The 61,711-nt window shown below is 32.5% G+C and overlaps 8 protein-coding genes across 12 annotated transcripts; 4 read left to right on the forward strand and 4 right to left on the reverse strand.

Annotated features, from left to right (window-relative positions):
* Positions 1 to 29,442: 29,442 nt before the first annotated feature.
* LOC119672385 (signal recognition particle receptor subunit beta) lies at positions 29,443 to 30,948 on the reverse strand. The gene is made up of 4 exons (XM_038083416.1): positions 30,520 to 30,948; positions 30,151 to 30,457; positions 29,942 to 30,067; positions 29,443 to 29,879 (listed from the first exon to the last, which is right to left on the reverse strand). The coding sequence occupies exons 1-4, from the start codon at positions 30,629 to 30,631 to the stop codon at positions 29,684 to 29,686; spliced, it is 741 nt and encodes a 246-aa protein (XP_037939344.1). The 5' UTR covers positions 30,632 to 30,948; the 3' UTR covers positions 29,443 to 29,683.
* Positions 30,949 to 32,571: 1,623 nt separating this feature from the next.
* On the forward strand, positions 32,572 to 34,533 carry LOC119662693 (vacuolar fusion protein CCZ1 homolog). The gene is made up of 6 exons (XM_038072409.1): positions 32,572 to 32,767; positions 32,867 to 32,964; positions 33,036 to 33,354; positions 33,411 to 33,586; positions 33,663 to 33,946; positions 34,010 to 34,533. Exons 1-6 carry the CDS (start codon positions 32,684 to 32,686, stop codon positions 34,513 to 34,515), a joined length of 1,467 nt encoding a protein of 488 aa, XP_037928337.1. The 5' UTR covers positions 32,572 to 32,683; the 3' UTR covers positions 34,516 to 34,533.
* On the reverse strand, positions 34,410 to 35,094 carry LOC119662750 (ragulator complex protein LAMTOR4 homolog). Its single transcript, XM_038072528.1, has 2 exons — positions 34,890 to 35,094; positions 34,410 to 34,823 (listed from the first exon to the last, which is right to left on the reverse strand). Exons 1-2 carry the CDS (start codon positions 35,018 to 35,020, stop codon positions 34,637 to 34,639), a joined length of 318 nt encoding a protein of 105 aa, XP_037928456.1. The 5' UTR covers positions 35,021 to 35,094; the 3' UTR covers positions 34,410 to 34,636.
* Positions 35,095 to 37,197: 2,103 nt separating this feature from the next.
* Positions 37,198 to 56,209, forward strand: LOC119662867 (spectrin alpha chain). Of its 5 annotated transcripts, none has more exons than XM_038072563.1 (9): positions 37,198 to 37,337; positions 45,516 to 45,594; positions 45,663 to 49,710; positions 50,155 to 50,229; positions 51,857 to 53,780; positions 53,853 to 54,456; positions 54,564 to 54,593; positions 55,393 to 55,993; positions 56,050 to 56,209. In XM_038072563.1, the coding sequence occupies exons 3-9, from the start codon at positions 45,721 to 45,723 to the stop codon at positions 56,176 to 56,178; spliced, it is 7,353 nt and encodes a 2,450-aa protein (XP_037928491.1). In that variant the 5' UTR covers positions 37,198 to 37,337; positions 45,516 to 45,594; positions 45,663 to 45,720; the 3' UTR covers positions 56,179 to 56,209. The 5 variants fall into 5 exon arrangements, with proteins under 5 accessions (XP_037928491.1, XP_037928586.1, XP_037928646.1 ...); XM_038072608.1 differs by lacking the exon at positions 37,198 to 37,337 and adding an exon at positions 37,654 to 37,739; XM_038072658.1 differs by lacking the exon at positions 54,564 to 54,593.
* On the forward strand, positions 39,273 to 43,559 carry LOC119663163 (protein disks lost). The gene has a single exon (XM_038072851.1). It carries the CDS (start codon positions 39,375 to 39,377, stop codon positions 43,518 to 43,520), a length of 4,146 nt encoding a protein of 1,381 aa, XP_037928779.1. The 5' UTR covers positions 39,273 to 39,374; the 3' UTR covers positions 43,521 to 43,559.
* A 1,157-nt stretch (positions 56,210 to 57,366) lies between the features above and the next one.
* LOC119663352 (39S ribosomal protein L46, mitochondrial) lies at positions 57,367 to 58,319 on the reverse strand. Its single transcript, XM_038072990.1, has one exon. The coding sequence runs from the start codon at positions 58,192 to 58,194 to the stop codon at positions 57,385 to 57,387; it is 810 nt and encodes a 269-aa protein (XP_037928918.1). The 5' UTR covers positions 58,195 to 58,319; the 3' UTR covers positions 57,367 to 57,384.
* A 219-nt stretch (positions 58,320 to 58,538) lies between these two features.
* On the forward strand, positions 58,539 to 60,010 carry LOC119663251 (DNA polymerase delta subunit 2). Its single transcript, XM_038072930.1, has one exon. It carries the CDS (start codon positions 58,647 to 58,649, stop codon positions 59,934 to 59,936), a length of 1,290 nt encoding a protein of 429 aa, XP_037928858.1. The 5' UTR covers positions 58,539 to 58,646; the 3' UTR covers positions 59,937 to 60,010.
* A 7-nt stretch (positions 60,011 to 60,017) lies between these two features.
* Positions 60,018 to 60,487, reverse strand: LOC119663429 (U6 snRNA-associated Sm-like protein LSm8). The gene has a single exon (XM_038073057.1). The coding sequence runs from the start codon at positions 60,395 to 60,397 to the stop codon at positions 60,107 to 60,109; it is 291 nt and encodes a 96-aa protein (XP_037928985.1). The 5' UTR covers positions 60,398 to 60,487; the 3' UTR covers positions 60,018 to 60,106.
* Positions 60,488 to 61,711: the final 1,224 nt, after the last annotated feature.

Consider the following 61,711-nt stretch of genomic DNA (forward strand, 5'->3'; position numbering starts at 1 on the left):
ACATCAAATTATGCAGATTCGCGCACATTGTTTGCATGTAGAAGCGTGAACTTTTCAATGCCGCTGCCCTGTGCAACGTGTGAGTCCAATTGTTGCGCCTCCGCTTCTGACATGCAAAGCATCCAACGAAGATTTACTTGTTTATTGAACATGCTGCTGACGTTGATACTGCTGCTGTACCATCTGCACAAGAATAACACAGATTCCTTGTACTTATATCAGAGTTTTAATTTCGCATGGTGACTACAATGAGATTGTCGTCCGGATACTCCTCATAAGCAAATAGCAGTCATGGCCACAGTTTCAGCATATAAAGTTGGCAACATCCTGCTGCCATTGGTCAAAATTGTGCATCAATTAAGCAATGTTATGCGATGTTGTACGCTGCAGAAACAAGTTTCCTCCATTGTTATAGTGTGATGGGACCAGCTGCCGAACTGTGATTTTATGCCTACATGAGGAATTCGAAATTATTGAATGGTACCGATTTCACATAACAATCAATAACATCGTTGCGATCATCAACGCCCGTAATTGTGGCTTCCTTTGATATTATAATTACTTGTATTTGTATGTCCCGTCTTGATTTCAACACACACACAAAAGTTAACACCCAACTCTGGCCAAGCTAATTACACCTCTTGATGCCTGATGCCTGATGCCCGATGCTTGTGAGCCATGTTGGCCAGCTTTCGATTGTTGCTCCATATTAATCATATTTTTTTGGTGCTATTGTTTGCAGGGGCTCCAATTTGATTTTGTATCGTACGATATATGCTGCTATTATTCAGCGCCGTTAAACGCCATTTTATTCATTAAAAAATAAAATAGTTCCTGTAAGTTAATTTAAACGATGACTTCAATTAAGGACGACAGAAGACAGTTCAAGATTTCAGGTGAAATTTTAACGGACTTCCTTAGTGCAATTTTAATAACTTGATTTTTAATACAGACAACATCATTGATTATATAAACATAATATTTAAAATATTTGTTATTATCATTACTCATATATTATAATTTTAGTGAAACTTCTGTCTTTCATGACAACTAATACTATATATACAATGCAGATATTACTTCAACGTATTTAGGGTACTTAACTTAGTTCAGGATAGTAATACTGTAGTATTACAGGAATAGTAAATGGAAGTACTTAGTACCGTTATACGAATCATTGAAAAATTGACACAATCCAGTCGCAACTAAAAGTTACAATCATCGCAAAATATTGTTCCATTTACAATAAAGTTTCAAAACTACGGTTTCCCCACATAATTTCTATATATTCTTTATATAGAAATTCCTTAGAAATTTTCCAATTCTTTCAGTCTAATCTTTACAATTTTAATAAAGTTATCTATAAGCCGTTGTCTATACGTAAGTAGTCATTACTCTAAAGAAAAAGTGTTTCTAAACTCCACATTTGTTCCATTCGGAGAGCACTAACCGTTAAACAATCACAAAAGCTATCAGCCATCATTTACTAAAGTAAATTATTCGGATTGTGGAAATGGCTTCAAGATCAAATAGAACAAAACAAAATATTCACAGCTGTTCACTTTTGAATCCCCCCGTTTATTTTATACTTCTAGTTATGAAGAGTGACAATTGCAATAAAGTTGAAATCACTGTTATGAAAATTTTCATTGATTTTCTAAAATCCTTAACCTAACCTTCTCGACATAAAGTTGACCGGCGCCAAAAACATAGCTAGCTTAAAGCTCGAACGTTGGCCTGATGTATACAAACTCGTCATTTTCAAATTCAAATGGAACCTCACCTGTCAAAGGCTGTTTTAAAGAGACTCAAATCATTCAAAATGAGAAGTCGTAAAACCACTTAAAACTATAGCTTAAGTTCTATCATCCTAAGGGTTTACATGAGGGACCAACCCATTTTCAATGTCAAAATGAGCCAATCACTATTCCCGTTCCTGCCTCTAAATCGTAGAAAACTTATGGTTGCTTTCAAATTGTACCATATCAAAAGATGTTTGCACAGATACAAAAAGTTTCATGATTTTCATGAGTTTCTCTACAGTTTGACCCTTCCTGAGTCGGAATGTAATGGCATATACCTGAATATATCAGACATATTACAGCAAACAAGCAGAACTCTGGTTAATAAAAACTACTAGAATCAGGTTAAGCTGAAAACTCTTTATGAAATTTTAATTTCCATAAAATTACTCTCCATTGTCCCTGTTTTGGAAGCAGGAGGAAAACTAACTGAGATACGTACCGGCTGATCCTTCGCACTAACATACAACTGCAGCCTGCTCTATCTGTCTGACTTCCAATCTAGGAGACAAGTACAAATATCTTTGGTGGAATAAAAAAATTTCAAAACTTGATATTCATAAAACTTCGAAATGCAATTTACTACTTAAGCATGGCCTTTCGACCATTCTGTAAAACAGGACACCTTTTCTCTTCGCTTACCAAATCAGGCTGTTTTAACAAATTTTGTTCTACTTATCACTAGATAAGTGATTAACGACATTTCTTTGATTAACGATATTTTATAGCGCTTATCTTAAGGACAACTGGGTTGACAAAAGATATATAACTATGTATTATATGTAGTTTAATCATACAATTATTTCCACTATCTACTTAATATATCACAATATCGTTATACCGCTGATATGTTAAGAAAATATATTGTAAATATTAATATTTTAATTGAAAATGTTTTCACACGAGTGTGCAGTTTTAGATATAAAATCAACTTCGCTATATCTTTTACAAATATTTGTGTAAAGTCAACAAAAAAAAATTTAAAAGTATTTGTTTAAATAAATATTAAATACACAGCTGTTTTCAAAATGCACATACTTATAAAAAAATGATAAAAAAAAATAAATAAATATTTGAATAATTTCTTAGTACCTAAACTTGGTTTCAGAAGTATGTTACATACATTATTTCCTTGCAAAAATTATCTAGTATCTTGAGCTAGTATCTTGCTCACATAATATCTGCATAAAGCTGAAATCAGTTTTAGACCCTAAATTCATCATATCTCATAACATCACATCATCTTTTTATAGAACTTTTTCTAGCTTCAGTAACTTTTTCTGTAGCATTCAGTTTGCTTACGAATGACGCAAATGCATCCATGAACGATCTTATACGTGCTTATTCAGTGATAAAAAATGTTAAAGCCTTTAATTCAATTGAAATTATTTACAAAGAAGTTAACAGCTTCGCAGAGGCTTCGACGACGAGGCAATCAGTATCTTTTAGCGAAGTCTTTGTAGATGGTTTGTTAAGTGTACGCATTAACTTAACAAGTCTGTAAACACAAATATTGACTTTTCGTTTATTCCGAATATGTCACGTCACAACAACCCAAACAAGATACAATCAAAACATTCGAACGTATCTACTTGAAACGATAAATGTTTTTTTTTTGAATATGAGCCCCGCTCTTAAATACTGCATACGGCCACATCTACTTGTTAATTAGTAATTAGCGAATGTTTAGTGTAAAATACGTTAAACTGTGCTAAAAAGATTCATACTTCTAAGAAAAGAAATATTATTCCAATGTGAAAAATAATAATACTCAAAAAGGAATATACTCGTTACATATTATCATACTATTTAACGAGTAATGATGGACATATGAATATAATTGCACGAGTCATCCTAAATGGCAGGGCAACTGTATACATACGCTAAGCCCTATATAACTGTATATAAAATACGGCTATTTTTACTTCAATCCCATTACTATTAAGGAGTATACGTCATCTCTTGCATTTATAGACTGAATCATTCCCAAACATCGACTTATTACTGCACAAACAGTGAAAACAGTATTGCTTACTAGTATAAGAAATCTTACTCATATTATACAGGCACGTTCTCCTGCCTATTGTATATCGTATCCAACAGATGGTGGAGGCCGTGTGCCTGCTCAATCTGTAGTCGCTCTATAGTATACACTGAAATATTTCCACCAAAATAACAATCAACCATTCCGTAGCCACATCTAGTGAAAACAAGCATTATATATATATATATTATATATATGACAAGCAGTCATATATATAATATGTCTCATATAATACCGCTATCAATTCTATTAGTCAGATGCCGACTATATGATAACTTATCTTTCAAGAACACCAACACCAAACCTATAAATAATGATCAATTCTACTACCCAGAAGTTGCAAGTTGCTCAAAATCAGGCCCTCCGAAGACTCTTCAAAATGCCTTAGTATATCCGCACAAATGACATGCTAAGAGACCTTAGAATAGACCCGGTCAAAAGATACATAAGGGACAGAACCTTGAAGCTATTCGCGAAAACTCACAGGCTACCCTATTTAGCACTATCTAATCTCAGAATAATCTCTAGTGAGCGGTACACAGATCTTAGATCAGTCATCGAATAATCACGAAACTTTTGAGGAATACATAAATTAGTCACTGAGAAGGGTCGGACGCTGCAGAAACCCCCCAGCTGTAAAAGAGTGAAAATGCCCAGATGCACGAACTCGAAAAAGACTCATTATGGACATGATGGTAATTGTATTTACTAAGTTAAATGCGATCAGACACACTGCCATACTCTTCTCTCAACCCCTAGTCTACCTTCCATTAAGTTATATAATTAAACTCAGACTATTGAAAATGATACCCCAATTTCAGTACAATATGGATGCATTGTATTATGGAAGTTATATAAGCATTTCAAATATTTTATAACATATCGTAAAAGAGAATATGCACATACTCATACTAGCTCAGTGTGGGTAACGTGATATGGTGGATTAATTTAATGATCTGCAAAAGGTGAGGACTTATGCACTCATGATAAATTTTATTTATCGCAGTCATAATTGCGAGTTATTTTAATCTTAGTAAATAACTCTTAATTATATGGTCTGCACCCAATCGTTTCTGGTTACGACTAGTTCAAAATAATTTTAATCTGGAATTTTATCAGCAGTTTTCTAAAAAAACAAACAGTCAACAAAATAGTTGTTATCACAGCAAAAGCGTGGCAAAAATCATTTGATTTTGGTTGTACGCGTGCATTTGTCACAATTATCGAATATATCAACAACCAAAAAACTCATAATTGGCTCAGAAACTCAGAATGTGGCAGTGAAAAACAGCTAACCGGGACCGAGAACAAGAACGAGCCAGACGTCACAATGACAACACCTTTTGCACTCTGTTGATATCTGAAGTACGAGTACATAAATTTTTATAATTAAACAAAAATTCCCAGAAATAAAAAGGCATTATTTGTTCAAAATATTTGCGTCGCCGGGTGGGAATTTTCCATAGCACAGCCGCTAACTAACCTGCAAATACAACTAATTAGGCCCAAAATTAATACATTTTACATTAATACATTTTTTTCTTAAAACAAAAAAAAACAATAATAACAATAATTAATGAATAAATTTTTTTTTCGGTTTTATAGAAAACCGACTGTGAAAATATTTGTTTATCTCTCGATCGAGTCAAGTCGATCAGTTTTATTTCCGTTTATGTCATATGTTTTCAAATTCGATGTGTTCTAAATTTGAGTCTATGGACGACCTTCGCCATGTTCACGTGAAATACTAACATATAATAAACAAAACAACAGTAGACTTACAGATACGGCACTCATCCACTCAGCCCAGCCACTCAGTCACACACTCATCCACATACCCATAAAGATATATTCAGACCAGCGCAAATATTTGGTTAAACTTGTGTTTATTTGTTGTATATTTGAGTTTAACGGCACTTGGAGGCTATCAGGTTTTCTGGTTCATTGGACTTTTCAGCATTTCTATTGAAAGTATGTATTTGATTTTGTTTTGAAACCCTTCCGCATCCATAGAGCTAGTTCTGTAGCTGATCGCTCGTACATATGTACAAATATTTGAAATTGTTGATATTTAGGTATGTATGTCATTGAAATTATTAATTTGTAAATTTATAATTATTGAAATATTTTGAAAATATTTTTGTCACTAATCACAAGAACTTTGCCAAGAAAGAAACTTTATTTCTAGAAGTTTAAATAGAGTATTTATTGTACGAAAAATTTCAAAATTAATTATGAAAATAAAATTAATTAATTTACTGTTAAAATTTCATTTTGAAATCGTATTTTTGTAAATTTCGTATTAAAATGATATCACTTATGCCAACACTAAACAAATCCAGTAGAGTATTAAGCCATTTAGAATAAGTTAACTTAAGTAGCACCGTTTAAGCAAGTATTGAATATATTATTATTAGGATGTCCTCAATAACTAATATGAGATTTTTACAGATAACTAAATAGCAACTAAACCATTACGCTACCTACATATTACACATTACACAATAAAAGCCAACCTATTCGTACCTCTCTGAAGGAGATCAGTGGCATAATAGCATATTAGTCGTGAATACTAAGGCAAACCAGGGCATTTAACAAGCGATAAGCCAGCATTGTTTTATATTAGTTACACCAAAACTCCGTCAATTTTAAACCATTAAAATTAGAATCTATTCCGATCATTGAGACATTCTGATTACGAGAATCTTATTAAAAATCCAGGAAAAGTCTTATATGTGTTTATATACTTACGAGTACTTTAACAAACTAATTAATAAATCAGTGCTGATTAAATTGATCCATAATCTAAATGACACATTTATATGATATGTATATGATAAAGTTTAAAAGCAAATCACAAGAAAAATGATTGAATAGACGATTAAATATATTTCCAAGTATGTACATAATCCATAAATACGATTTAATCCAGTAATTTGTCGAGCACTTATGTGTACATATAATCTGGATCAGCAAATAATTAGTTACTACAAAATACTTAATACCTATTTCGAATTTTCTGTTTTTGTTCAGATTATTAGGGAATTTAGACTACCGGAGATCCACTGTATTTTCAAAGTACTCAAACCCGAATAATGAATTGTAAATCTATGATTATTTTCTAGCTAACTACATATGTTATTAGTCAACACCAGTAAAGTGCTGCGTTCGCAGAAAAACATAAATTAGATGACAAAATGAGGATAATTGTGTTAACATTAAAAAAATGTAGCCCTTTAAAAACTAAAACAAAAAAAAAAATTAATTCGAAATTCCGGTCTCGTAAAGAAAATTTAGATTATTCTCTTTCTTTTCACTGTTCAATAAACAGTCAAGAGGTCAAGAAAGTTTCGATCTTTGGTGCCTATACCCAAAGGAGAAGGAAGAACTATTAAGCTCCTACTTGTTGTACCCAGCTTTGGCAAATACACAAATTACAATTCTTGAGAAATTTTCTTCAAGCACTATGAAAAACTTTTACAATTAGAAATCGGAACTCTTATTAGGAAATTAAATTGGTTAGAGTTATGTAAATTATGTAATGTAGTTATGTTAAATTTTTACCTCCAGTGGTAATTAATAAATTACGATGATTTGTTGTTTAACCATATTGAAATATATCAAGAGTTCCAAAATTATCTTTGTTGCATTTCCCTGATGTCTCTACCAAACTCTAAATATATATAAATTAATAACGCGCGGGTCATTCTTTCGTTATTAAAATTTGCAGAGCAATCTAGACAATAGAATAAACAACATGACGATTGGATTAATGGATTGTAATAATATTGACTTTTATTTTTATTACAGCGTGATCCTGATGATGACTCTCAAAGAGAGTCGAAATATAGAATTAATTAATAAATATCAAAAAAAGGAAAGACTTATATGTTAGGCAGTTAAAAAATAAACAAAAAATCATTCTAAGATAGATATGATAAATCTATCTATTAAATAATAGATTCATAGCCTATAAAGGCATTCATAGCCTATTAAATAATAGGCTATGAATGCAGCCCGACCTAAAAGATATATTGTGTATGTAAAAACTTTGTTACTTTTTGAATCTCAACCAAATCGTTTTAGATCTTACTTTAAATTTTCAACTGTCTATTTATTGTAGCCATAAATCGCGTAGAGAATCTGTCAAATCAGCTGCTAAAATTGCAGTGATTATCTTCAAGTTCATGAGAATTGTGTTACAATTTAAACGACTGCTGTGCCACATGAAAATTACTGCAAATAGTTAACCTACTTTGCTTGGGAGCAATTTAGATACAATTTTACCCACATTTGATAACGTCAAGTGGCTTGTAAGCCTACGCATTGGAGCATGAAGGACGCCTCAGACATGTGTTGAATCATTTTGCGGTAGAAAGAGTGAAAAATATCACAAAGATTTACGATTGTGATACAATACATAACAGTTTGCATTTAATTCAGTAATTTTTTTTTGGTTTTAGGTTTTTGTAGTCTCACTAACGGAAGTGTTAAATTTTTCACGAACGTGTTAATTGCCAGAAAAATGTAAGAAACGCTTAACCCAAAAGTTCACATGAATTCGGTGCTGAGATGCGCGTACGAAATTGAAATTAGCAGCCTACGAATTTTACCACATCATTATCGACTTAAGGAATTCTGATTATGCAGTGTGCAACAGAGCCTAGTATATAACTTACGCTGTAGATATAGATACATACACGAGTATAGCATATGAGTCGGATTATGATGTTGAAACTGAAACCGATGCTTAATCTGTTGCAATCTGTCCTAATGAGAGGAAGCGGAGAAGGAATTAGCATGAGCATTGGTATTTGCAATATTTACTGAAGGCTGTAGATTTGGTCGGCCAGCTTCAAAAGCTTCTTTGTTATTAGTAATATTACCTGCAATAACTCCGACAACAATGGTAATTGCCCATATAATTATTTTTGAGTGATTGTATTCAGTCTGCAGCCACCGAATATAGTTGTGTTAAAAATGGATATGAACTTCTTACCACACATGTGCAAATCGGCGAGATCCAACTAGTTGCAGGTAAAATGTTACATCACGTTTTTAGGGCATCGTTACGTTTTTAAATGGGTGGTATTGCCCTCTGCGCTGTCCTTCTCAAAACAATGAATTAAGTTCCATATTCTCTTGAATTGAATAAAAATAAAAGCAAAATTAAATGTTTCTTATCTTCTAAAAGAACCCTGTTCTGGTATTTTGTTTTCAAAGTGAATTTTATGCCTGGCAATAGGTCTATTATTTGCGAAATTTTATAGAATTCTAAATGTTCATTGCGTGGTTCATGTTTACAGTGTACCTTGTGAAATTTTGTTGTTCATTTAAAACAAATTTTATTTTAATTTTTTTTTTTTTTGATTTTTGAATTTATTAAATTATAATTTTTAGTTTTTATAATTTTATTCTACTTTTATTTTTATTTTTAAATTTTATTAAATTATAATTTAATAAATTATATAAATTATAAATATAAATTATAAAAATATTTATATTATATGTATTAAATATATAAAATATGTATTTTTTATTTTTTTTCTAAAAAGACAATTTTTATAGTTTTTACCATTAGCACACGCACCCATCGGAACCTAACATATTCTTTTACCTATTCTATTCTTTACCTATTCTATGTATTTCCTGAAGTTAATACATATAAACAAAATTTTATTTACATAACAAAAACATCCGTAACATTTTACTTAATATTTCTAAAAACGAACATAGAATCTTAGGAAGACTGCAGCTATTGTAGACTTTTGGTTTGGTCAGCGCCCCATATATTTGAAGGTTTCGCTGCATTTGAAAAATCGAAAAAAAATATTTTGAAAAATATAACCATTCTTGTATATTATATATGTGAAAATGGGGCTTTTATTTAGACTGTATCTTAATTGATCATATTGTGAAATTTCTGAAAAAAATGAGAAAATACATGAGAAATGAGAAAATGTAATACAAGGGACGCCATATGTTAGTCTATCACTTTTATGATTTTCAAACTTGCGATGTTTCCAAGACAAATACCGGTAAGTATGTTTCCAGATTTCGAATTGACGTAGTATTCAATTGTTCATTGCATATATTATGTTGAAATGTTTAATTGCTAGTAAATGTTGGCACTAATCAGTCAGTTAAGGTATGGATTAATATTATAAACTCTGCTGAAACACCAGATCATTACCTAGTGCCTTAGACACGATTTTAGACATTCAGGCTAAAGGCCTAAAGCAACAGTAAATACTAATTCGAGTCAACAATAAAAATACTAACAACTTTATAAGTATTAATTGAGCTAAATTATTGTAATTAAGCTAAGGATAATCTAGGACGAACTAGTTCAGCCAGAGCTGAACGTCTGAGCTTACGTCTTGGATTATCTAACGCGACACCTTAACCTATCAAAATATTTTAAAAAACTGGGACTGTCTTATTATATTATTTTGACTTTTATTTAACTCTGAAACTCTTAATGATAATAAAAAGAAACTTATTTTTATAATACGAGTTTAACCTAAATCCAGACTATCGTATTTGAATTTTAAGGATATGCTAAAATATTTTTTTTAAAACTTGAACGAGAAAAAGGATGAAAGCTATTCACGTCAACATTTATATTGAAATATTTTAAACTCAACTCCTCTATATATTGTACCCTAAGTCTTGAAATCTTGGCTATGGAACCTCATTTTGTAGTTTGCATCAACACCTTTTTGACTACAAATTTCTGTGCAAGAGACCTTTTTATCGGCAGCAGCCTGCTAATAAGCTAACAGACGTCTGTCTAGCTCATCATGTAATGTGGTTTCTTATGATAAGGCAGTGATATTCTTTACCACCATATGTGGTAAATATGATCGGAACCACGTCAAAGCAAAACCGCCGCCAAGTATTCATTTTTTTTGTATCTTCTTGCAGCTGGAAACGTGATTTGCTCGTTAGTTTGCTGCTTAGAAAAAGGGTTCAATTTTGCTGTCTTGAAGATATCCATTTTATTAGTCGTTTTTAATACATTTTGATTAAGTGGTTTCTTAAGTACGATTTGTGTTTTATCTTTAATTAAATTCGCAACTTTGGCGTCACTGTAAAGCAACGTCAAAGCTAAATTAATAACATCCGCCGAAACAAATGTTGGCGCCCGAATCTCTGATCCATTAAAACAGATTTGGCATTGCGGCAAATTTTGTTAATGGCTTTCTTAAGAGATCAGAAACAATACAGCGCAGAGCTGGGCAGCATATTTTTATATCGTGTCTGTTAATTACTCTACTCGTACAACGCAGCTGGAGCAACAAGCCAAAAGCATGAAGAGTCTTCGTCTCAATGGCGTGGCGGTGTGCTGCAGTGGTGGTCCTGGACAGACGTCATCTCCTCCCAAAATGGTCAAAACGGGGCAGGCAATGCAATCTCAGAGTATGTGTTTATCAAAATGTTCCAAGTTGTAATTCAATAAAAACAATAAACAAAACAAAAACTCCACCAAAATTTTCATTCTGAAATTGAGCAATTTAAAATTCAATCAGTAGCCCCCAATGAAGGCAAATTATAGTAATTGAGTGAAGAATCGACAGTGCAGCTCCCTGTGTCGCGACCGGCTGCTGCCCTTAAAGAAGTCAAACAGCAAATAAAAAAATAATAAAATCAGAACCAACATGCATAAAAGTGGCCAATACCAGAGTGCGGCAAGCGGCGTTAAAAGCTGGGCTGGGCGAGATTCGATTGCATTGATCAAAAAAATGTACATATAAAATTGTATACTAATGATAAAAATGCGTCCAGCAAGGGCAAAATATGTTTAAATTAACCCAACAACTGGAGGCCACCGACAACGACGAGTCGTGCGTTACAACGCCACACAACAACAACAACAACAACAACAACAACAAATCAAAGGCTGCATTAAAATATGTTCACCAACCGCAAAACTTAACCGCAATGAAATTCAAATTCATTCATTGATCGATACTTGGTGCCTCACATACAGCCTCTCAAAAGTTGCAAATGCAAATTCTCTCCAAATATTGCAGTCCGGAGCTGTGATGAAATTTGGTTGCACATAAATTTACTTGGGCTGTATAAACCTTGACTTTAAGTACTCCGGCAGTGTGAAATGTTAAAACAAATTTAAGCCAGCGACTTGTGCTTCAGCGGACCACACCACGTCGCTTCATTGTGTATTTCATTCCATGGGAAGCGATTGCTTCACTGATAAACCAACAACCGAAATGTAAAACTACAGCGAAACTTAACATTTCTGCATAAAATCAATTTGTACGCAAGTGAAATTGTTCGCATGGAAACACTCGAATAATCTATGGGCTCATTTATTCTTAAAACTTTTATCGAAACCATCAATTTTGGCTGGAATTGATAAGCGTATGGGAACAAAAACACCTATTGAATGTAGGTCAAGTTCGATAAATTTCGATTTTATTGTTTTATTTTTATAAGCTTATTTATACTGAAGGCTTACTATATTAAAAAATTAGATAAATTTTAATAGTCTGATAAAAAGTATAGATTGCCAAGTTTAAATGAATCCTAAAGTTTCTACCAAAGTTCTGATGACTTATGTTAGAATCTAAAGCAACTTAATATATGATAGACATGAGCTTGACACTAATAAATCATATATAATTCACTTTCTTTATCCGTCTCACAACGGCGACATGAATAGAATAAGTCTAATCCACTCACATGACAATCCTAATTACAAAGATATATCAAAAGCACCATAAGGGCAAAAGATTAGAACAGATCGCTTATAAAGCCTACAGCCTTGATTTCTATGGCATTCTATTGCAATCTAGGCTGTAAGAAAACAAAATGCCGCGACTACAATGGATCTTTTGTGCTTGAAGTAGTGGCAATAAGGCAACATTACCATATAGAATCTAATAGAGGCCAGGTTTATTATGATGTAAGTGCCAGTAAATTATAACATTTGAATCTAGTCTTCAAATGTTGCAAATGATGTGATTTTAAGAATAGCTTGATCTTTAATCGATTTTGAGTTAGCATCTTGTTGAATTATTAAGTATGTAATAGTTTAGTACTTGTCCTAAATACCATAAAACCATATAACCACCAGTTAAGCTACAAAGTGGAGCATCACCTATTCTATTGACACGTGGGACTAACATCAAGCGAAGTCTAGAGTCTTATCATTATAAAGTTTTTTAAAAGCTTTAATTTTTTTAGCTTTGCGAAGGATACATATATAATTAGTTTGAAAAATTATGTGTATTTACTACGACCACAATCTATAAACTGATGTACTGATATAGAAACTTGAAGTATTTGCATGATTTTAGCTTCCAAAGAGTGTAGCACTACTTATTTTTTTGCCTTCGATTTCTTGAATGAATAATAGAAATTTCACCCAACTAACTATATAAGATCGTGTAATAGTTTAAGAGCCCGAAGTCTTTGTATGATATCAGTTTTTTACAGATGATACAACTATGAGACTTCACATCTTGTCAAATACACATAAAATAGTTTATTTAGGTATTCCCATCAACATGTCGCTTCTGAAAAGTTTTAATATTCTACTTTTGCAATTCTACCTAGAAGTACCCTGTAAAAGAAAAGAGAGTGACTATTAGTGACTATGTTTTGTGAATGCGAAAGTTCAGTATTACAACATCTAGTATCAAGAACATTTAGAACGTGTAGCACTTTGATTATACATAACATTTTTCATCTCTCGCTTTGTGGGGTTCTAAAAAGTTGCCATCCTCTTCCATGCAGTTTGTCGTTGCAGCTGCAATCTTGCTGTAAGACTATGTTGCTTATATTCAATTATGTATGCAAATAATTAATTGACAAAATTGCTTGGAGTTAATAAAGAAACACTTTCAAAACTTCGAGAAGAGTACGAGCATCGAAGTAATAAAGTAATAAACATTTACTTAATTACAGAAAGGAGTAATAAAAAATAAACAAAAAACTTGGAGTATAGTTTACTTCCAGTCGTATACTAATATTTCGTCATTGATCTATTAAAATTAGTTCTCATCACTTTTTTGTATTTTTATAAAGTAAAGATGATTGAAATTCCCATCATCACATAATGTAGGAAAAAATGCCTCTATTTGTACGCGAAGTGAAAAAATCTCTTCAATATAAGAGTAGTAATCACATCATCTCATCGACACGGACTCATGCACAAGGAAATTATCTATGCGTGCTTTGTCATTTACAATCACCCATCGTCTGTCTCACATGGTACCAAAAGTATATGATGATGTAGGAATATTTAAAAAAGATTCACATAGTTAAAATAAATTCATTATCAGTATTTTAAGTCCCTCTTAAGTTTAACAAACACGAAAAGATATCGAAAAATGAATTCTGAACAGCAAAACGCAAAAACGACATGAAATAGAAACTAATGAAATGAAACAAGTGGCTTTACTGATATAATCTTTACCATTAGATCTATTTGAAGTAGTTTATTTGCAATACTTTCTACTTACTAACTTAGTTGGCCATTTCAGAGGTGAGTCGTCCTTAGCCGTGTCAAATAGTCTCTGCCAATCAGCCAGATTAGTTGTTTATTGTCACCAGTTAGTAGTACCGAACGTCCTCAAATCGTTGGTCATCTGGCCCTTCCACCAAAGATGCGAACGTCCTCTACCGCCTGAGTATACCGAATCAAACACCTTTCTAACCGGAGCACTTGCTTTCATTCACACCACATGACTAAGCCAGCGAAGCCGCTGAATTTTTATGCGCTTAACTATGTCAATGTCGCGGTATAGCTCATACAGCTCATCGTTCTATCCAATTCGATACTCGTCGCCAACGCGTGAGGAACCATAGATCTTTCGAAGAATTTTTCTCTCGAATGCTCCTAACGCCTTCTCATCACTGTTGGTAATTGTTCAAGATGTCCAAAAATGACGTCAGCCTAGAGATTCAAGGAAGAATACCACTTGTCAACAGATGTGGGTCCTTTATATCTGCACCATGATTTAATTAACAATAACGAAGATTTTACAAGTAAGAACATTTGCATCTCATTTAATTAGCTTATCTTTCTGACTTCATCCTTATCTTTAATTAGCACTAAACACTTTATTATATTCTTGGACTATAAAAAATGGTTATTTGTTTCTCAGATCAGAGAGAGCCTGGATGTATATTCAACTGCATTTTAGCTTCAAAATGACGTGATCGACATGTGTGCTTATATACTACAAAATTTGTCTGTAAATTTAATGTAATTTTTATGTATTTTAAATGTATGTATAGATATGTATGGGTCTGCATAGGTATGTATAGATATGTATACTTATAATAATTGTAAAGCATTCAACTGAAGTGAAATAGCTTTGAGTTATCGCTTATGGGTATCGAAGCATCACTTTTGCTAAATGTATAATTCTTACTCCCTTACAAAATCGTTCATTTAAAAACCCACTTCGAAGCTCCATGTACATATTATGGTTGGGATAAGCAATTTATCGCAACTACCTAGAAGCTAAAATAATAGTCAACACCAGCGTTGAAAGATATTTTATTTGCCAGTTCGCGCGTGGCTTATAGCGCGTGCGCATGTTTCATCGTTGGATTGTTCGCTCGTTGGATTGTTCGCTCGTTCTGCACTTTCTGCCAGTGCCAGTGCCAGTTTGACGTGAATGTATTTCAAAAATCGACGAAAACTGAATCCAACCAGCGTAGAAGCAAATCAGTGATGCGATTTGATGGATATCAAAATGACCGTAAAAAGGAATTAAGGTCTACAGACTTGTCAGTTGCAATTGAGTGAATATCGTTGCGCAGTACTAACAGCCAACAAGCAACCATCGGAGCGGCAGGCTGACAAGCAAGCAGCTAGCACCGCATCGCGCATCGGAATGCCAACGCCATTGGCAAAATTACTCATTCTCTATAATTGCCTATAAAGGAAATAGCTTCGATTTCAATAAAAAGCGAAAAAAAGATTAAAACCGAACGCGGCAAAAATAAAATAGCATATGAAGATCACGGCACATTTTGACAGTTGTAGACACGTACGTGCACTACAAACCAAAATCTTAAGAGCAGATTTAAAAAATGATAATGAACAGGACAACCGCAAAACTTAATTAGTGTCATATTGCAGCAATGTCCGCAGCATCGGCACTAACATTAAAGCCAACTATGATTGACGATCTACGGTGCGCTGCGACGACTGCTTCACTCATCAAGTCAGCATCTCGACAACGCTACCCAGCATCTATTGTAGGTACACCATTAACTTATGTACGTTGCGTTGATGACCTTTTCACTCAACGCCGCCGTGTCTTGTGTCGATCATTACACACATACAATGTACCTGCCCCTGCCACAAATGTCAAAATTTCCTCACTTAACTTGCACTCGCACTTGGGTGGCATCAACTTTATTTGTTCATGAAGTTTTGTATCTTTTTCTTTGTCTCTGTCTTCATGTACGTATTCCTGCCTTGTGATTTGATTATGTTTATTGTTGTTGTTGTTGTTTTTTGTTGTTGTTGTTGTTGTTGTTACTTTTGGGCACAAAAATCCATTTAACTGTCGTGGAACTCACACGTTGGCAGATCTGCCAGATACATTAATCATTGCCACTGAAACCAGTAACGAACTGTATGCAGCATGTAGCGTGTGGCAAGTGCGGACTCCTGTACCAATACAATGACCAAAACAATAAAAAAAACACACGTTTAATTAATTTACGAAGCCAAAATTGGGTAAAAATGATATATTAAATAAATTATGATATGAACGTAATATGCAAAATTCATCATCTTAATCACGGGACCCCCTTTACCGCACTGCAAAATCAAAACAGCAAATTGAAAACTTGAACTTGGAAAAGTTTTTCAATTTCGAAGGAAACGTCAACGCAGCTGTTCGTCTCATTCATCAGATCTACGCTGAAAAATTGCAATGCCGAAATTAGTCAAATTATAGCCTCAGGTAGAATTTCATTACTCAAATTTTCGCAAATCGCCAACCAACGCCGGTGGTCCTTAATTCGCGGATCACAGATCACAGAACAAAGACAGACCACAGACGTGCTCCATCCTAAACGTTGTTTACAAATACTTTAGACGAATAATTTCCTTTTAATTTTTTCAAATTTTTTTATTTCTTTTAAAATATTGTTTCACAAAGTAAAAAAAAAAAATTGGGAATTAGACACAATTATGGAATCAAGCTACACGCTTCACCAGTCAGTGAACAATAACCACTTAACCATAGCAGCGGATATAATTTTTCTAGTAGTTGAGCGGTTGATGAGACAATCTTTATTGTGCTCAGAGGTACACCAATTAAAGTATAAATTAATTTTTTTTTTCTATATTAAAACAAATTTAAAACAATTATTGATCTTGAGGAATAAGTTACATCAAGCAATAGCCTCTAATTTGTAGAATTATAAAACAGCATTGAAATATTCTGTACTCAATAATGTTGTCCCATATAAAAAAAATGTTTACTTCTTTTCGATAATAAACTGTAAAAAGTCTTCGTGGGAGATTGAAACCCTTAAGCCTAACTTCTGAGATTAAGTTGTGAAGAAATAACAGCTAACAAACCATACAAAACCAATGACAGAAATATAAGTCCATTAATTAAATGACATTGATGGACTTAGATTAAACATTAGCTGATGGGCGAAAAATAATTCGATATGCTGATAAATGAATAGGAAATAATAGAAATATAGGCAAAGAGTAGAGAAATAAGCGGGGTTAGCTTAAACCTGAAAACATACTTAAAATATAGGATCTCGTAAGCAAACCCTTGTGAATTAAGATAGTAGTAAGAGTATTTCCAGACTAATTGCAGAGAGATATTGCTGAGATATATACCTCACAGCTATTGTTGGATTGATCATTGCATAGAGGATCGACAAAGTGGATGTCAGATATAAAAGAACTTATAAGATCATTAAGTTTTGGTGAATAAATAGCTACAATAAGTTAAAGGAATTGAATAGGTTATGTACTGTACTAGCAGTTATTGAAAACAATTATGAGGACAATTGTACTCATAAATTCTTATTACTTTTTTATATTTGATAAATTTATATTTCTAAATAGTATTTCCATTTTTTTTGAGCAGTAAAATAAATTGAAAAATTAAGTTCACTCTTATAAAATGAATCAATAAAATTGGAATAGTAAAGATATACAAATACTATTTCAGACTCAGTTTGCTAACAACTTAAAAATAAGCTTGACTGTACTACTTCATTACGAAACTAGCCTTAATATATATCATTTCAGATCATAAGTTATTCCTGGAAAGTACAGGACCGTAGTACTAAGAAGAGAGTGGTAAACGATTCTGGTCAATATCAAATTACAGTTGTGCTTTATTTATGCGCTGGTAAACAGATTGTAAGAGCACTTAGAAAATTCTTTGAAAATATAGATCAATTACGGTACATGGCGCACACATAACAGTCCAACAGTCCAATCTAACAGTTATATAGTCAGCGTACATTTAGCACAGAATAAAACAACTTATTAATTTATTGGGCAGTGAGAAGCTGATTAACATAGCCTAGTATGTAGTGACTACTATTAAGGTTATGCCTTAGTGGATAAAAAAAGAAAATACAACACATCAGCTACGTCCCAGCCCGATACTCATCAGTTAACCGTATTTTCTAACAGTCTGCATACCATAAAATGTTCCCGTGTTCTCACAGTGATGGAAGCTAGTGCCAACCAAGAATCTTAGGGTAATAGAGAAATAAATACAAAAATATAGCTTTATATTAAATTGTCTATAGTTTAATAAAAAATATTAAGTTATATAAATAATACTTTTAAAGAAATCTATGACTTTTTTGGAGTTGAACATATAATAAGCAAATAAACACCTTAAAGAAGATTGCGAAAGGTCTGAGAATTTACAGACTCTGCAAATATTTCGGTATCACAAACTAGAAGGTATAAGTAAACAGAGAGGTATCATAACTCTTGATATTGCTTGAGTTGTAGTAATAGTATAGTTTTAGCAATAATTAAATGGTTTTAGATTAAGAATGAGTTGCATTTTTCTGCTCCTGGAAAATGTCGCCTAAACTTGTCTGATAAACCTTATACTACTTTTTGGCTCAAGTTTTTGGTCCACTTTTGACTTAATGAAATTTTGATAATAATAGTGTTGATAACCCCAAGGCCCGAGCAAAGAAAATGGTAAAAAAAAATTTCATTCCATGTATACAGATGTCAGCCTTGTTGTATTTTGTATTTGTAATGAAAGTCACGGGAGCATGAACATTTACTAGAATGGAAATATAAATAAATCTAATATTAGATATATTTGTACATATGTATTAAATATACAAAAATAGATCATATAAACTTAAATAGATTAAATAGATTAAAACAATTTTTCTTGATATTATTGCCTTACTTCGTTAGATATGATCTTAACTTATTAGTTGAACCAACTCATCGTATCCCAACAATATCTCACTTTACTCTAGAGCCCTACTTTACATTGATCTTACTTCTGCTAAAATGGGATATTAGTAAACAATATCTTATATTTCTTACCCTTTTAACGAAATTTTTTACAAATTAGGTTAAATTTTACTAACCAAAGCAATACATTTTTATCCTAAAAAAGGAAATCGTTGACGTAAAACATTTCTGCCGTCAAACAAAAAAATGCATTGCTTCAGAAAAATGTATCTGTCTCACCAGGCTGTAAAGTAAATGAAGGTGAAAAACTCTTTAATCACAAAGCTTAAAGCATCAATAATAAATATTAATAAACAGTAACTCCACATGATCAATCTCGTTGTTACGGTGCTTTAGAACCATTAATTGAGTTATTACGAAAATTCAATTAAATCCAATCAACCCAGTTATGCTTCTTCTCATGAAGCTATCAAATTCTTCGCATTTCTTTCAAAGAAGAGAAATTCCTCTCTAATAATCAATTTTAAATAAATAAATGCAGTGATAATGCTCGGTCAGTGTACGCTCCATTAAATCCATTAATTCCATTATTCGCTCCTCGACACTACTGTGTGGCCATCGGCCACCAACAAACGAAAAATAAAATTAAACTGTTGGAGCAACTCACTGTGTAGCCGAGTCAGAATCATCCAAAAATTTAATGCAGTCTCAATACATTCGAAACGCATTCCAACCACATTAAGAAATATTAAGGAAATATGAAAGACAAATACTCGTTAGATTATAAACTATTACCTCAAAAACAATATTATGAGTTTCATTTATTAGTATTATAGACTTTTTTTAAACTTAAATAAAATATTTATGACCAGCCAAAAATTCAATTTATTAAAATAATAAAATTTTTGTTGTTGTAGTTCACTACTGTTCGTAAAATCCTCTTTATAAAATATTTATAAAATTTAATTACATTTAATGGTTAAGATGTATATTGTTGGTAATAATATCTGGCTATCTTCTAACTCCTTCTTTGCCATCATGAACTCCTACAGAAGCTATCGACTAACATCGAGTTTTAAGTATTCAGACAAAATTTTCTTGAAATATATTTATATTTTCTCACTATTTAGTATACATAACGTATACGAGTACTTATCTTTTAATTATCTCGCTAAATTTAATTGTACCAAAAAAAGTGCCCCGTTAATAACACTGGCGATCTTTAAATAATATACCATATATCAAAATTTTATCGCATTCCATTAGCCCAATACCACCCAATATCCTTAAGTTACTACAGTTTGAGCACCGCTTCTTTTGGCATTCACAAAACAATAATTTATTTATTGAACTTTATTTGTTGATTAAATCCCATAGATTGGAAAAGATGCTGTGTAAATCTAGGAGGAGTTTGAAAAAGATAATGACAAATGCACTCTATCAAAATGTGACCCTATAGACACAAATAACGCTGAACACACTGAGCGCCCAAAATCGGTCACCACTCCAGATAATATTATAGAGTTCACACAAATATTTCGTAATTCAGAGACATAGTGAAATTCAGAGACATAGTTGGTATCTTACAGAACTATTTCGGTTGCAGTGCATTTTCGTCTCTGACATCAGAAGACCATATAAACAAAAATAAATGCCGCGTTCACTTAAAGTGACCCAACAACTACATGTTAATGATTTTGAGCGTTGATTGTGATGATTTAAATATAATAAACAGGATCTTGAAGCGATATGTGGTAGAGAATGAAACCTGAATTCACAACTAAACACTGAAATCAAAACATTAGTCATTTCTGCAGTTATGTGCCTTGTAATTTCAGGAGTTTAACCTGGGCCACAAGAATCTGGAGCAGGGAGCTAATAATCCGCTCGAATGGCAAAATATTACTGACTGAAGGCAGAAGCAAAACTACTATCTCCTAAGCTCAGTCATATTTTAAAAAGCGGAAATATAAAAAGAATCTAAAAGTCATAGAAAACTTTGTTAATAGTTCTATTCTAAAGAGAGATGATTCATTATCCGCTAAACTGGTCTTCTACAGAAACTTCCAAATCATTGTCAATGACCGTAAGTTCTGAAGATCAGATTTTATTTATTTTTGACCTGATTCACAAATCTAATTCAGAGATGGATCGTAAATAGAAAACGATAGAAAAGAGGCAGGACTAAATGGTCCTGGGTTTAAAAAATCAATTCCATAGGTCTTTTTCCAACAATTTCCCAACAGAATTATGTGCCATTAAAATATTTGTGTGGGAAAGCTGTAAAGATCACCCCAAAAATGGCAAATGATTGCTTGAGCCTTCCCAATGCGTTAGGGAACTTCAATACTATAGTGTTAGAATAGGTCCCAGTGTATGAATGTGATGAAGGTAATAAAATAACTTTTTACCTAGCCAAGTGAGAGACAATTATACCCATAATTGGTGCTGAGCTTTTCTGTAGGCTTATGAAAAGCCACTTAAATGAAGTTCGCAAAAAATGGAAGGAGAACAAACTTTCCACTGGCTTCATAGTGAATTGCAACTTTAAGCAAAACGTATTAGACCGGAATCTTATATCCCTGTTTGATATTTTTATTTCCTCAACAAGAAACATTCAGCCTTTCAGTTAAAAGGCTACATGTCTTCCATTCGGTTAAGATTAGCTGTAGTGCAAACTATTTACAAAGGTTGTGGTGCCGCGCTCTATTAGAAGCCTAATCTAATCTAAACACTAATATTTCATAGCATAAAAGCATGAATTATTTATATTCTAGTTTATTAATAGAGATTTATATAATTGCTATCTACATGGGTAGTTTTATTTTGTGTAACCCTACGATCTTGTAATATTCTAATGGCTTGTTCTACGATAGTAGCCTCACGCAATTCACCATATAATATGGATATGCATACTAGTATCGAGCTTATAAGCGTCATACAATTATAGAAGATTGCAATAAATTTAAATTTTCAATACAAATTGAAACAAATTCTTTTACACAATTTGAAGCTCAACACCAGTTTGTGTGCAGTGGATGGGAGCATGGGCCTCAGATATTCAAAAATATAAGCTCGTGTGTTAGCATTAATCAGGAATTTTCAACTTGACCGGTGATGCGTATGAATGTGGAAGTTGCAAAATCGCGGTTCGAAACACTATCAACATAAAAAAGACCAAAAAACAATATTTCCAGATCGTGCACACACTCGCCCAATTCATATACCATACGAGTAGTGTATTCGCATTGCTGGCTAGTCATAGTTGAGAGAATTCATGGATGGAGATGATTTTGCATTTCAATGAATTTATCGTTGAGCTGAATTTTAGTTTTTTCTCTTCTGCCTCTTCTGTCTCTTTTGTGTCTACCGCGGCGTTCAAGTCGATTAGCTGAATATCGAAAACAACACAATCGAGTCCGCACCAAATCAGTTCCACTAATTGGTACAGAATGCATTCAGAACTTACTGATGAAACTAAGGTGTGAACTCAATGTATTCATATTCCCGTCCGCGAACTTTCTTCAGTTGCAAGTGTCAAATTTGCAATGTTGCAGAATGTAATCTTCCAGAGGGGAGTTGAACTTCTGTTCTGTTCATGTTATGTGCCAACAAACATATCGAAATAATTTGGGGTTCGTCAACCGCCCACAGCAGCACATAACATTTGCTCCTCGTAGCAGGCAAAAGTTTGTTACCTGACACGTTACCTCGGTTCAGTTTGCATGTTCATCCAAGCACGTGCTATAACCCAAGAAATCTGTTCAATTTTTTCAGCTGTTCACTATCGAGGCAATCCATGTTGGAATACCTCAACAGCACTTTTATGCACTTTTTTGTTGCGAAGTTTTATGTTCAAGTCTTTCTACTATTTTTTGTCCATATGTCGTCTGACTTGTGTTAGCCATGCGTAAACTGATTTTCGTTTCAGATGCAGAAGGCTTTGGCTTTTATTAAGCAGCAAACAGTAGCGATCTTCTTCTATACACTTGGTTGAGTTTATGTCGATTATTAGATCCTTAACGTTAACGTTATGAGGTGACTCGAGTTCCAAGTGTCAGGCGCTCAAAAATATTAAATTTCAAGTACAAAATTTTATATTTTGTTTTTCCACATCATTTTGCGGAACAGTATTCGTTTTTAAGGATAAATGTGCGAAAGGAATTCATTGGAACAGTTGCCAATCCGTAAGTTTTTACTCAACCAAAGCCACTGCTTCAACTCCTCCAACTATGCGGTATCACGTTCTACACAATAATTTTATGGCAATTAACCATTTCATTTTACCAATATATTTTTGGTAATTTGAACTCACAATTTTTGTGATGATCAATGTAGACAGACATTGTCTCACTTAAGTCTCATGGATACAATTTTAACGGATTTTTAAACAAAACGGCGATAGCAGATTATTAATTAAGACTGAACCGTTATAAGCATATCCATAAAATTAACAAGGAAAATACTACTAATATTGTTATTTTAAATTTTCATTCGTATAATTTTCATCCGTATATTAAAATGAACAAGTACCAAAGTGTCAACTTATATGAGCATGAAGAATTAGGAATGAACAAAAGACTGTCAAAGTGCCAGTTAACAGCACTATATAAATGAACAAATAATTTGACAATAAAGTTATTCAAAAAAATCCTTGTATAAATACTTTCAATGTTAACACAATAAATAAAAATAGGAGTATATAGATAAACTGGAGTCATTATGAGTAACAGAATATTCAAGCTATGTACTGGTTTATTAAATAAGACACTCCTTTGACTTTTACTAAAGTTAATCAATATTCGCCTAAATTAAATTTGTATTGTTATCTTAGTATTCTATCGAATAATGAATTTTGTGGCACGACTAAATAAACCCTTAAAACCAGTCATGAAAGTAGTACCACTTTCTTTTGCTGGTATGCAATTTGCCATGAAATCAATTCAAAAGATATCTAAAGTCATTAAAAAATTCTCAGTACCCCGTTGGAAGGTGAGTGCCATTAAACAAATATAAAAGTCATGTGAAGTAAATGCAACACCACTAAGTACGTGCAAAGGGTACGCCACTTCGTCAAGAATGGAAAAATAGTGCTGTTAAGTGGCAGTTAAATTGACTCGATTAGAGTTGATTTTATTGGAACACGCGTGCAGACTTACGGTCGCAGCACATTTAGGTACCGACCACGTACAGATGAAAAAAACAAAGTGCCGACATACTCAGAAAGCCGATTTTATGGAAATGGTGTTGATAAACATGACCAAGTTGGTGCTAGTGAAACAGTGAGGCTGCTTGATTGATTGAATGAGCAACGCAAATTCACATTAACTTAAATTGCTGTTTGCCCAGTACCAGTACCAGTACCAGTACCAATACCAACAACAACCTCAGCAGTACCAAGCACTAATAACAAAGGTAACAGTTTTCCAACGTGTCCATGGTGTTTAATTAGACACCGCGTAACAAGGTGCTAAATGGCAAGCAATTATGATGAACAACCCGCAGGCATGCAATCCACTCATCGTCAGCACTCCAGCTCTGACTACCGTTGTTGTTGTTCCTGTTGCTGTTACTGTAGCTGTTGCTTTCATGAATGCACTAACAGCATTTCAGTTCCAGGCAGACGCATGCATGATCAACGATCACAATCGAAAATGTAATTTTCGAAAGTGTCAAGATTTATTTAATTTCCTGCGATTCGCTCAAAAGTAGGTTTTTGCGTTTTCGTGAAGTTGTTAATGATGTGTTAAAACAATTTGCATTGCAGTCTTGCACATATAAAAACCCACAAAATTCAACATTCAACGCAAATTGATATGGTGTTCCTTCAACTCCAACAGCAACCAGTGATCGTTCCTCTTCAGCGATGCAAACCTTTATTAAAATATCAATTTTGCTTCAATGAAGGGAGAAACGTTACAGAAAAAGTTTTACTTTAATTAAATATCCTTAAAAAATAATTGTTTTCGTTGAAAGTTGTTTATGTTGCATTAAATTACATGTCCCGCAAAAGGTGTGAAATCCAAAAGTTAAATTTTGTTAAGTCGACACCGAAAATCGCACTTTTACGCCACGAATTCTTAGCCCATAACATATATCATACATTCATACACATCAAACTTTCAATATATCGCCAATTTCAATTATCGTTACTATCAATTGCACCTCACTGATGAACATCGAAACTCATTAGGTCACTCTCTGCAGGATCATTAGGTCAGGATATAGAAATATTGACGTGAACGAGACGACAGACGAATTCGCCAGAAGAGACTCTGCGATACATATAAACCCTATTGTGAATTGTTCCGAAGTGGAATTCGCCATATTTTGTCAAATAACTAGTGCAGTAATCGCGAATGCTGTGAGGTTGCCAGAACTTTACGGCCTAGATTAGACAGAGATATAACCAAAAATCATTTTAGATTCGACAAATCTCTAGTCTATTTACTTATTAGTGTACCATCAAGCCAGTGTGCCATTGCACTGATGCTTTATCAATGGCATATTCCGCAAGTAGACCGTGCATGAGCTACAACGATGAAGATGAAATAGATACCATTTATTTGTTTCTATGTTTTTGTCCAGAACTACAGATGAAACGACTTTAGTGTTTAGTGCCACATTTTTTTCGGTAGTCTGACTGAGATAATGAAAGTAAACGCATTGAATCTACTCAACAACGGTTAGTGTAACTCGCATTTCCCAGGCAACTATTAGGGCATCACAATGGGCAATAGATATCTCCGAGTAGAAGTTATGATAAATAACTTACCAACAACTTCTATTGGAAATAAATCACTATATTCTATATATTTCTATATTTAATATCCAACGTAATCCTAAACATATCAGATTAATATTAAAAAAAGACTAGATACTATTTGAAATATAAAACAGGTGCCGCTTCCCGGTAGAACAGGACTCAGTTTACTAGTAGGTTACCTGTTTTGTACTACCATTCCCACAATAGGTGACCGAAGGGACCTACTCCTACGTAGAAGGGAATAAGTTTCTATTCATATTTTTTTTTTTTTTGGATGTCTGGCATTGAATGTTTTCAATATGGTTAAAGTCAAAGTAGTTTACCCGTAACATTAGACACTTATGTCACTATGCTTCCAGTTTTGAAACAGTTTTATGTATATGGACAACACTTTTCACCTATTGTTGAGATGCGTTGGCATATAAGTGTCTTTCTGAATTTTCAAAACAGTGGCTGGCGCAAAAGATGAAATAGCTCAAATGGGAGATATAAAAAACAATGAGGCTTGATTTGTGATATGTAAAATTAAAAAAAAATTTTCTTAAACGTATTTGTTACGACTATACATAAAGAAATATGCATAAAGGAAGTGTATATAATGCATATAAGTTATATATGCATATAAGTTAACATTACGTCCAATACACGATCAAGCTACCAGTTGCTAGCTAATATATTCCAAATAATTGGAATACATGATAGCACAGGATTACTGAAGGATTGCAGTTTAATTGTACGTTGAACATTAAAAATTTCAACTTCTAACATAACATAATTTCAGTTGGTTAAGGTGCGCTGATTCTGAGCTTCACATTTGGCAGGACCCGAGTTCGATTCCTGGTACTTGCAATCTCAAAAATAATTATTTACGAATAATTAAATACAAGAATTATTTCCAAGACCACTGATGAAGGGTATTTGGCAATACTCGAAACAGCTGTATGGTCAGCCAAAAATTCAATTAATTAAAAATAATATAAAAAAAAAAAATAAATTTTTGTTGTTGTTTCACTTCTGTTCGAAAACCTCTTTATAACATAATTTCTAAATCCATTAAGATAAAAGTATCACCTTTAACATCAATATAAATGATGATTTAATAAAAAGACTCTTGTATACAGACAACGCTAAAAAACACGACCCCCCACTTGAAGTATAAATCAACCAACCTAGCAAGTCTCTAAAATTGGTTAATTCTCTACAAGATGTTTATTTACAATAAAGGTGAAATACAGATTCGTTTTTCTCTGCAAAGCCATAAATACGACAAAAGCAATTATAGGATGGAACAAGTGTCATAGGTTCCCTATCCCTATTACACAATGACCTATCATCACCGATACCACAGTGTTGACCAGGTTCCGCTTTATTGATAGTAGCTGACCGGTACATTTCCTATTCACTTTAAGATAAGTATATCTTACTATCTGACAGAAACTCTCATTCGCCTAGATGTTTTTAGCTATATTCACATATTTTTGTTTGATTGCCAGCTTGACCGTTGCAAGTGGCATACCAATATCAGAGAAATGAATGTCAAACTGCAAGCTCATCTGCTTTCCAGTAGACCGATATGTTCCTGTATCAATGTATACACGGCGGAAGCCCGGCATTTCTAACCTATTAAAGACGAAGCAACGGCGCTTCGTCTTACCAAAGATTTGATATCAGCATAACTGTCCAAGAAGATTACGTTATTAACACCGAGAACAATATAGAAAACAAATAAACCTTATAAACATTTAATTATATATTGCAAATACATATAATTTAATATATATGTAGTTCAAATTATGTAATATGTTAATATATTTACTTACAATACATATAATAGTGTATTTACAAAAATAAATGTTTCGGCTAATATATTCAGCATCAACTTTCTTAATATCTGTGATTCTCACCAAAACAAAGCTAAAGAATCCAAAAATCTACAATTATATTTAGTTTACAATTTGCTACAGATTTCTAACACATGATTAACAATTTTCATACAAGTCGATTCACTTGCTCATCACAAATTAGTATATATACACATATATTTTTGAGTATATTGCATAAACAAATAAACAATAACTAATTATGCCTGTTATTATAAATAGAATAAAAGAAAACATGGAATGAGGACTCCGAGTAAGTCGACACACAAGTCGCACACTGGAGGAATGTAAACCTGTTAAATCTTCATTCATTCACGAAGAATGCCTCATAGTCTCCCTGGTAGTTTTAGGCTGACTTCGCCTACAAAATACAAAACATTGAGAATTTCGCCGGGTTTGTATCTGGCAAGCTTGAAGATAATGGAAAAAAAAAAGAAATTTTGGTACTTAGTTCTTCAACTATTATGTGTTGATACATACTTTAAGTGTTTTTGTTGTTGTAAGTGTTTGGCTTCTTCATTAATCGCTTTGGAATTATTCATTTAATGATCTATATATTTAAACAACTCGCAGTTTTCTTGTCTGACACATTCAACTAGTTTTCCTTCCTCTCTACTCCATTACTATACCTTTTCTCACATTATTAAAGAACACATCGCTGCGGCAATATTTCAACAATATTGATTAATATATTATAATATTTAAAACTGAAATGAAGGCTTGAAGTATGAGCTTCGAACAAACACATTTGGAATTATAAAGGCACACAACTTCACCTTAAAATATACAACATATTTTTTAGCACGTACATCAATTCAAAACACCGAAAAGTATGCTTAGTACAAATATCGTATAATCAATATAAATACGATCTAAATGTTACGGTATTAATATAACTGAAATGTTCCCCGGCAGCACAGACCGGTCCGTGTAATTATATATATTTCCAGGTACAATGAATGCTTTCAATACTGGTTTTAAATGGTATTAAATTTCATCAGAAACAAAGCATCTATTATTTATTTAATACGATATTATGTAAATGTTGTCGCATCGTGAAGAATGGTAAAAAAAAGTTTTTACCACAAACAGAAAATAGTCGAATTATAACATATTACCATACTTTTAGTGAATTAAAATGCATTAAGTAATTTATTTACCTTCCTTTCATTTTAGAACTTTTTTTAATATATATTTTCCACACAGTCTAGTCCCAAAAACACGATTAAAACATGAAGCAAATGTACAGAAATAACGCAATAAAATTCGTTGTCAAAATTTAGCAGCACAGCGTGAATAATAAGGTCAATAACCTTTTGCACTTTCTACTTTCTTACCTTAAGCATCATACGCCCGCATCAGATGTGCTCTTCTCTAAAGTAGATACAGCACATCACATCGTACGAAAACCCGTCTTGCTTGTCTTAAACTCTAAGTAGGTCTTCGGTTCGTACCAGAATCTGTAACTTTCAAAACAAATGTCTTCCAAAATTTTCATGTTTATTTCATGTAGATATAAAAATTTTATACATAAATTTCTTTCCATTCTTGAGGTTATAAAAACTAAATGTAAAAATTAAATGCATGAGCCAATGAGGTTTTTAAACAGGAACTAAAAGAAGTTCGTTCATTTTGATTTGTTGACACATTTAAACATTATTATTCAAAAGTTTTACTTAATAAGTGCATGAGTAATGATCAACGTTATCCCTGAACATGCAACACTGCTTATATACTAGGTAATGAATTTCATTCGCAATTGTTCATTTAAAGCATCCTATCGATCCAGTCGGATACATTGCTCAATTCATTTGCTTTAGCAGAGCATTCAAAGAACTGTATATTCTGCTGCAATTGTGTGAACTCGAAGTCCCTGCCTTCTTTGCCCAGGTACACAAACTTGGAAGTCTCATTATCACCCACTGACTGCAATTTTCTACTACGAGTATCTCGCACAATGTTTCTATACAAAAAAAAAAACAAATTCGAACTTTATATATTCCAAAAACTGTTGAGAATTCTTACAATTCCTTTTCTAAAATGGCTCTAATGACTTGTGCGCTTTTTGCTGTTGGCAAATCCTGTTTGTTGCATAGCACTAGAAACGGACACGACACGGTCGCCCCATCACACAATATTGTATATAAAGCACTGTAACATTTAATTTATCAATTATTCACTGAATTAACTCTTAATCTGCATTATTGCAATTAGTTTGTGTTTCACATACTCACTCTGCAACATCACGAATTTCTTTTTGCGCAGTCACTGCATCCACTACAAATATAATTCCCTTTGCGGTACGTTTATACTGATCAAAGTATTTATCCCGCACACGATAGTGTCCAGGTATGTCCACTAAACGGCCTGACATGCGACCAGAAGTGTATTCTCCTACATTTTCCGTTGTGGATGTAAACGTGTCCGGGAACTTCTTATACAGCATTTGCATGAAAATAGCGGTCTTACCGGATTCACACAAGCCTGCAAACATGAAGTCTCTTCGAGAGGAACCCCTTCTTTTCAGTATGACAAATATAGCTGAAAAAAAAAAACCAGTTTATATAAAAGTTTGTCTAAATCTTAACAGGACATTGTTTTACCAATAATTACGAAGCCTACAGCTGCAGCCAGGAGAATTGGTGTGTAGTCAATCTCCGACAACTTAATAGGCACTTTCGTTTTTGTGTTTGAGTCTGCATTATCCATTGTCATTTACGTTTCATGTAAATTTATTTATGATACAAAATTACTATTACACGCTTGCACCATAAGCTAATTTTAAACAACTTTTTTAATTTCCAAATGAACGTGACACGCAAACCACTTTTATAAAATAAATCGCCTAGCCAACCTATATTACATTTGCCAGTGTTGGTAAACGTTTTACTGAAATTATGAGAGCGTATGCATATTGTGATTTAATGCACCCTACCATTAGCTGCATTTCAGCAAAGAATTATCTGGATCTTCTTTGCTGAAACAATACGGATCACATATGAAAGTAATGTATCAGCATCGTGTCATACATGTCAGCTCTGTTTTTGTTTTGATTTGTATCAAAAATTTTGTTGCTAAATAATAATCCAAAATTTTTATATATAAAAAATCTAAGATATATAAAATAATATGAAATCTGCTATTATTTACTTTAAAACTTAACTTTAATTCTGTAGTAAATAAATGAAAATTGCAGGATTTAATAGAATCAGCGAGCAAAGGTGAAACTAACTCTTCCACTCCCTTTTTAAACACTAGTTCAAGTGCATTAAGTTCATGGGGATGAAATGCATCAACATAGAAATATTGGGAATTTTATAGTTCAAATTTGAGTAATAATTAATAATTTTACAAATAAAAATAAAGCGCTACTTTTTTCGCCATACTTTATGTTTTCATTTATTTTGATCATATTTTTACTGCACCATATCATATGGTAAAGTCCCATTGACAACGACAATATACATTCCACTTTTATTTTGTACATGTATTCCACATTGAACTAGAATGTGAATCAGTTCAATTCGCTTAACACATTTTTTTTTAATTGCTATAAAATATATTAGGTCTGTTCTTCGAGCTATTCGTAATAAAACGCGAGTAAAACACAAGTTAAGTACACACTGAGAGGGTAACATAAATAAAATTCCAGATTATGCTCTTTACACAATTTTTCATAAAATAGCTTTGTTGAAAATCTGATGGGAACAGCTGTTTTTTTTTTTTGTGTAAATAGAAAAATAAGAGCGCGAAATATATTTAAAAAAAAAAAATTTTTTTTATAATATTAAGTGCAAATATTTTTAAATACTTTTTATTTTAATAAAGTGAGTTAGAATTCTGTTTTCAGTTAGTTAGAATGAGTTGGAATTAATAAAATTGTATCTTATGTTATTATTACAGACATAATGAAGGAAAGAAAAATTATTGTACCATATTCACCAACAACTTTTCTGCAATTGCAAAAAGCTAAAAAATTGTATTTACACATTGTTAATCACAATTATTTAATTCATTTTTTAATAGATGATGAATTTGTGTATGAGGTTTCGCAGCAGTTTTTTGCTAAAGAGGGGAATTTCATAACTAGAGAATCAAAAAGGCTTCACAAGTTGCGAAAATGACTTTTGAATGTCTTGTCGTCATATTTCGAAACACCATCTTGAATGTAATGTTTTTCTCGTTTTCTTTTTTCTTTATATAATAATAAATTTACCAATTTTAAATCATCATCACAGTCATTATCTCGTAATATATTAATTACTTTATACTTTGGCTTTGTTGTAATACTTAGTTCACTTAACAAAATATTTATTCTGTTTTTATCCACGCAAATAATCAATTCGAAAATTTTAATTCAAACTAAAACAACTGTCTGTGTTACATTTTCAAATTTCGACAGGGATTTTACACTCTCTCAGATGTTCTCATTTACTCGATAATTTGCTTGTGGAACACATTTGCATAGACACTGAGTTACTCGAAGGTACTACGAGTGGCTTGTGGAACAGGCCTATTGTAAATGCTCACATTATTTAATGTTTAAAAACTATTGTACATTATTCACTTTCTAACACTTTCTATTTCCCGCTGTTTGTACTCTACGATGCAGTAATTTAAGTGATTGGCAACGGCAACAGCTGTTTATTATTATTGAAATACATTGAATCATGCACTGCACATAGCAAGGCTTTTATTACATTTTACATTATTTATAAATTAAGATCAAATAACAATTAAATTAATTTTTAAAATATTTGAAAAAAGATGTCTAAAGTAATACAGCGTGTTGAAGTAACTTTACGCAGTTTTTACATATTCAATTCAAGTTTTGGCAAAAAAGAGGGCGAAGTAAGAGTTCATTTTCAAACATTGATAAATAAGAAACTTTTAATATTAACAGCAAAAATTGGTCAACTTTTTAATTTAACTAATTAATTTTAATATTAGGAACACAAAAAAATCCTTTATTATCACCCAAATGGTATCGAAGAAAACACAAAAATTAAGGATGTCGGCTTAAGTGAAGCAATAATTGCATTTACAGAGTAAGTCAGTCTGCCTATTATTAGCAGACTTATATATTATATTTATTATATAAATATTTTTGTGTTCTTAGAACATTTACTTCAGATAATGATTGCAAGGCTTTACATACTCAAAAAACCACTCAACTATTTTATCAACCAGAAATTGACTATTGGTTAGTTATGACTCTAAATGTTCCAAAAGAGATTCGCTTGAAGGACGGAGTCGAAGTAGCAGATTACCGTGGAGGAGAAATTAATGATAATATTTACAGCAGTATTCTCACTCAATGCTATAGAATGTTTCGTCTTCTCGCTGGTAGTATCAAAATGAATTACGAGTTAAATGGATTAACAAACGACGAAGCTCGGGAACAGCTACAACAAAAATTAGCAATATTCTTTGACAAAGTAAATCTCAATTCAACTGTTTGTTATATTTTCAAGATTTATTTAATCATTTTTAGTACCTAAACTCATTAAAATTACCTGCCTGTGATATACTGGACACCATTTGCTCTATACAGTATTTACCTCTAGAAAAGTCGCTATTCCTTCGCTCACACAATTTCATCAATATGGTTCGTGCCACATTCCTCAATATTAGTGATATTGTATTCTTCTACAATGAGCAGGTTGTTTGGTAAGAGTTGCTTGTATTTTTGTTTTTAAAAAAAATTCCAACCAAACATTTCCATCCATCGTTATATTCTAATTAGTAGTGGGAAAATAAACGCCATAGATTTGTACAGTCTACACGAGTACGTAATGGGAAAATTGGTACCAAAGGACTCTCAGAATGAAGTAAATAATACATTATTCACACGCAGCAGCAGTACAACATCGGAAACGAATCGTAATGGAGCCTTTGTATCTGTTACTGATAACGATGAAGACAATTCAAACCCGACCCAAGTATATTTGCTCAAAGATGATGAGTTAATCGCTTATCGATTGGTTGTTTACAAAGCAAAAAACGCGACACTATGCATACTCATTATTGGTAAATATTTATGAACTTATTAACAAGCAAGTGTGTGAAATATAATTCAATTTTTTTTTTTAGATAGTGCACCTCTTCAGAACGATTTCAACGAAGAACTGCATTCCTATATAGGTCCGCAACTAAGCATTATTGCTCGTGATATTGGCGACAAAATAGCAGAAGTACAGAAAAGTAGTGTTCATACGCCAACACCAACAACCAATAATGATATTGATACAGTTGCACCGAAATATTTATTTGTCAACGAACAAAGTTTGAAACATTTAACAAACATAACTGTAGACAAACGACGACCTAAAATCAATCCTACTATGCCGTTAAATGTTCTAAACATTGTTGGAAGTCTTATGGAGGGCAACAGAAGCTATGCGTCAACTACATCATCCTCATTTGAAGAGGTTTTATTAAAAACAACAAATGATTTTTGGATAGTTAAACGCAAATGTAATTGGCGACAATATTTTGTAATAATATTCAATAGTAAGGCTACTTTATTAGATGTAACGCAAGAGGCGAAACGTATCTTTGAGCAAGAACTTACAGATGATGTATTTTTTGACAAATAAAAAGTATAATCAAATATATAAATGGTGTTTTCCAACTGAAGCGACGCTCATTTATCCGATAATTTTTTTGATACAAACGGTTTTTTCTATAACAGAGCGCACAACAATCGGTGGTGTAATCTCAAGCTAATATGGTCGTACTAGAAGTGTCGGTGTTGACATGAACGCTACTGCCATTGCTGCTACCTTCTTCGCGTAATTTAGTTACAAATATTCGACGATTTGACATGCAGATATTATACCAGTGATCCTCATAATTAATGCAAATACTGTCACAGCTATTTTTGGGAATAAAATTCTCATCAATGCTGCAAAAATTCAAATTCATTATTTGTTTACTAAATGATAAACGAATAGACAACACCCCAACCAACCTTTCTGTCATTTTGACTAGTTCCATTATAATAACAGCACTCTTTTCGTCGTTTTCCATTTCTCCACCAGATTCTAGAACTGCACCATCTTCTTTTAAGATTAAAAACCCAACTTGATGTCCTTTTTCCATTTTTTACGTCTAATTTCTTAATCTGACTACATAAACAATCACCCTAGCAAATTATAGTGTTGCCAATTCCTTTTTTATATTCATATGTCTAGTATCACAATTTCTATATTAACAATAGAAATATAGATAACACACTCTGTTAGTCTTTACAATTTTTTGTTGTAGGTATTAAAAAACGGTTTTAAGTTCGCGAAGTATTTTAATAAAATTTTTTGTTAAAACCACTTTTAGCATAATAAAAACAGTTCAATATCGCTTAAACTCTTTAATATCTATCTGAAAATGTACTTTTAATTTTTGATCGTTATATCATGTTTCCACTGCAGTTAAAACTATTTATGAAAATGTGATTATGATTTAGTCGTTTTCATTGGTATAAGAAAACGCAGAAAATTCAAATAATTTAATATAAAATATTTGTGATATTGTTCACAACATAAATACAGCAATAGGTGCATAGGTGCGTACTGAAAACAAAACATTGACTTTCTGAACGCTTGTATAACACTTATATATATGATTCATATATATACATGTATATATATATATATATATTTATATATATATTATATATATAAATATATTATGTATATATCTTATATACCCCTTACATATTCAATTTATAAAAACAAAAATTTTATTAAATAGCAACTTTTCCAATACTTTTGTTTACAGCTCAACTGTTATTTGATTACATATTACATAAAATTTATGTGAGAAATGATTCAAATTTTAGAAATTTTCCTTACGGGAAATTTATTTTTAAAGGTTGCATTCGACATTTTCGCCTTAAACTAGTTGATTTATTTATAAAGAGATTATTTATGCGAAGACTTTTTATATAGTAAATTACTCTTATTAACGGCCCTAATGAACATAAATGATCTGAATGAGATCAATGGGAACATGGTACTAGCACTTTAAAAATGATTTTAAGATCTCACTTAAAGTAGATTTAAAAACTTATATACAGAGCAGTATTTTTGAAACTGCCAAATGAACATATGTTTCTTAAATCTTATTTGTTTTATATATATATTAAACATTTATATAATTTTTTGTATAAAGTTGTTTTTTCCATCTGCAATTTCCCTATGAAAAGGTAACAAATTAAACATGCTGTTGTTTACCTTATATAAGAAAATTTTAAATGAAACTTGTTTAAAACTCAATCAAATAACTACCTAGAAAATTTTTAATTTTATTTCAAATATATAAAATTACACTACAGTAAGGGCCATGTTATGCAGAGTGTCTCGGGCACGGCATGAGTACAATTGTTGTTGTTTTCAATGCAAATTTTAAATTTGAGAATGAGAGAAAAAACAATATGGCCGTTCAAACTCCGGCATGAGAGCCGGCGTATTTTTGCCCCGGCACTAAGGCAAAACAGTGTTGTTTAGTAATAAATTTTAAAATTTGCGCCTTTTAGGAGCAAACTACTACAATTCTAGTACGTTTTGGAGAAAAAATGGCAGTAAGCAACATAGCATTTTTTTTATAAATCGCTAATAATATAATTATTACACTTTCCGATTTTAAAAAAACGCGTAAAAACTGTTAACAATTATTATAAGATAATATAATAATAAATTAACATTATTATAGCCTCTATGAGTTTTTTCATGCGAGTTATTTTTGGTGGCAAATTGAAAGTGAGCATATCTAAATTTCCTTTTAAATTTAGGCACAACCAAGAAGTAGTAAAAATACAGATTGGCAATACTGATGTGACACTCTGCATAACATGCATTTTCGGCATAGCCCGAAAGAGCGTAATTTGCCGTGCCCGAGACACTCTGCATAACATGGCCCTAAGACACTTCTATATATCCATATATATATATATATGTCAAAACGAAATCGTTTCGTTTTTTATTATCACAACATAATTTAAATCTGAGGAAATTAACATGGACGCTAGGCATTTTGATATACGTATTTTAGTAAAGAAAGGGGCACATATAAACAACTCTGCAAAAGCATAACACTAAAATAGAATATAATTTAAAAACAAGCTCATTGATATTTTTCTAAATTTTTAATTTTGGATAAAAATAAAAAAAAAATTATTTCAGTGAATATATGAATATCTGTATTTGAAAATGTGAACGCAAGGCACTCACTATTATTTTACAGAAGCCATAGCAACCCTGTTCTATGTGTCAAATAGTTCACACTCTCCATTTTGTTCATTCTGTAAAGTGCTCTTGTTTGGGAAAGTTCGATTTTGTATGGAAAGTTACATATTTTATAAAGTATAAAGTATAAAAAGAATATATAAAGTAAAATATATTAATATTAATTGATAAAAAAAGTAAGTGCTATTAGACAAATTTTGTATGATTTATTGTAAAAAGTTTAATAATATTTGAAAGGTATTAATGTAAAGGTGTACGTGCAAAGTATAAAATTTATTGGGTCATCGCCACACCCTCAGTGAAAAATTGTTTTGTAGAGGATTAAAAAGTTAATTAGTTTATATAATTAATTATTATTATAGAAATATGTTACTTTTTGTAACTTTAAGCAATATATATTTTGCAAAATAAGATTTCTGAATGAAAATTATAATTTCTGTATCCAAGTAAAGAAGAAATTGTGCGAAGAGTGTGAAAAGAAAATCATAAAATCATGATTTTTCTCTTTCTCTTGCCGCTGTTTAATTAGATTTCTACAAAAATATGTGGTGGTCTTCAAACAATATCTGATTAGATTGGTAAATAAAAATAATATAATATTAAAATATATAACAAACGATATATTCAATTTAAATAAACCAATTACAAGAATAATTAGTATTCGCGTTGGTATGCAGCATAAATGTTTAAGGTTTAAAATGTGAAAGAGTGTTTACACATAGCGCCGATACTTGAAGTGTTAGGATGATTACGTCATCCAACTATTTTTAAAGTTTTTTCATTCATACCGTACGGAAAGCTATTTTTTTTTTTGTTTTTTTGTATTTTTGTTTTTATTTAATGTTGCCAACATGTCATAAATACTCTATGTATGCTCTCACTTACTTTTGAGAGTTTTCTTTCTATCAAAACATTAGCATAGGGTATGGTCGTTGTTGTTGTTTCTGTGTTGTGAGTTGGATCAATAATTGACTTAATGACTTCATTTAATATTTTTTTAATTTTTAAATTAAGGCAAAGTCTGATTTAATAGAAATTAAGTACTAAAAATGTTTGAAATAATTCAATTTGGTCAAACATTTCGTAATTTAATAAAAAAAAACTGGTGATGTTTATAATTTCTGTATAAGAATAAGTTCATATTAAAAACATCTCATTTCAATTAAAACTATTAACTTTTAAAATGAAGTCTATTTTTTTATATTGCAATCAGAGTGGGTAACAATAATTAATTAAATTAATAGAATTGAGAATTTATTAAATAAACAACACTTTTAAGTTTATTTCAAAAATATCTCACCTATTCCATATAAACAGCTATCCCAACAAATTTTACTTTTTACTAGCAAAAACAATTGTATTCAATTTAGTCTAGTTAAAAAATTAAGAAAACACAATATTTCACTACATACTACATATGAATTCCCCTGTCATACTGCATAAAAATTTATATCAATTGCAAAGTAAACCTTTTTCAAAATATTCATCAAAGTGCTTCATCAAAGTCAAAGTGCTTGCTAACAAGACCAAAAATTTCTGCAGAACACCCCTGCATAGTCGTTTTCAATATTAAAAGTTATTGACTTATTTTTTATATTTTTAAACTGTAATAGTAATTAGTAGTTTTCATATATTGCAAAAGTAGTATATATAATAAAAATGCTTTCAAACCGATTGTAAATTATAATTTAAAAAATATCATTATATATATATATAGCTTTTAAATTAGTGAATGAAACGAAGTGAATGTTTTAATTTAATAGTAAACTGTAGTAGCGATGTAAAACAAGGTAGTTATATATAGTTATATATACATTAATTCAAAAATCAGTTTTGTGAAATTTTATAGTAATATTGTACAATAAAGATTTTATTACGATCATTCATACATCTCTTCATTTAGTCATTTGCTCATTTATGTATAACTAAATTAATTAAATAACAAGTAAAAATACAAAATAGTATTATACGCATTAGTCGAAATAAAATAAATTAACCATACGTAAATATACAGTTTTATTATTGTTGAAAGTGATATCATCATTCTACGCTAACTCTGTTCACTTGAATATTTGCATTTTCTCTTAAACTTCCTTTACAGATACAATTTCATACAATTTTGAGACTCTAAAAAGGAAATATTCAATCTATAAAAAATTCTACCATCATAAATTAAGCCATTAAGTTACTGTGTTACTGTGTACGTTACAAAAATGAGTGCAGCAGAAGGAAAATTAAAAGCACTGTTAAGTTTTAAACTTGAGCTCGAACCGTCAATGGCAACAGCATCGCATACAAACACTAACGATATGTTTACTAAATTTTTCTTAGAACAGTTCAATACTACGACTAATAGTGATTGCACCTTAAAAGATTTTGCTACATATTTTATAAATGCAATACATCAACGAATTGAATCACATTTTCAACACAAAAACGATATGGATTTATCAAATTATCAAACACCGAAGAGAAAACCAAAAACTGATCAACATTCTGTTACACCAAAGTGCCTACTCTTTAATCAAAATCAAAGTACACCTTTAGCGAATAGAAAAGGAACATCCGCTAAAAGAATTCAATATGATGCAACCCCATCTTCACCTCAATTGTCTCTGAATAGCACAGCACAAGATCAGAGTTTTGTAAAATCTATTCATACCTCCACACCTGTACGATATGGTACGCCACAAACTCCACAATCGCAATTAAAACGCTCCAATAATAGTTTGACAACTAGTGAAAAACGTAATCATAACTCATCATCTAGTTTGTGCCTAGGTGACTTTCTAACAATCAACACATCCAGCAATTCTCGTCAAAGAAAAAAACAACAGCACTCATCACAGCACAATACAACAGAAACTCCTAATACTAAGCCAAAAAAGCGTGTAGTCCCAACTACAATTTTATCTCGAAATTCATCTGGACAAACTGGTACGCCTTTTGGCATAACGAATAGTTCGTTCAGTGATGAGAATAACATGCTTAAGATGCGAGTTTTGGAAGTAGATGATAGAAGTAAATGTTCAATTCTTGAAGCTAGAAGATCTTTAAAGCTAGGTAGTAATATTCCAAATGAACTGAGAGCAAGTGAAATAGATGAAATCAAATGTCAGTCTGCTGGTGATTTAAATTTCTACTCGTGTGTAGAAACAAAACTGAAAGATGTCACTGAAATTGACGAAGTCTCAATTAACGCCGAAGTGCTTTCACCAATACATTTAGAAAAAGTGACCGACCGAGGTTTATTAGAACGGTTAGGAGTTATTTATAGTTTATTGATTGAACTTAATTATGTCACCAATGTTTTAAGTGAGATTACCTTGTTACTTAATTTGCTTAACAGCAATGAAAGTGCAGAAGCTACCATTGATGCACACATACAAAAATTAGAAATAAAAGATGACACACTGAATTTAGAAATTTTACGAAATTTTACTAATTCAATTTATTTTGCACTTTACGTGCTCAATATGCAACGGCCAATACTGGGATTATTGGATATAAAAAGCTTGGGCGTCATACTTAGTACCGAACGTATTATAAGTTTAGCCGACGACCTTCAACTATATCTCAGCAATGTCTATGCTGAAAAGCAGCATTTAGATGCCATAAAAGCAGCTGAATTGACTACTTCAGTGAACGCAGATAAGTCCTTTAAATTGGTACATTATCAAGCCAATAAAGATTCAAGACAAAACTTCAGCTCAAACGATGATTTCGGTGCATTTAAATCGCAACGTGATTTATTTTGCAAGATACTTAAAATTTGGGAGGAAAATCACTTAAAACCAACCTGGAACTTATCGACCGGAATTTCTCATAGTGTGCACGAAATATTTAGGCTTTCTGAAAGCGTTGTAAATATAATGCATTTTGCTAAACTTTTTGTAGATCAATTACTTAAAACGTCTACAGATTCAACAACACCTGAAGAAGTCGGGCTTGACAAAAATCTTGATAAATACAGCAAATTAACACAACGTTTAACCGCTCCTAGCAATTTCAGTGCTGAGTATCAATTCCCACGCCATCAAGCATTTTTCCGCGATTTTATAATTGAATCACGTTCAATACCATTCACTGAACAATTAAAAATAACTCTCTTCTCCGAACTAACTTCTTTAAATAACTCAACATTTGAGCATATAAACTTAAAAGATCTAGATAACGATATAGATGCTGACACGTCGACAGATCACAATACACCTAATGAATATGTAGTGCACCCAGATGTACTAGCCTCCATGTTAACATTGGCGAAATTCTTAGGATTTGTAACAGCATTACCGTATTCAGCTCAGCCGACGTGTTTGTCAACTAATATCGAGAAGAAGCAGATAATGTTACGCAGTCTATTTCAGCCAGATTTTGATGTTTGTCGCATTCTGCGCAATGCCATAAATAGTGGTAAGTTACTAATCACTATACCGTGGCTTGTGCAGTACATGGCCATGCTGGATAATATAACACTGCAGTTAGACAATAACGTCGCAGTTGCTAAAGAAATGTTCAATTTGTACATGCAGTTAGGAAATAAAAATTGCGGTTTAAGGGCCACAGCATCGTTCATACTACGTTGTTGTCTCGGTTGGTTATTTGAAACCAAATCAATAATTGGGGATCAGTTGCACCAATATAAAATTAGAAATCCCTGGAATGTACCATGTAACCCACATCCATATGCTAAGCTAAAAGAAATAAATTTATTAATATCAAACGATTTAATCACGTTATTACCAAGTGATCAACAGGCCTTTTACATTTCAAGTGTAGACAATATTGATGACAGTAGGTTCACGATTGTTTTGCAACGTCAACAATTATCACAGTCAACAGTCAAAAGTAGCGCTATGGAGCCTTATGAAACTACAAAGCTTGAACTAAGTCCAATGCTTGAATCAATTTTAACTGTAGCCTGTCCATTTTTAGCAGAATTTCGCCTTTCAATAATGCCAGCAAAATTCACAATGGCCAAATATGTATCTCGTACGGGACGCTATCGTCATATAACCACTCGCATAGCTGAAATAACTACACAAAATGCAGTTATGATGCAAAATAAAACTTCAACCATCCAAGAACATAACACAAATAATTACCAGAACAAGTTAGTGGAAGCATTTCTTCATGCACAGAACTCTTCAATGTGCCGACTTATAGAATTTCTCACTGAACGGACGTTCAAATCTACTGTTAAGGATGCGCAGTACAAAATACTACTTCCCTCGAAATGTAACGCCGATAAAAAAGTGAATGAAATTACCTCAACTGATTTCGAAACCGTGTCGAACTATGTGCGCGATATTTACCTAACTGCTAAAAAAGATGCAATCAAAGAATGGCAAGCACAGGTGCCGAAATGGCTGCAGCAACGCATCAAGGACTCATTAGACTCACTACTGCCTATTGAGACACGAATAATTGTTAAAGATACCTATGCATATATAATACGTCGTGGAGCTGGGCAAAAACTGCGGCAGTGGCTTGTTAGTAATTTTTTAACGGCAAATTTTTACTGCGATGATTTAAAGGACATGACACAAAAAATATGTAAAGCGAATGAACGAAGAAAGCAAGATCAGAAAGTCTCAGGTAATCTGAATTCCGAACTAAATCTTATCGATATAAATCCAAGCGTTTCTGATGTGATAGATAAGCTGCAGTACTTGTTGCATTGCAGTTCTTTACGGCTGGAACTCATGCCTAAAGCTGAAACAATACTGAAATTTTTACAGCAATTGCCATTAGTATTCAAAAACATTTTGCCTTTATCATTTTATATAGTAATTGGATCAAATATCGTTCGATTACTTCAAAACATAATAACACATAAGCCTGATTATCTGACTGCAGACATTATTAATGCAGCATGTAGCATTTGGTTAGCACAACCCATGATAGATGCAAATCGTAACTCGACACAATTTTCTAACAAAGCTGGACCTGGACTTCAAGATTCTGCAACAGATCATAACGATTTGCATACCGATTTGACAAAAGCACTCAGAGAAGAGATACCCAGCATATTTGATGGACTTATAACGGTGCCGTTCGTTGAGGCGCTTAAATCTCATTATCAGTACGAAAAATTAAAAGATTTGTGTATTGAAATGATTTACCAACAATTAATTACTGTCGATTACTTAAATGTGCAAATTCTTAAAATATTTAAATATGATATGAATTCAAAAATTCTGAATGAAATTTCGCTCATGCTGGCAGCTGTTGCTCAAGATACAGCTTCAAATGGTAAAAATACCTATAATGATTATGACAATGATAATGACTTGGATAAGTCACAGTTATTTATGGAAGTTCTTGCTGAGTTCTCCAGAGACATCGATAATTTTTAAGTTACTTAATAGTTATACCCAACTATACACTTTTGAATGTAATTTGGTTCCAATAGAATTAGATACAGAATAAATCTTTTATTGTTACAAAAATATACCGGTTTTTTAAATTTTATTTATTGTAGGAATAACTTATACTGTTTATAAAATTACATACTCGATTTACTTAGCTTATATATGTTTATAATATATATAAGCATGTTGCAATCTTCTTTCTTCCAGAATGAGCGAATTTACAGTAAAGGATTACAACATCAAGTTTCCTTAACCTAACCCTTACACTTGTCCTCGACTGATTGTAAAGGATCTTCAATCACACATGCTTCACTTTGTTAAAGTGGTGTATTGATCCGTCCAGAGTCTACGTTCTGGACCCAAGTGTGAATTACCACTCCTTTTGGATTTTCATTGCAAAACAATATGGTATGGGTTACGTTAGCGGCATTCGACTTTATGTTACTTCTTATACGATTCTTGCTTATTCTGTCATGCCTAGTTGTTGTTGCAATTTCCATGGCTGATATTTTGCTAGGCTCTTTGTCATTTGTTCTCTTCTCTGTATAGTAGTAGAATTAGTTCGATGACTGTTTTTTTAGAACTGGACCTTAGTAATATTATCTACATTCGGTTTTCAAAACGTTTATCAGTGTGTTACTATCAATAAAACACGAAATTGAAGTTAAATCGGATTCAAAAGTAGATTATGTGTCTCTCACATTCTCAGAATTTGGGTGTTATGTATGAACCCATCGTAAGTTAAAGATTTATGTACGTTATACGAAATTTGTTTTACTTATTATTATAATTATATTATTATTATAATTATATTATTACTATTAATATATAATTATTATTATTATATTATTACTATTAATATATAATTATTATTATTATATAATAATTAATAATAATTATAAATTTTTTACTTATTATAATTATATTATTATTATGATTATACAATTATTATAATTATATTATTGTTATAATTATATTATAATAATTATACTATTGTTATAATTATACTATTGTTATAATTATATTATTATTATAATTATATTATTATTATATTTATACTATTATTATATTTATATTATTATTATAATATAACTATTTGCTATTGGTGTGGCTTGTTAATTTTGTTTATAAACTTTTGTGAAATTGATGTTTTTTTAACGTTATTACGAAGCTATTCATGCAATTTTTTTTTTTTTGTTTTTTAGTGCTGTTAGTTAGCACTACTTTCTAATATATAACAGTTTTGTTATAGCATTTTATTGCTGGCTATGTGCTAGGACTTTGCACTTTAGTTTATTTAAATGTATATTTTTAAGATAATATAAAAAAAGGGCCCTATAATTGTTTTCATGGGCTAAAGCAGTTAATAGTTCAATTCATATGCAGTGAGATATTTTCAATGTATCTCTTAATGACTTAAGTAAACGATTTTAAGCATTTTATCTAATCAAAAATACTGAAAATGACTGTTGTGCCGAAGGTGATTTTGAGAATTTCATAAATATAACTTGTAAGCGAACTATTTTGAGACTATTTTTGCAATATGATTACATTTCACAGAAGGCATTTATACTTATTTTATGATAAGATAACATTTACTAAATAATTTAATCTTATCTTGTGTGATTGTACACTCAATAAGACGTAAGTTTGAAGCATTTTTTCTGCAGTTTGACTAACACTTCTCTTTGAGGATCCGGTCACTCTCAGCATAAATATCCCAATAGTAAATATCCCAATATCGTATTATTTTCAATTAGCTACCATTTCCATGCAAAATAAAATTTAATTAAAATTCATAAATCTGTTCTGTACGGTGAACATTTCGTATCTGAATCACAAATATACGGTTTGTCGAATTTATTTGTGTACCGATGAAAAAATATATATTTGTGTGCAAATAAATTTATCAGTTATGTAATTGTTAAATTCTGTTTTCTGACTAACAGATATAAATTTCGTATTTTCGTATTTTTTCAGATTGTAAACGAAGTGTAGCGTGTACCCGTGTACCGAGAAGTATTAATTAAAAATAAGCGGAATTTAAAAGCAAGAGAAGGTCAGTTCATTTGTAAATAACATCGTTGCGACATTTTAAAAATTTGAAAATTATGTCATTTTTTTCAGACTATACTTTACTAATCTTATTTATTACGAACGAAACTGACTGATTTTCAACATCAACATGGAAAATTTTACACCGAAGGAAGTGAAAATCCTTGAAACTGTTGAGGACATACAGGAAAGGCGTGAACAAGTGCTTTCCCGTTACAATGAGTTTAAAATAGAAACACGTCAAAAACGTGAGAAGCTAGAGGATTCACGTCGTTTCCAGTATTTCAAGCGTGATGCTGACGAATTGGAGTCTTGGATACATGAAAAATTGCAAGCCGCTAGTGAGGAAAGCTACCGTGATCCCACTAACTTGCAAGCTAAAATTCAAAAACATCAAGCGTTCGAAGCAGAAGTTTCGGCTCATAGCAATGCCATCGTTTCACTTGATAATACTGGTCAGGAAATGATAAATCAGCAACACTTTGCTTCTGAAACGATTGAACGTCGTTTGAATGAGCTCCATCGCCTTTGGGAATTGTTGCTGAGTCGATTGGCTGAAAAGGGTCAGAAATTACAACAAGCACTAGTTCTAGTACAATTTTTGCGCCAATGCGAAGAAGTTATGTTCTGGATCAAGGATAAAGAGGCATTTGTTACAGCTGATGAGTTTGGTCAGGATTTAGAACATGTTGAAGTTTTACAGCGTAAATTTGATGAGTTCACCAAGGATATGGCATCACAAGAATATCGCGTCACTGAAGTTAATCAATTAGCTGACAAACTGATTCAAGATGGTCATCCGGAACGTGATACAATTAATAAACGCAAAGAGGAATTAAATGAAGCCTGGCAACGCTTAAAACAGTTAGCTATTGTACGTCAAGAGAAATTATTTGGTGCACACGAAATACAGCGTTTCAATCGGGATGCTGACGAAACTGTTGCTTGGATTGCTGAGAAAGATGTTGTACTATCCTCCGATGACTACGGACGCGATTTAGCTAGCGTACAAGCTTTACAGCGCAAACATGAAGGCGTTGAGCGTGATTTGGCCGCTTTAGAAGATAAAGTATCAACATTGGGTGCAGAAGCACAACGCTTGTGCTCCATTCACGCTGATCACAGTGATCAAATTCGTGACAAACAAGCTGAAATTGCTGATTACTGGCAGAGTTTGACAGCAAAAGCACGTGAGCGGAAGCAAAAATTGGATGAATCATATTTCTTGCACCGCTTTTTAGCCGATTTCCGTGACTTAGTATCTTGGATAAATGGTATGAAAGCTATTATATCTGCTGATGAGTTAGCAAAAGATGTTGCTGGTGCAGAAGCTCTTTTAGAGCGCCATCAAGAGCACAAAGGTGAAATAGACGCACGGGAAGATAGTTTCAAATTAACTACGGAATCAGGACGTAAATTGTTGGAGCGTGAGCATTATGCTGCAGCAGAAATTCAAGAGAAATTAGCAGCATTGGAAAATGACAAAAGCTCATTGCTTTCATTGTGGGAAGATCGACGTATATTATATGAACAATGTATGGACTTACAGTTATTCTACCGTGACACAGAACAAGCGGATACATGGATGGCTAAACAGGAAGCATTTTTGGCTAATGAAGATTTGGGTGATTCATTGGACTCTGTAGAAGCTTTGATTAAAAAACATGAGGACTTCGAAAAGAGTTTGGCCGCACAGGAAGAAAAAATAAAGGCACTCGATATATTCGCTACAAAATTGATCGATGGTCAACACTATGCTGCTGATGATGTCGCTCAACGCCGTCAGATGTTGTTGGCTCGTCGTTCTGCATTACAAGAAAAATCAGCAAAACGCAGGCAGCTACTAGAAGACTCAAACCGTTATCAACAATTTGAAAGGGATTGTGATGAAACCAAAGGTTGGATAAGTGAAAAACTTAAATTTGCTACAGATGATAGTTATTTGGACCCAACAAACCTTAATGGAAAAATGCAAAAGCATCAAAACTTCGAACATGAATTGAATGCTAATAAGTCGCGTATAGAGGACATTACCACGGTAGGCACAGATTTGATTGAAAAACAACACTATGCAGCTGATCAAATCAATACTCGTATGCAAGAAATTGTTGTGTTATGGGAGACCTTAGTCCAAGCCTCTGACAAGAAGGGTTGCAAATTACACGAAGCTTGCCAGCAACAACAATTTAATCGTACAATTGAAGATATTGAACTCTGGTTAAGCGAAATTGAAGGTCAATTGTTGTCCGAAGACCATGGAAAAGACTTAACATCTGTGCAGAATTTACAAAAAAAACATGCTTTATTGGAAGCTGATGTTATGGCACATCAAGATCGTATTGAAAGTATTAAGGTAGCTGCAAATAAATTTATTGAATCTGGTCATTTTGATGCAGATAACATACGTAACAAAGAAGCTACATTATCGGCAAGGTATGCTGCCCTAGCTGCCCCAATGGGTGAACGTAAACAGCACTTACTTGACTCCCTTCAAGTTCAGCAGTTATTTAGAGACTTGGAAGATGAAGCTGCCTGGATACGCGAAAAAGAGCCCATTGCTGCATCCACTAATCGTGGTCGTGATTTGATAGGTGTACAAAATCTTATCAAGAAACATCAAGCTGTTTTAGCAGAAATAAATAATCACGAGGCTCGCTTACTAAATGTTATCAGTTCCGGAGAAAATATGTTGAAAGATCAACCATTCGCTAGCGATGACATACGTCAACGATTGGATGCATTGCAAGAGCAATGGAATACATTAAAAGATAAATCCAATCAACGCAAACAAGATTTGGATGATTCATTACAAGCACATCAATACTTCGCTGATGCTAATGAAGCCGAATCGTGGATGCGCGAAAAAGAACCAATTGCAACTGGTAATGACTATGGTAAAGATGAAGACTCCTCTGAAGCTTTACTTAAAAAGCATGAAGCTCTCGTTTCCGATTTAGAAGCCTTTGGTAATACCATTCAAGGACTACAGGAACAGGCCAAAAATTGCCGTCAGCAAGAAACGCCAGTCGTTGATATAACCGGTAAAGAATGTGTTGTTGCACTTTATGACTATACTGAAAAATCTCCACGCGAAGTATCGATGAAAAAAGGTGATGTGCTAACTTTACTTAACTCGAACAATAAAGACTGGTGGAAAGTAGAAGTGAATGATCGCCAAGGCTTTGTACCGGCTGCTTACATTAAAAAAATCGAAGCTGGTCTCAGCGCAAGTCAACAAAATCTTGTAGATAATCATTCTATCGCCAAGCGACAAAACCAGATCAATTCGCAATACGACAACCTTTTGGCTTTAGCACGCGAACGACAAAATAAATTGAATGAAACTGTTAAAGCTTATGTGCTAGTGCGTGAAGCTGCTGATTTGGCACATTGGATTAAGGACAAGGAGAATCATGCACAAATTGCAGATGTTGTTGGCGAAGACTTAGAAGAAGTAGAGGTACTGCAGAAGAAATTCGATGACTTTAATGATGACTTGAAAGCAAATGAGGTGCGTTTAGCAAATATGAACGAGATTGCTATACAGTTAACATCACTTGGACAAACTGAAGCGGCACTTAAGATACAAACTCAAATGCAAGACTTAAATGAGAAATGGAATAACTTGCAACAATTAACTGCTGAAAAGGCTAGCCAATTGGGTTCTGCTCATGAAGTTCAACGCTTCCATCGCGACATTGATGAAACTAAAGATTGGATTGCAGAAAAAGAAAATGCATTGAATAATGACGATTTGGGCAAAGATTTGCGCAGTGTACAAACTTTGCAAAGGAAGCATGAAGGAGTTGAACGCGATTTGGCTGCTTTGCGTGATAAAATACGACAACTTGATGAAACAGCAAATCGTTTGATGCAAACACATCCAGATACCGCTGAACAAACTTATGCCAAGCAGAAAGAGATTAATGAGATGTGGGATCAAATCACTACTAAGGCAACAGCACGTAAAGAAAAATTATTGGACTCCTACGATCTACAACGTTTCTTAAGTGACTATCGAGATTTATTAGCCTGGGTGAACTCAATGATGAGCTTAGTAACCTCAGATGAGTTGGCGAATGATGTAACTGGAGCAGAGGCACTTATTGAACGTCATCAGGTAAACAAAATGTTAATAACTGTAATACACTGAAAATTCATTTTGAGAAAAGTACAAAACGAACTAGTAAAGGAGGCTAAGTCTTGCTTTAGTAACACGCATTGCAACTAGCCTTGCTTGTCACTAAAGCGATGATATAAAATCCTTAACATTTCGATTTTAGACACAAAAAAGTAGTCCATTTAAATGAAACTGTTGAACGAAACATTCACTGATTTTTTGTTTTGTTTCATTGTTGCTTTTTGGTTTCTTTAAATATTGGTACGTTTGCCGCACTTGCGTTATTGGACCAACTGCTATTATGATTATTATCATCACAACCACAAACCAATAAATGTTACAATACATATATAAACAAAAACATACAAATGTTATATAAAATACATGATTATAAATAAATTATAAACATCGTACCCTACTGCCATATTGTCGGCAAAACAATAGGCTCATCGTGCCGAGATCGAATTTATATTTGGAAACAGTAGTGCCAGTGGCTCAGCAGCCATGCCAGCCACCAAGGTAGTTTCTTGTAATAACTTTGTAAAATATAATACACGTTTTACCCATTGTTCGTGAATTTAATTTATTAACTCGTTAAGCTGTTAATACTACCAGTTCTACAATGAATCAATTTAATTTTTTTCATATTTAGTAATCTTAAAAAAATGTTGGCCTTTTCAAAATGCTGCACAAACACATAAAATAACCAAATCACACATCTTCCAATCATACACAAACACAAAAGATACAAACTATTAATTTTTTTTAATTGTTTCTTCTATAATTTCTCAAAATTTGATATAAATAAGTTTATTCGCCTTGTATATTTCTACAATATATTCGTCTGTTCAGTTAGTCAAACCTAGCTTAAATGAAAACCAAAGATATATATCAATTAAACATTTTTATTATTGTTAAAACAATTTGTTTCGTAAAGGTTCTCTATTAGCTCAGCTAAGACTTGGTAACTAGCAGAGAAGATCAACTATAGTCGCAGTATTACGCTCTACTTCGAGCTCAGAACCCTAACTTCTATTTAATTACAACTTCTAATTAATTATAATAAGGATTTTATCAATGCTAAAACTTGTTCTTGAATTTCTTAGTTTCTTAAATTTTAAACATAATTCTTAGAATCTGGTACTAGTACCTGAAAAAATAACTTAATTTAATAGAATCATATCAGCATTAAGATATTGGGATTGGATACTGGGATTGGAACTTATTATTTTAAAATAACTGTGGAAAAGTGGTTTTTAAACATATTTAGCCTTAGCCTATATATAAAGACATTAGGTAATAATAGCATACTAAGCAGCAGCCGCTATCCTAGTACATGGTTCTAGTAATTTTATTATTCCTGAACATAAAGTCCACAAAGGAACTAATATATCTTTGTTACAAGTTCAATGTAGTAAAAATTTTCATTTTTGCTGGTTTGACCTGAATGTATCTTATTATATAAAAATCTTGTATATCTTCCGCTTCCAAAATATTTATTTGCTAAATTTTTTCTTTTTCAAAGAAATCATAAAATTATTTTGAAATTACCTGACTGCCGAATCGCCTGCAATTTCCACTACTAAAGCATTACCATCCATATATATCATAAACCATCATCATATTTTGTCTTCGGTTCTAATTAAACAAATGCGATTCACATACATTGTTGTATTTAATGTTTTTTGTTTTGATTTAATGTTAACCCCAATATCATGTACTCGTATACATAAAATATTGTAAAATGTTGTTGTATTTTTGTACTCCCAAGGGAACCTTGTATCTTTAGAACGACCTAACATATCAATTGCGTTGAAATCAACATTTCTCATTTTCATACCGATTATAAACATCAACATCAACATCATCATCATCATTATCATTATCATCATCTTCTTCGTAATCACAATTACGTTTGGCTTTCGAAATTTAAAATTTTTTGTTATTTGTTGTTAATTATTTTGCTGTAATTATTGTTGTTCTCACTTAATCACCAACGTTGATTTACTTAATCATTGTATTTGTTGTTTCTAATATGCGAATTCTGTGTTAACGCCAACGCCTACTTCTGGCTCATTTCTGTCGAAATTGTTGGAAGTATTTCGTTAAGTCTGCTTTATTTAAATTGAAATTATATTTTTGACAGGAGCATCGCACAGAGATCGACGCTCGTGCTGGTACATTCGCAGCATTTGAACAGTTTGGAAATGAATTGCTTCAGGCAAATCACTATGCTTCACCCGAAATTAAAGAGAAAATTGAAGATCTGGCTAAAACGCGCGAGGAATTAGAAAAGGCTTGGACGGAACGTCGCTTGCAATTGGAACAAAACTTAGATTTACAATTGTACATGCGTGATTGTGAGTTGGCTGAAACCTGGATGTCTGCACGCGAAGCTTTCTTAAATGCCGACGATGTAGACGATAAGGGTGATAATGTTGAAGCTCTTATTAAAAAACATGAAGACTTTGACAAGGCTATCAATGGTCATGAAGAAAAGATTGCTGCTTTGCAAGTACTTGCAGATACATTGATTAATCAAAATCACTATGCTTCAAATCTTATTGATGATAAACGCAAGCAAGTATTGGAACGTTGGCGTCATTTGAAGGAAGGTCTTATAGAGAAGCGTTCCCGCTTAGGTGACGAACAAACATTGCAACAGTTCTCACGCGATGCTGATGAAATTGAAAATTGGATTGCTGAAAAGCTCCAGTTGGCAACTGAAGAAAGTTACAAGGATCCGGCAAATATACAATCTAAACATCAAAAACACCAGGCATTTGAGGCTGAACTTGCAGCAAATGCTGATCGTATACAAAGTGTGCTAGCAATGGGTGAAAATCTTATTGACAAAAAGCAATGTAGTGGTTCTGAAGATGCCGTGCAAAAGCGTCTTACTCAAATTGCTGATCAATGGGAATATTTAACACATAAAACAACGGAGAAATCATTAAAATTAAAAGAAGCTAATAAGCAACGAACGTATATCGCTGCCGTCAAGGACTTGGACTTCTGGTTGGGCGAGGTCGAAAGCTTATTAACCACTGAAGATTCTGGTAAGGATTTGGCCTCTGTCCAAAACCTAATGAAGAAGCATCAGTTGGTAGAAGCGGATATCGTTGCTCACGAAGACCGCATTAAGGACATGAACAACCAGGCCGATTCCTTGGTAGACAGCGGACAATTTGATAGTGCTGGTATTCAAGAAAAGCGTCAAAGCATTAACGAACGTTATGAGCGTATTTGCAACTTAGCAGCACACAGACAGGCTCGCTTGAATGAAGCTTTGACATTACATCAGTTCTTCCGTGACATTGCTGACGAGGAAAGCTGGATCAAGGAGAAAAAATTACTTGTTGGTTCAGATGATTATGGACGCGATTTGACTGGTGTGCAAAATCTTAAGAAAAAACACAAGCGTCTAGAAGCTGAATTGGCATCTCATGAGCCAGCCATACAAGCAGTACAAGAAGCCGGTGAAAAATTGATGGATGTTTCGAATTTAGGTGTACCCGAAATTGAACAACGTCTCAAAGCACTTAATCAAGCGTGGGCTGAGCTTAAGAATTTGGCTGCAACTCGCGGTCAAAAACTAGATGAATCGTTGACATACCAACAATTTTTAGCTCAAGTTGAAGAAGAAGAGGCTTGGATTACTGAAAAACAACAATTACTATCTGTTGATGATTACGGTGATTCAATGGCCGCAGTTCAAGGCCTTTTAAAGAAACATGATGCATTCGAAACAGATTTTGCTGCTCACAAGGACCGTTGTTCTCTTATATGTGACCAAGGTACTGAATTGGTTGAAGCTAAAAATCATCATGGCGATTCTATAGCTCAACGTTGCCAACAGCTTAAAAATAAATTAGACAACTTGAATGCATTAGCAGCGCGTCGCAAAGGAGCTTTGTTAGACAATTCAGCCTATTTGCAATTTATGTGGAAAGCAGATGTTGTCGAAAGTTGGATTGCCGATAAAGAGAATTATGTTCGTTCTGATGAATATGGTCGCGATTTATCCACTGTTCAAACATTGTTAACAAAACAGGAGACTTTCGATGCTGGTAAATTTGAATAATGTTTATTGCGATAAAAGTTAATATTCTTAAATATATTACATATATTATTTTTTATAGGTCTCAATGCATTCGAACAAGAAGGTATAAAGAGCATAACTGTATTAAAGGATCAACTTATAAATGCCAATCATGCACAATCTCCGGTTATACTGAAACGCCACGAGGATGTACTTTCACGTTGGCAGAAGCTGCGTGATGCATCCGAAACGCGAAAACAACGACTTTTAGCTATGCAAGAGCAGTTCCGCCAAATCGAAGAACTCTACTTGAAATTTGCCAAGAAAGCTTCAGCCTTTAATTCTTGGTTCGAAAATGCCGAAGAGGATCTGACTGATCCTGTTCGTTGCAATTCGATCGAAGAAATTCGCGCTCTACGCGATGCCCACGCACAATTTCAGGCATCGCTTTCGTCAGCCGAAGCTGACTTTAAGGCTTTAGCAGCACTTGACCAGAAAATCAAGAGCTTCAATGTTGGGCCCAATCCATATACTTGGTTCACCATGGAAGCTCTTGAGGAAACCTGGCGCAACTTGCAGAAAATCATAGAGGAACGAGATGGGGAACTTGCCAAAGAAGCTAAACGGCAAGAAGAAAACGACAAATTGCGTAAAGAATTTGCTAAGCATGCTAATCTATTCCATCAGTGGCTAACAGAGACAAGGTAAGTACTACTCCTCAGACGTAAGGTAAAAGTTTGGCTAATATCGACATCATTCCAATTGTAATTCGGAAATGCAAGTTATTAAATGATTTGGTTTATATTTTTAGATATTATATGCTGGGTTATAACAAACAAGGGTAATGAAATAATTTACATATTCGATTCCATGTTTTAACTAAAGAGACATTTTTATGTCATGCGAAGCTGCTTCAAATAATTATAAATTAAAAATTAAAAAACTAACTGCGCTTATGTACGCATAACAGTCGCAATCGAATTGCTTGTCGAATAGAAATCGATTTGCGATTTGCTATTGTCAAAATATTATATTAAAGTTGATCAGATCTGATTAGATTGACGTATGTAGAACCAAAAATTCAAAAACTGAATTTATGAATATTATTATAAATATTAATAATATATTCAATTTTTTTTTTTATATCACAATATGTTCTAAATACGATTAGTTCGTTCCGTTCAAAAGTTCAAAAGGAACTATAAAAAATAACTATGAAAAATATAGTAAAGTTTTTAAATATAATACTTTTTACATTTTAGATTTGTTTTTGATTTTTTTTTTGTTTTTTTGTTTGTTCTTTTTTTGTAGTTACACTTCTTTTATAGTTATAAATAAAATGCTTTATTAAAAATGCTTACAAGTTTTTACGTTTACTTGATAAAATTCGTAACTGTATATAAAAAAGCATATATGCATCCCAAAACTGCTTTTAGTTTTATATATTAAAAATTAGATTTCCCGGAATAAAAACCAAAAATCAATTCAAAATTACTTTATAGCGGATTGTAGTGAAAAATGTGTTTTATTTACCTTAACTAATCTCTTTTGTAAATAAAACTTTTAACTGGCATTGTATATCATTATTAAACCAATTGATTAATGGCGTTTGTTGGTTACTAACTTTCTTAAAAATTTAGAACATCTATGATGGAAGGTTCTGGTTCTTTGGAACAGCAACTGGAAGCACTTCGTGTCAAAGCCACAGAAGTACGTGCGCGTCGTGTTGATTTAAAGAAAATAGAGGAACTTGGAGCAATGTTAGAAGAGCATCTTATATTAGATAATAGATACACAGAACATTCTACTGTCGGTTTGGCGCAACAGTGGGATCAATTAGATCAACTTTCCATGCGCATGCAACATAATTTAGAGCAACAGATACAAGCACGTAACCATTCTGGTGTGTCCGAGGATTCACTCAAAGAGTTCTCAATGATGTTCAAACATTTCGACAAGGACAAGAGCGGTAAGCTTAATCATCAAGAATTCAAATCCTGTCTGCGCGCTTTAGGCTACGATCTGCCAATGGTTGAAGAAGGTCAACCGGATCCAGAATTTGAAGCCATAGTAGATGTGGTCGATCCCAACCGCGATGGATACGTCTCCCTGCAAGAATATATAGCATTTATGATTTCGAAGGAAACTGAAAATGTACAATCCTACGAAGAAATCGAAAATGCTTTCCGTGCTATTACTTCCTCCGATCGTCCTTATGTTACTAAGGAAGAACTCTATTGTGTACGTATATTTTTATTTAATATAAATATTTAAATATTATATATGTGTTATTATAGAACCTCACCAAGGACATGGCTGATTACTGCGTTCAGCGTATGAAACCTTACAGTGAACCACGATCCGGGCAACCAATCAAAGATGCACTGGACTATATCGAATTCACGAGAACACTGTTTCAAAATTAAAATATTGAATTAAAAATTTTAAATACAAATACGTTCAGCTAATTTTTTATAGTTTAGATTTAAGTAAACTTTTCGTCTCCTTTCCATTGAGCTAAAATGATATTTATTGCGAATAAATGAAAAAAAAATAGAGATATAATTTTTCAGCCAAAGCTTGAAAGAAGCTAACAAGTTTATTGCCGCACTTTTATAATTTATTTTATATGCTTTACTATACGCATTTATTTTATCTAAATAATCGTAAGCTAAATAAATTCTACATATATCAAGCAGATCAAAATTTTTTAACATAATAAAAAAAAATAATTATTTATTTTTGAACGAACAGTAGCGTGATCAGATAGTTTAACTTTATATACCCATATGTTTTAAGCAGTGGATATTTTTCAAAAATTCTACGAACAAAAGTAAAATGGAATAATTAAAATTATAATAAATTTCTTGAAATATGAATATTTTTTAAAGTCGCTATATCCAGATTCAAAAACTTGATGTATTAGAGTACGTTTAACACATAATAATTTTTCAATATATTTGATATTTATTCACATTTATATAAATATTAAGGAAATAAAATTAAATTAAAAATATAAATTGTATTTATACTGCAAAAATAAAACTTGATTGCTGCATGTTAAAAAATAAGTTTTTTTTGTTTATACCAATATCAAATATAGTTTCATTAAAAACTTATAATATTCCTGAAAACATTTAAGAGGCTTGGAGATCCTAATTAACCCCGAAGTTTTCAACTGGGCACTATCTTATAGGTCTAGATACATCAAAATCTGATATTAAATTCAATGAGTACTGCAGCAGGTGTATATTTGAGAAAGAAGAAGAAGCTTGAACATCTCTTTTAATGCAGTGTGGAGCACTGAGAGAGCACAACACTCTTAATCACTATATTAGGTCACAATCAACTGAAAATATATTGCCAATGTAACTTTTAATAAAACAACTACAATTTATGATATAAGCAAAATGGTTCAATTAATAAAATGGGTGAGTTGCGATACTACAACAGACCAATTTAGCTCAAATGAGTGGATATCTAAATACCATAGGCAGGCGACTACATATTTCTATCAACCTAACAAAATTTAACTACTTATCAAACAATTGCATGTGTTTTTTATAATTTAACATCGTTTTTATTATTATAATAATTGCTTTTAGGTTGTGTACGAATATTTATTTCAATATTTATAACAAAAATTTTTTTACACTCTCAGAGTATAATTTGCTTTGAAATTTTTCCTCCAATGCGGCCTTTTCAAGCCATTCAAATTTCACGCCTGAAGAACTGTTAACATTGCCTTTATTTAATGTGGCACGGTAAAAAAATACTTTGGCTCCTTGACTCTCTGCACGCATTGAACTGGGATATTTGTATTTATAAAAACCACAAGGAGCATGTCCGTAAAACGTTACATTCAAATGATCACCACATTTTTCCTGTAGTATACGTTCTGCAGTCTGCCTCATTGTTTCTCCGTCTTTTCGGGGTCCTTGTGGCAATAGAAAATGCATTTGTTTTCCTAATTTATGTTCAACTAATAGATAAAGCGTTTCTTCTAAACAACGATTCGTTGATGTTAAATTTCGCAGTGAGTCGTCTTTAGTTAAGCGGGAAGCTGGCTTAAACTTTTTCAATTCTTCTGTATATGCATCCTTTAAATCCTGTGCTGTTTGCTTTGCACTTGCATCATCAAGATCGATTTCGATTTCTCCTTTTTTAATTTTCTCTGCATGAAAAATATCGCGTTCATGCTGTTGTTCATGATTAGATTTAAGACTGTTTTCAAATTCCACACGCCATAAATGTTCCTGAAAGTTTTGTTCAAATGGCGTTAAACTTTTTGAAACAACTGGCAAACGTTCCACCAGTACACCAGCATACAGATCCCATTTTTCTGTAGTATTTGGAGCAACAGTGGCAAAGGAAAATTTTCCACCAAATTTTTGAACTTTCCGTATGTGAATTTGATTTAATTTACTTAATTGCCTTAACATTGTTGGTTTTTAATTTAAAAATTTAACTCTACGTTGGTTATCCACTTGTGGTTATATATAACAAAAATCATTTGCACTGCGAAGGCCTGCCGTCTTTTATACCAGCTGTATTATCAGCTGTTTAACATAAATATGTCAGTCTAACATTTATGTGTAATCGATAATACATTATCAATTATTTTTAATATTAATTATTTTATTTTAATTATTTATATTAATTTTGTTATTTACATTAAGTTTTACAAACAGTTTTTCTGCCGAGCAAATAATTTTTATAGCGCAAACTTACAACAACTGAATATAAAATACTGTAAGTCATCTTGCATCCCCAAAACTACCATCCCTAGTAAATGTCGTATCACCAAAACTTCCATCCCTAGGAAATGCAAACGCAAATAAACAATTGGCGCGCTTTGTGTATACGTCTGTGAAGAAATTAATATTTTTTAAAAATGACGACCCGGTTGAAGACTAATTATAAAAACTTATCCAATAAATTTGTGATTAAACCCTTCGACTATCAAAAACAATATTCACATCTGTATGCACACCGTCTAGCAGAAATGACAGCGCTACTATCTGCTCGTGCAATGGAGAAATGGGGAGCAGACAACACTGTTAAGAAATTATGCGATTTACGTGAAGAACAGGATGAAACTTGTATTGTTATTGGAACTATATATAAGCACCAAGCGCACAAGCCAAGTATATTACGCGAAATTTCTGAAGAAAATCAATTAGCACCTCAACCACCCCGTGAATATTACGCTGATCCAGATGACAAATTAATATTAGAAGATGAGTTGCAACGGGTAAAATTAGTGGGTAAAATAGATACACGCATAATGGCTACTGGTGTTGTATGTGCTGTGTTGGGTAACATAGAAGAAGACGGATGCTTTAATGTCGAGGATTTATTGTACTACGAGAGTGGACCACAAAAACCTTTACCAAAATTGTCACAATCTAAAATCATAGTAATAATTTCAGGTTTAGGTCAAATTAATAATCAGAATTTTTCAGATGCCTTAAATATATTCCAGCATTGGTTAGTTGGCAATATAAATTGCAATGAGAAAAATAAGCAAGTGGTGCGTGTAATAATAGCTGGAAATTCAGTACGTACAAATGCTGAACCCCGTTTACCATCACTCCAAACGCGTCCAACGGATTGCGTGAACATTGTGGACGCTGTCTGTGAATTAGACAAATGGTTTGCATCTTGGTCGCAAAGCATTCCAGTTGACGTTATGCCTGGAGCTCATGATCCAGCTAATTTCATGCTACCACAGCAGCCATTTCATACTTGCATGTTCCCACTTGCAACAAAAAATTCCACATTTCGTAGCGTACCGAATCCTTATGCTTGCTCTGTTGATGATGCATTAATAGTAGGAACATCTGGTCAAAATATTCAAGATTTATTACGTTCAACGATGTTAGAGAAACCTATAGAAGCGTTGCGATCAACACTTATGTGGAGTCATATTGCACCAACAGCGCCAGATACATTAGCTTGCTATCCATATATTGACAGCGAGCCTTTTATCCTTAAAGAATGTCCACATATTTACTTTGCTGGCAACTGTAATGAATTCAAAACGGAAATGCACGAAGGATCCAGTGGACAAAAAACTCGTTTAATATGTGTACCAAAATTTTCACAAACGAAAAGCATAGCGGTTGTTGATATAGAAACACTCGATTGTCATCAAATATGTTTTAATGTAAAAGAGGATTGAAAGTCTAATTGAAACTTTTTTATTATTAAACTATTTTTACATAGTTAAGAAAAATTAAATAATAAAGAACATACATTTAGATACCAAATTATTGCTCTTTAACTTGAATATAATTTTATTTAAATTAACACAAGTTGCATATAACACTTTTTTTTTTTGTTTAATAATTATTAGTGAACTACTGGTCCCAGCGGTTCACCACGAATGCTACTTAGATCTAATCGTGCATCTAAAGTTTCATCTAACTGTCCAATTACAGCAATGTTATCCCCACGTATTATATGCAATCCTAATACAATTTGTTCTATTCCAGTATTGGTGGAAAAAACGCGCTCATGAGACTCGTCCAGTATGACGTTAATTGTTTGATCAAATCCTTTGAGTGTACCAATAAAATTTCTACCATCAGCAGTAATAATAGATACCACAGAATTTATATATGACTCTAACCCGGATGCCATTGTATATCAAATAAATTCGTGTGGCTGCCTTGTATTTAGCTTTTATTGTGATTAAACGTTTGAAAAATTGACATTAATGATTTGACTTAATGCGATAAACAATATTTTGCAACGATAAAATAATCGATAACCACAAACTTAGCTATTAACCAAAGAATATCTTTCTTGCTAAAATCTTCTTTGCTATTAACATTAACATATTCTCTTATTATTGCCCAGTGAAGAAATTTGCCGAGAATAATTTTATTAAGATCCATATACAAATCGGGATATCTAGGAAACTGGAATCGTGAAGGCACTTTTACAGTCAAACAATTATTTACATTTAGAATATGTCATATGTATGTATTTTAAAAATGTATACTGTCTTGGAAAAAACAATAAGATCGAGAAAGAATCCTTGATACTATCTATATTAACACTTCTCAATTAAAAAGCCAGAATAACAAAAATTTAACAATTATACATAACTATTAATTTATGTTTGAGAAATGAAAATTGAATTTTAAAAAACTGATATATATAATATTAAATCCAACTCCATTATAGGTGTATTCTTTTGATATAAATACTACAATAGAACACTCTTTGTAGTGTGAGACGCTTATTCGTTAGGCACTTTCAGGGAAGTGCCCTTCATTTCAAGAATTTGTTTTTGCTATGCACGTTCATTTTTAAGCGATAGATGTTCTATTAGAGCATTTATGTCAAAAGAAAACACTTTATATTGAGATTTTTATTTAACATCCAAAATATAATTGTTTTTGTTTGAAAATTTTCAGGTAGCATATCACAAATTTAATTCAATTTTCTTGAAGATTGTATATGAGAACTTGTGTCTCTAAGTTAGCGAAGAAACATCAACGATATAAGGAGTGATAATGTTAATCATGAGATATTAACATTACTCAGTAACTTAAGTAAAAATTTTCGCCAAAGAGTTTAACTATTCAACTCTAAACGTAATTCGACTTTATTCACAAATTTAGTCATCTATTACAGTATTTGTAAAAAAAAAAAAGCCGAATTCGGACGTATCTCGGTAACTCGCCTAAGTGAAAAATGGCAAGAGTCTGAAGACAATGTGTAGTTCTTTTTCGATAAAGTTGTAAAATTGAACTATCTGATTTGATTGATGACAGCTGATTTAGTTTTTTGTATGTTTTGGGTTGTATAAAATTAAGAAAAAATAAAATTGAGATTTAAGTAAAACTTTATCTTTTATTTAACATTCTATTAATAACAATTTATTGTTTTCTGTAACTCTCCAAATTTTAAATCAAAGTAAAAGTTTGTGCAATATTTAACAATAAT

This window comes from Teleopsis dalmanni, chromosome 1 (assembly GCF_002237135.1).
Source record: "Teleopsis dalmanni isolate 2A chromosome 1, ASM223713v2, whole genome shotgun sequence".
Taxonomy (NCBI): Eukaryota; Metazoa; Arthropoda; class Insecta; order Diptera; family Diopsidae; genus Teleopsis; species Teleopsis dalmanni.

Bases quoted from the DNA above. Each gene is read 5' to 3' on its own strand.
- LOC119672385 (XM_038083416.1), bottom strand. From the start codon at position 30,631: ATGACAATGGATAATGCAGACTCAAACACAAAAACGAAAGTGCCTATT. The intron at 30,458-30,519 runs GTAAAACAATGT...TTTTTTTTTCAG, and splicing joins TGTAGGCTTCGTAATTATTG to CTATATTTGTCATACTGAAA. The intron at 29,880-29,941 runs GTAAGAATTCTC...TTTTTTGTATAG, and splicing joins GCCATTTTAGAAAAGGAATT to AAACATTGTGCGAGATACTC.
- LOC119662693 (XM_038072409.1), top strand. From the start codon at position 32,684: ATGTCTAAAGTAATACAGCGTGTTGAAGTAACTTTACGCAGTTTTTAC. The intron at 32,768-32,866 runs GTAAGAGTTCAT...TTTTAATATTAG, and splicing joins TTGGCAAAAAAGAGGGCGAA to GAACACAAAAAAATCCTTTA. The intron at 33,355-33,410 runs GTAAATCTCAAT...AATCATTTTTAG, and splicing joins TAGCAATATTCTTTGACAAA to TACCTAAACTCATTAAAATT.
- LOC119662750 (XM_038072528.1), bottom strand. From the start codon at position 35,020: ATGGAAAAAGGACATCAAGTTGGGTTTTTAATCTTAAAAGAAGATGGT. The intron at 34,824-34,889 runs GTTGGTTGGGGT...GAATTTTTGCAG, and splicing joins CTAGTCAAAATGACAGAAAG to CATTGATGAGAATTTTATTC.
- LOC119663163 (XM_038072851.1), top strand. From the start codon at position 39,375: ATGAGTGCAGCAGAAGGAAAATTAAAAGCACTGTTAAGTTTTAAACTT.
- LOC119662867 (XM_038072563.1), top strand. From the start codon at position 45,721: ATGGAAAATTTTACACCGAAGGAAGTGAAAATCCTTGAAACTGTTGAG. The intron at 54,457-54,563 runs GTAAGTACTACT...TTATATTTTTAG, and splicing joins CAGTGGCTAACAGAGACAAG to ATATTATATGCTGGGTTATA. The intron at 55,994-56,049 runs GTACGTATATTT...GTGTTATTATAG, and splicing joins CTAAGGAAGAACTCTATTGT to AACCTCACCAAGGACATGGC.
- LOC119663352 (XM_038072990.1), bottom strand. From the start codon at position 58,194: ATGTTAAGGCAATTAAGTAAATTAAATCAAATTCACATACGGAAAGTT.
- LOC119663251 (XM_038072930.1), top strand. From the start codon at position 58,647: ATGACGACCCGGTTGAAGACTAATTATAAAAACTTATCCAATAAATTT.
- LOC119663429 (XM_038073057.1), bottom strand. From the start codon at position 60,397: ATGGCATCCGGGTTAGAGTCATATATAAATTCTGTGGTATCTATTATT.